This window comes from Prinia subflava, chromosome 19 (assembly GCF_021018805.1).
Source record: "Prinia subflava isolate CZ2003 ecotype Zambia chromosome 19, Cam_Psub_1.2, whole genome shotgun sequence".
In the NCBI taxonomy this organism is placed as follows: Eukaryota; Metazoa; Chordata; class Aves; order Passeriformes; family Cisticolidae; genus Prinia; species Prinia subflava.
The window spans coordinates 9,155,403-9,224,506 of record NC_086265.1 but is presented as its reverse complement, the minus strand read 5'-3'; the positions used below and the strand labels follow the sequence as shown (position 1 = coordinate 9,224,506).

Below are 69,104 nucleotides of genomic sequence, written 5' to 3'. Positions count from 1 at the left end.
CTTGCCAGGCCTCCTGGAGTGCCAGCAAATACCAAAAGAACCAAAAGCACCACAAATACGATTGGTGCTCAGGAGAGCACTCCCAGAATTTCCATGGGAGCACTATTCTGTGCAAAGCTTTTGTTTTCTGATTCATGACTAATTTGCAATAAACCTCAGCTTTAAGAAGTCACTTTGGTGCAGAGCAGCACTCCTCTGTTCTCCATCCCCTACTGCTGAGTCTAGAACTGGGTGTTGTTTATCCAAGTGGCGGCTGTTGTGAAGAGGAACTGAGAGATTAAACACAAAAAAAAACATTTTAAGGGAAGATAAATGGACACGATATCCTTGGCAAAGAGCAGGCCCTCGAGTCTTAACAATATGTTTCTTCATCACCTGGAAAAGGATGTTTCAGCAGCTGGAGATAAGTGGAACATGACCAGCTGAGCTCTTTTCCTTCCCCTGGAGCCCAGGGAAGCAGCAGGGAGCAGAACAAAACCGCATCAGCTCTCATCAGACACTGCCCACCACAGAAGGCATCTCAGAGCCCGTGGAGCGTGTGAGGAGCCTGGGGATCTGCACCTGGACATGAAACCAACCTTCAACAGAGGCTCAGAGGCGCCTCTGCTGAAAGGAAAATAAGATTATTGATTTTTGCTAGGCCTTGACAATTCCCCAGCAGCTCCCCGTCCTGGTTTTAGACAATAAACCAGGAACAAGCTGCCGGTGACAGGGAGCACAGCCCGGTGAGCTGCAGTGCCAGCACTGCTGGGATGCTCTAACCCCCTGAAGAGGCTCCTCTCAAACTCCAGCACCACCCAAGCACGGAGGGCTACACGAGCTGGAGGAAGGCTGGGATGCCACCTGAGCCCTGGGTTTGCAAGAAACCCTTATAACACACCTAAAAGGGAATTAGAGCTCACCCAAGGCTCCATATTTGAGCTAATTGCTTTAGCTCTAAGGAAAATGCCACGAGACAATAAATCTGCTGCTGACTGGCTCATTTGCACTCCTGGTCCCATTTTCCCTCTGATCTGGTGATTTGGAAGCAGCCTAAAGCTTCCCAGCACCTGCAGCCAACAGGCTGAGGCAGTGAGGACTCAAAACCAGCCTGTGCCATGGAGCCAGCAGTGCCTGGGACGGAGCAAGGAATCAGACAGGAATTGTCCCAGCACTCCCATTCTCTCCCATATTTACCAGCCAGCTTCCCACTGCACTCATGGGCAGCAATTCATGGCCTCTGCACCCCCTGCAGCCACAATTCCCAGCATCTCCTGCATCCCAGCCCTTCCTCCTCCTCCCCAGTGGTGGGAAAGGCCACGAGTGAAGAGGAGGGTTTATCATTTATGGCCCTGCAATGCCTCTTAGGGACAGGAGTCTGCCATGGCAGACAAGTTCTGCACCACTCACCAGGGCTGTGAGCTCTCCAGACACACTTGCCCCAAAATGTAGAGGTAAAATACCTAATTCAACTGAGAGTGACTTAAAAATAGTCTAAACCACCAGAGACTGTCATGTCTGTAAGACAGAGGTGAAATTCCATATGCTACATAATTTGATCTCTAAAAAAATAGTTTACAGTGAGAGAAATTCTTTTTTTTTTTTTTTTTTTGCAGGAACAGGTTACACCTAAACAAGCCTGAGTAAGAGGAAAAAGGGATAAACAACTTCACCCTCACTACAAAGCACAGCTGACAGGAGGTTTAATACTAGCACTTGGGCAGCAAAATCTGCAAACATTTACTGTGCTCTGACATGAAAGCAGCAGGATTTGGGGCAGAGGTTATATTTTTATTATACCTGGCACAAAAAAATAAAAAAAACCCTCCACTCTACAGCAGCATGAAAAAGATATTTAGCAAGAGCAAGAAGCCAGGACAGACTGCTTGCATCAGATCCATCTCAGGGGCACCCTGAATCCCTGAAGACAAAAATTGCATCCTGAATTTCTTAATATTCACTTTATGGTCAAATTGAATCAACCCCACAGATTTTCTGCTGCTGCCCCCAGTAGTCTGGAATAAAAGGCTGTGCCAGCTCAGCAGGCAGGGCCCAGCTGGGTTCAGGATGAAGCATGTGCACACCAGTTTGCTCTGTAATTGGAGTGGTTTGTGGCATTGCACCTTACACCAGGATTAGACTCCTAAATTCCAAGCTCAGGCTTTGTTAGCAAGCCTTGCCTAACTTGTGGCAACAACCTCCCTTTACTCAGCATGAAGAGGAATTTGGAAAAGGCACCAAGAAGAAGAAAGCAAACCTGAGGAGGTCCAGCTACTGTGGGAAAAGTGAGTTTTAGACTCTTCCAGCCACACACAGACAATCTTTCAGTGTCAGCAATACAAGCTGTGGGCTGAAAAATCCCAACTCAGCTTTGGTTTCTACCTGCCACTTCAAGACAAATAATGAAACACATTGAGATTGACAAGAAATAGCATCCACTTCTTTCTGTTCGAATCCTGAAGCAGAAAAGATTTGAAGTATCTTGAGAACAAAATCACAATGAACAGGGTATGTGGGAGGGATATTTTGAAGTCACACAGAACCAGGTTTTGTAAACTCCCTTTTCTGAAAGATATATTGTAAAATCCTTAAAAAATCATGAACCATGACCTTGCTTTGTCCCTTGAATCCAGCCTGTCTGGAATGCTGAACACTTAGATTTGGGTCCAGACAGGAACCAGCAGAGCAAAACTGATGGAGAAAAGTTTCAGTTGGTGACAGAAAGTGTTTCTAAGCTTTTGCCAACCCATACAAGGCCTCAGAGGTGTGGCTCTGCTCCGATGGCATCCCTCAAGAGCAGGCACTGCATCCTGCACAGGCTGAGTGGGAGCAAAGGAACTCCTGGCCTGGGGAAATCACCATTCCTGATCTCTGCCCAGCCCAGGGACAGAGCAAACAAACCCCTCAGAGGAGGATGCAGGACACTCCCTTGCTTTTCTCCACTCTTTGCAAAAGGCAATATTTAATACCTGCTGCTCACACAGCAGAGCACAGAGTAACCAAAGCAAAACCATGGCCAGGGCTTGACTCCAGCACTGGGAAGGGAATCCTGGCACTGTGGATGCAGAGCAGGCTGCAAACACAGCCCAGCTCCACACAGGGGCAATGGTTTGAAAGCTCTGCCTCAAAAAGGAGCTTTACACCTGCTGTTTCCCCCTCTGGAAACAAAACGACCACCCAGGCTGGGGGGCAGGTTCTCCATCTTCAGAGCAGTTTGGGAGATTTGTTTGCTCTGCCTTTCCTGCAGGACACAAAGGGACGTGTGGCTTGCTGCATCAGGCAGCCTTCAAGAGCTGCCCTGCCACTGCAAACTAATTAATCTCAAGGAAGGAAGAGCACACCAAAACAAAGCAGGCTCTGAGCAGAAGTGCTGCCTCCAGGGAAGTTATGTTGCCTCCTTCTCCTGCCTCCTCCATCTTATCCCTCCATAAAATTCAGCTTCAAGTCCCGACAAGCAGCACTTTTAATGTTCTGAGCTGCACAAAGCAGCAGGGTACACGTGGCTCCAGAGCTGCCCCATCTCCTCCCCTCTGCACCTCTGTTCACCCCAATTTCCAGGGCACTAATTTAATGAAGATTAATGGGTACCCTCCAAACACACACCCTGTGCTATTTCTGGAAAAGAGGCATCACGTCATTTCCATATTAAGGGAGCATTTTTCCGCACCCTGAGCACATGGAGTTGAAATGCTGCTCAGCACTGGGTGCCTGTTCCATTAGAAGCCACTCCAAGCTTCACTTCAAAAGCAGAACAACTCCGATTTTCCCATGGTATTGCCCCAGAAACAGCTGCATGTGCAGCACTGCTGTAGGGGGTTAAGAGGCTGCAAAGGAAGGGATGACACTTTAAATACCATCAGATGGCCAGAACAAGATAAAAATACTGCAGCTTGTAGATAAATATTTATCTTTGCCAAGTGTTTTGTTGATGACCAGTAGGATCACAAGCTGGCTGTTCAGATTCTGCTCCAAAATTGACTGAAATTGCCCAAAAAATCATGGATTTCCCAACATATAGAATAGAGGAGGAAAAAAGACCAAAGGAAGCTATTTATCAGCCAAGCTGTGTAAAACCACAGATCTGAACCTCCTCATTGTCCAAGACTGAGCTTAAACCATCCTTGCACTGGTCCCAGATGTAAAGCAGTTTAAGCTACGCTTAATCAGGGTCTAGAGAAGCTGACACACATCAGATCCTCAGCCTTAAACAGGCGCTTACACCACCCTTAGGACTTTCTGTGCACTCCAACATCATCTGGGGGCTTGCAGGGAGCATAATTTGGCTATTAGGACTTGCTAGTTCTGTTTTCTCTCATTTTGACTTCATCCCGTTGCTGATGCTTCCAAACATTCCTGCACCTTGCACCACTGCTAAATGGAGAAATAAAGAAGAGAAAATTCCCTTGACTCTTCACCAAATTGCTTGCACATCTCCTTGTCTTGAAGGTGCTTTGTACTTTTACCACAGTCACTGGCCCAGAACTGGGATTACTGTCCAGGTTTGCCCCTTCCTCCAGTTCTGGATCAATCCCACACTTAGCCATAGGGGGGGAAAAAAGTCTTTGCAATCTGCAACAACTCCATGATTTAGGACACAAAGCCTTGTTTGACTAAATCGTTGCACAGCAGCCCTGAGAGTGCCTGTTGGGAATATGCCAAATTCATATTTCTGTCATTTTCCCCGTCCTGCCTGTCCATACCTCCGTTTATCCTCATTTCATTAGCAAATCGCCCCATCCATTTACTCAGCTATTTGTCAGTGGGGCTGTCACTTTAATTACCTCTGTCTGCGTGGATTGCTATTATTTATCTGTCTTGTTTGCAGTGCACCAGCCACCAAAACATCCCTCCCTGAGCACAGCCGCTGATGTGATCGGAGAGCCTGACCCGGGGAGCAAAGCTCTTAGGGAGACAAATCTGTGAATTTTCCTGTCTCCTCAAGAGCTAACAGCGAAGACACCCTGGAAAAGTCAGCCAGCACCACCCCCTGAACAGGATGGGGGTTTAAACCCCACATCCACACAACCACACAGGGCAGGCATAGCAGCGGGGCCTGGCACGGGTGTGCACTGCTGGATACAGACACCTGAAGCAGCATGGGTGCCACAGAGCATTGGAATTCAGCAAGATTTGGGTCCCTGCCCCCCTGCACAGACCCTCTGAATTTTTCTCACCTATATCTGCAGGATTTTTGGTGACACTGCAGGGATGTCCCTTGCCCCATGGGATGAAACCCTCTGAAAAGCTCCTGCACATTAACCCTCCCTTAACTCTTTCCCTACATGTTCCACTCTGTCTCTATCTCTGGAAGACTTCTGAAGAAACCCCATGGAATTCAGCCTAAAATTAACAGTTTTCTTGTTGAAACCTGCTGGAAAGGCTTCACAGGGGATCCTTTGTGTGCAGGGACTGGCAGCCACACTCGCATCAGGGGGATGGGGGAAGCCCTATTCCCTTTCCCAGGGAAGAGCCCTTTCTTCCAGCATCTCTGACAGGGTTGAACTGTGCTGGGGTGGAGGGAGGGAGCAGCTCCTCCTGCACACACCTCCAGCTCTGGAGCCTTGCCCAGCTCCAGCTGGGGGCTGCACACCCCTTCAGGCTCAGCAAGAGGCACTTGAGAGCCCACGGGTGTGCACAAACCAGCTCCCTCCACCCTTTAAAACACAGAGTGTGACACAGCCCCCCTAAGCCCGGCTCTACAGCCAGGCCCAAGGTGAGAACAGCAGCCTGGCTTTAGCTAAACCACGCACAGCCTGCACCTGGCAGGCACAGAGGGCCCACACATCTTTCCCACTGGGTTTTCCCAGCCTGCGGTGCTCTGTGGTTGCTCTCGCAGTGCTCACATGCACGCCCAGCCCACGCAGGGCTGCAGGGATCTCTTGGAGTCCCACAGTGGTTCTGTCTCCCTTTTCTGGAGTCAGTCCCAGCTGTGTCGGTGCCTCACGCCCACAGGGCCCTGCTGTGGGCATGGCCACGTGTGCTAAATGTCCTTTCCTCCTGCCAGGCTGCTCCCCCTCGGCCACACCCATCCCAAATGTGCCCCACAAAAAACAAGATTAGTACAAGACACCTCCAGCTGCTGCTGCTGGCGCAAAACCTCCCCAAATCTAATGGAAGGTGTCCCTTAAATCTGGTGGAAGTGTAAAAGGTGTCCGGGAACTAAATTATCTTTAAGGTCCCTTCCAACCCAAACAATTCCATGGCTCTCTCTCAGCAGGTATCAACACAGGGAGTTTTCCTCTCCCTGGGATCTCTGGGACGGAAGAACTCAAAACAGGACAGCTCCTGCAAATACCTTCCCCTTCACAAGCTCATCCAGCCCCTTAGGACAAGCCTAAGGGCTCAAAGCGGAGACTAAAGGCCACAAGAACGAGTCTGTCACAGGAGCTGCCGAGATCAAGGGCACAGCCAGTGTCTGAGGTCCTTCAGAAGGTGGGAAATCCTCGCTGAAAGAAATGCTAAGCATGATCTTTAAGGCATGATCTTAAGGCATGATCTTTAAGGCATGATCTTTCTTTAAGGCATGCAGCAGTGACAGGCTGCTCTCGGAGGAGCAGAGGATTTCACGTGCTCTTCTCCCGAGAGGTGCATGCATGGGTGGAGGCTGAGAAAGAAAACCCTCAGCCCTGGAACCGTGGAGTGCTGCCAGTTGTGATGGGTTTGTGATAAGCTAAAAAACATCCATAAGCATTCGACTTCAAAAGCAGGGAAAGGAGGAGGGGAGCTGCAGAGTCAAGCGCCCGGGGCAGCCCATTTTCAGTCAGCTTAAGGAGCCTATTTTTAGCAAAGCTGGGTACACCTACAGGAGCACTGAGGCTGGAAAGAAATTCTTCGTTTTAACAGCCCCCTTCTTCACACCACTGTACAGGTGGCATTTCTACCACAGCCACTCCAACCCCTGTCCCCAAGGAAAGCTCTTTGTGACACACTCCCCCCAAATGAATAAAAATCAAGACAAGAGGCATTACTGAGAAAAGGCATCATCACCAAAAAGCTGTAGATGCAGACAAGGCCTCTGCTTTCCTCTGTGCGACAGATTCCTGCCCACTTCCCATCCCCTGTGGTGCTTTGCATCAGCCTGTGGGAAAAGCAGCCAGAATTCCCAACGGGGACCTCCAGCTGCCATGGGAGACACAGCCAGGTGGGAAACCTGTTCATGGAAAACAGGCACATGAGACACCTGAACTGCAGCTCCTGCAGCAGCTGCTGCAGGGGCCCTGCAAGGGGGGGAGGATCAGATCCAAACCAATATTTTCAGACCCTTCTTCGTGTTAAAACCCACCAGCTGCAAAGGTTACAACCCAGAGCATATTCTCTGCTCGTTCCAAAGGCACTATCCCAGGTTCCTGTGGGATGAAGAGTGTGAGGAAGGCCATGGTTTCGTGTGGAGGTTTTGCCTTGTGTCTGCTTCCAGCTCAGAGACACAAGACAGAGCAGTGGTAAATAACAGAGCCAAGGTCACACACCCCAATATTAACCATTTCCACTGTCTGAATGCAGTGAGGATTTGGCCAGGGGTTGAACTGGAGGACACAGTGGCTCTGCACAGACACAGCAGAGATGGAGCCCAGTGTCCCCAGGGCCCGAGGCTGGCACCCCCTTCCTCCTGCCCCGTGTCACCAGCTGAGGGCAGGCACCAACATCCTCCACTGGGCAGCAGTGGGGAATTTTGGGGTGCCACAAGTCTTTTCATTCAATAAGATGTCACCTCTCACTGCAGGGAGCCATCATAATTAAAAAAAAAAAACAAAAACAAACAACAAAAACCACCAATAATCCTCTTTCTTCCTCCTCTGCACCTATCCATTGTTAGCTCAGTGCTGGGATATGAGCACATGCTCCCAGAAATGAACTGCCCTGAACAACATTTCAAATCCTCCTATTTCAGCTAATCGAGAGAAATTCCATACAAAAAAGTTGCATTTCACATGTGAAAAGCCAATCCAAACTGATGCTGGTTTGCACCTTTATCCATGAAGTTGCCATACACCCCCCCAGAATCCCGGAATCTCCTTAGTGGGAGCTGTCACAAAGGTCAGTGAGATTCAGAAATTGCATGGATAATTTATCTGGGAGCCTTTAGTAACATCACAGGTGGTTCATAAGAGCTGCCAGCCCCAAATGCTTTGGGTTTGTAGCCACCAGCTCAGTGGAGAAATTCTTTGAGGGCTAAACTCTCTCACCTCCCTGGGACAAGCTTTTTTCCAGGTGACTTTTCATTTCTGCTGCTGCCATGAGTCAACTGACCCAAAAGCCATACACCAGTGCAAGGTGGCTCTGCTCCACCCCACATCATCAAAATTGTTTCCCAGGTTTCCAATTTCCAAAATTTGTGTAAAAAAAGCCCACAAAATAAACATTTACAAAAAAAGCAAGCTACTGTTCTATGTCCTTTTATACAGCTGGTGAAGGTAGAAGTGTAGTGACGGTGGAGGAGGTAAATGAGAACTAAAAACCACTCATTTTTCTTCCCAATTTTGCCATCAAAACCGAGCTGGAACCAGCCCACCTTCCTTTGTCCACCACAAAGGAGGAGGACATTACCTCCTCCTCTAGGGGAAACATTTCCATCATTCTCCAGAAAAATTCTGCCTGTTCAAATATTTCAAGGCAGCAAAGAGAAATCATCTCTTGAAAGGCTGACAGCATCTCTCCCCCAGCTTTTAAATGAGCATTGTGGTTTCAACTCAGCATTTTCTTGTTTGCATGCTAGACACACACTTGGATGGCATCGTGTTTCCCAGCTGAAGCCAACCACATCCCTGCACCTGCATAGCCAACAGCAACAGGAGCAGTCCTCAGCAGCAATTCAGATAGAGATCTCTTCAAGCAGCTTTATTGATGTTAATGCAGTTACCTGGGATTTACACACCCCTAAATCAGAGCACAGGTGGATGATAAATTCCTGCATCTGGTAACAATGCAGGGAAGGCGGATTTCACCCCTGGTGTAACAGTGCTGATGTCAGAAGCCGTGCTCCAAGCAGCAGCTGTGTTCATAATCTGCCCTAATCAGGCAAATCAGTTTATTGCAGATAAATCTGCAGATTCACACAGCAGCCCTTGCTGGCTCCACCTTTGGGACCCCCCTACAAACTGATTGTGTTGTACTGCTTTAAAGTATTGCCTTAAAATGACATTTTCATTGGGCATGGCAGTCACTCGGGCACTGTCACCTCAAATTTTACAAAGTCTTCCCTTTGGGACAGGCATCACTTTGAAGCCACAGCAGGAACTGTTTGGGGAGGTATAACCCAAACTGGCCTGTTGGTCTGTCTGGGGCAGCTGGGGAGGGATTTCAGTCAGAGACAAGCCAAGGGTTGTGGTGTGCCTGTGCTCACCCCTCAGCACTCTGGCTGGGAATCAGGACACTTTGTCCCTTGCACTTTGGGCTTTTGCTCTCCTCATGGTCTCCAAGGTCCTTAAAAAGCGGTGACAGTGGCAGTGCTGGGCTGATGGTTGGACTTGATGATCTTAAACACATTTTCCAACCTCAGTGACCTTGATTTTAAGTCCGTCAGTGTTTTCTCCCAGTTCCAGAGGTCTATAAAATCACCCCAGTCTCCTGTCTGGCCAGAGAAGCAAGGAAGTTTGCTTCCAGTAGGGATCACCAGCACCCCAGGGATGAGCAGGAGCTGACTGATGCTCCCAAAGACTCCCCAGTTATCCAGGGAGTCCTGAGGGCAAGGGTGGCCTCAGCAGCACAGACAAGGAGCTGTGAAATCAGATACACAGGGGAGATGGTAAATGGCCAAAACACAGCTTCTTCCCTGGATTCAGGGTACAAATCTGAGCCTTGCAGCAAGACCTGGAAGTCAGACACCCAAGCAGGTCAGTTAGAGACACGTCTCTGAGCAGATCACAGAAATCTGTGTTGTTGTTGGAATCTCAGGCTCCCAACCCTTCCAGATTTACAAGCAGGTGGCCTCAAGGTGTCCCTGCTTCCCCACCAGGGTGTTACCAGCACCCAGAGACCACCACAGCTCCCTGGGCTCAGCCTCCTGCTCCACATGAATTGTTTGCCACCCTGCCATGACTAATGTGGATTTACAACCCGGAAAGAGGCAGGGAAATGGATCTGATCAAAAGGATGATCCTCACAGCCAGAAAACAAGAAAGAGCTGTGGAGCCAGTTGTTCCAGGACACTTAATCCATCAAGCCTTTGCCATTCTACCCTTGGGCTTAGGCTGAGTCAGTTGTGATTTGCATAAAACCATGAGAATTCCCTCCTCCTCTCTAAAAAAAAAAAAAAACAGTTATAAAGTTTGTCAAGAAGTGTGGGGGGGAAAAATACAGGGACTCACACTACACTTTTACATTCTGAGTCAGTGGCTGGGGAGCAGCCAGCTGGCAGCTCTCCATCCAAGGTATCTCCAAGCTTCGGAAAGCCAAAGCAAACACTTGGTTTTATCTAAAAAAGCCTTTGCATTCAGCTGGGTAAATTTGTCCTTTTGCTGCCAGTTACACCTCAGGTGCAGGAGCCTCAGGCCCACAGGAGTGAGGCTCAACATCTTTTGGGGCTGCAGAAACACCTGGGCTGTGCCGTGGTGCAGGATCACTCCCCTGGCTGGGAAAAGAAGGGAATTTTGGGTGCAAACATTCGCTTCAAAGAGAGGAAATAAATGTACCACAGCAGAGGCTGTGGCAGCAGCAGGAGCCCTGGCACTCTCCTTTCATCTAATAAAGGGACCAAGAGGAAATTCCCAGTTCAGAAGCTGCTCAAGTGCCCCCCCAGTAAACAAGGCTTTGTCCTCCTTCTATCCATAAATCCAAACCTTTTCCATTTTGGGTCAATCACTTCCTCCAGCACAAAGATCCAGATTTTGCTAAGACTTTTTTTTTTTTTTTTTCCCAGGAGCAGAGAATTTCCCTTGGCTTTTAGATCTAACATGAGTTGAGCTCAACCTTCCTCCACTGTTTCCCACCCTTTGGAAGTGATCCAACAGCCCCCAGACTCAGAGGTTTTCCATCGGTTTTACTGAGTTCTGGATAAGGGCTTAAAGATGTTTTCTTGTTCTTTTCCCCAGCAGAAGCCAGAACCACTCTGCTGTGGTTTTACAAGAGGCAGCTGGAGAAAGGATGGATAACCAGACATCCCCAAACCCAGGGGAGTCAAGAGAAGCCCTTGTCCATGGGCCTTTATGCCAAGTTACTCCATACAACTTTCCTTTATTTTATTTTTATTTTCAGGAAAGGGCTGCCCATAAGCCAGCAGCTCCTTTTCTCTTTATCTAATGATCAAGTTCCCTTTACAAGATTACTCAAAGACACCGACCAGATGTGCGTTTTAACTGCAAGTTCATGGGGAAAAATAAAATCATCTCCCACAGAAGCATCAGGCAGGAAAACTGCTTATTTTGCAACATGGGATCAGTCTTTCCTCAGCTGCAGCCTTCTAGATCATGCTCACCTTGAGCCTGGTTTTAGCTGAAGATTGAACAACAATCTGAGATAAGTAGGTTGCATTTACAGCAGAGATTTCCTGGAGCAGCAGGAAACATGAACACCTCGTAACATCCCCAGAATCCCTTCAGATTCCTTGGCAGTGTGAGCCAGAAACGGATCCAGCACAGCTGTACACCAAACAGGCAGAGTTTCAGGAGTCTCAGAGCAGTGATGCCCACAAACCTGAAACAGAATATTGGTTTCCATCACTCTCACAGGAGAAACTCCTCTTGTCTTTTCCCCACAGGAGATAACTGAGGAGGAACTAATCCTTTAGTCACCAAAGCAAATAAAAGTGATTTTAGGGTGGGCATTCAGGATTTTGTAGGACAAAGGAAGAAAAAAACCCCTCAGTCTCCTTGTAAGTATCTCATAGATGCTGTCACTGAGGAAAAAAAAATATTATGGAAGACTTGAACCAAAAACTGTAAAGGAATAATAGGATCATAGAATGATTTGAGTTGGAAAGGGCCTTAAAAATCCCTTAGTTCAACCCTTCTGCCATGGGCCAGGTAAGAGATTCACCTGAGTTCTTTGCTCTTGTCTGGATGCAGAGATTTTTATCAGCCAGGCCTTTTCTCTGACTTCCTCCACCTTCTGGACAAACTCACACTCTCCACATAACAGGGCAAGATTTAGACAAACTTACACCAAAAGTTACAGGCCACTTGAAAAACCTGCCCTAACACAAGTCTATTATTGTACACCCTGTTTACTTAAATCCATTCCCCAGCCTGGGAGACTTTGCACAAGGAAATTTACAGCTCGAGTTAATAGAGCAAAATGTAAAACTGCTGGCTTTTGGCTGGGGCTGCGAGCAAGGGACAGGCACAGGTTGTGACTGGGGGTGTTTTCACAGGGCCACTGACACAGAACGTGTTTTCAGGGAGTATTTGTTTTAAACAAGGAAAGTTTATACAGCTTGAGAAAATTATTGGGAAGGAAATTAAATCTCGTTCTGGTGCTCTTCCGTCTCACCTTGACACTCGGAGCTCTCCTCCCTCCCCCAGGGCTTGGTGAGGGCAGGTTTCACTTGCAGAAAATTGACTTCCCCGTGCCTTCTGATTTACAGCCAGCTTGGACCGGCCCTCTGCAGGGGAGAAGGGGCAGGCAGGGCCCTCTTTTCCCCTGGCCAGACCCCAGGCTGCAGTTTGGGGGTGCTCGGAGGTTGGGTCCATCTCTCCCTGAACCATCCTCAGAGGGGTGGGTGGGATGCACCCAGGTGAGAGACACCAGAGCAGCAGGGTGGGAGGCACCAGTTCTGCTCCACTGCTGCTCCAGGAGCAGAGAGGGCAGGGCTGGGACCAGCTCTGCTGGGGAAGCGTGGTCCTGACACGGATCAGCTCTGCTGGGGAAGCGTGGCCCTGGCAGGGACCAGCTCTGCTGGGGAAGTGTGGTCCTGGCAGTGATGCCAGCTCTGCTGGGGAAGCGTGGCCCTGGCAGTGATGCCAGCTCTGCTGGGGAAGCGTGGCCCTGGCAGGGCTGGGACCAGCTCTGCTGGGGAAGCGTGGCCCTGGCAGTGCTGCTGGCAGGGAGCAGCTCTCCTTCTCCAGCCCAGGCACAGCACAGCTCGTCCCTCTCCTGCCCCAGAGCTCTCCAGCCCAGTGAGCCAAAGCAGAAAGCTCATCACGAGGCACAAACAGCCCTGGAACAGGGGCCTGGCAGCATTTAAAAGTCTTCTCATTTCTTCCTATCACCCCAAGAGTTTTCTCCCCACCTCACTGTGGAATTTCCAAGGGCTTCCATGACTTTTCACAAGGGCCTGGAAAGCCAGGACAAGGGGGAATGGCATCTCACTGCCAGAGGGCAGGGATAGATGGGATCTATGGCAGGAATTGTTCCCTGTGAGGGTGGGCAGGCCCTGGCACAGGTGCCCAGAGCAGCTGTGGCTGCCCCTGGATCCCTGGCAGTGCCCAAGGCCAGGCTGGACAGGGCTGGGAGCAGCCTGGGACAGTGGGAGCTGTCCCTGCCCGTGGCAGGGGGTGGGATGGGCTTTAATATTCCTTCCAGTCCAGCCAATTCTGTGTCTCTGTGAATTTGGCAGCAAAGAATTGGACACTGGGCACAGGTGCCTGTGCTGGTCCTGTAGGGTGGGAATGACACAGTCTATAATAATAAAAGGAGCCATTTTAGGAAACAGAACCCCAGGTTCCTCCAGGCACAACCATCCTCCATCCTCAAGGGCCCACTGAGCATCCACTTCCCCCTCCTACATCCATCACACACACCACAGAACGCTCCCAAACTCCCCACATCGCTAAAAGGCCTGAAATTCAAGACAACAAAAGCCTCAGGATGCACCTGCAGCCAGCTGGATGAGTTCCTAGCACACATCCTCCAGAGTTCCTAGATCACAAGGGATCCAAACCTACCACTGCTGCCACTTAATAAACTCAGCAAGTCTGGGAATAAAATCCTCAGGGATGTGTTGGTAGGTTCAGCTCCCTGCTCCCACAAAACCAGGGATCAGAGCAACAGTCCAAGTGCCTCAGCAGGGCCCCCACAGAACAGGTTCAGCTTGACTCCAAGGGCTCAGGAGTCATTCCTGCTCCCTTCTGCATTTCCCCTTCCAGAAATTCCTCCTCCCACAGGTAAAACAATCCTGGCTGAGCTCCTCAGCAGGTGTCAGACAGGGCACTGCCCTTCCCATGGCACACGGCAGCAGACACAGATTGACTCAGCAGGCGCTTGCCATGCTTCAGCTGGAGCTAAACCTCCCTGACAGAGAAGAGGCAAAACCCAGCACATCCCAGCTTTGCTCAATCCCCAGCCCAAAAGGGCTCAATAGCAGGTGTCAGCTTACCTGTCAGAAGGAATTTATTCTGTGAACAGCTATTTCTACAGGATGCTTTCTAGAAATGGGGCTGGGAGGGGGGAAAAGGCTCTGAAGTGATATTTAGGGATGAGGAGGGGTACAATGAAGATTTTCAGGGGAAAAGCTTCTGACTACAGAGGCCAGGTGTCCCAGCCTTGTCAATCCCTTTCTGAACCACACTGAACTGGATTTAGCCATGGCTACCCAGGGACACTTCCTAGCAGGTGTTATTTCAGCTCACACTGGTTATATCAAGACAAAAAAAAAAAGGATATTTGTCTTGTGGCTCAAATCTGCATAAAGTGTCTCAAAGTGAGTAAATTCAGTTGTGTCAGTTCAAACACAGCGATAGAAATCTGCATTTCTCACTTGAAAGACCTGAGCTCTGTCCTGACAGCCACTGGCCACAGAACTCCAGCTTGTCCCAAGGTTTTCAGCTGAAGGTTGGTTTGCTCCTTAAATCCAGGGGCCTTGTGGAGCAGCCACATCCTCTCTCTTTGACCAACTCCTGAGTCAAACTGTTCCCAAGAACCTTTTGGTTCCCTCCTGTGCCCCATCAGTCTGTGCTGGCCTCAGCAGCCACGAGAGAGGGGCTTCTGTGTGTCCTTCAAAAAGCCAAGTCACAGAAGGGACCTCAGTCACTCCTCTGAAAGCCAGGAGGCAGCAGCACCCTGTAAATTCAAACAATGGATGGCACAGGGTTTTCTCAGAGTGCTTGAAGCCTGGTGAGTAATTAACTCTGACACCCTTAGGTGTTATTAATCCCACTAAACAGGGAGGAAACCTAGGAAGGAAACCAGACAAGCCCTTGGACTCGTCCCAGTTTGCCTCAGGAGCAAAGCTTGGCTTGGAAGAGCAGTGCCACTGGCCTGGGGCCCCACAGGGATTCCAGATCAGAGGGAAGAGGGACGCAGCTTCCCTGTCTGCAGGAGCTCAGGTACTTCCCCGGCTGGGGCGGTGCGAGGCAGGGCAGAGCGGGGCGGCCCGGGGGCAGCCTGCCCTGCAGCCCTCCCTGGCAGGGCTCACAGCTGCCTGCAGCGCTGCAAAGCCTCCCAGAGCTCCTTCCAGAGCACATTTGTGCCAGCACATCCCGGAAAGCTGTGGCTCGGTGGCAGCTCCCGTCGGCTCCTTCCCCGGCTGTGCTTGCCCTCCTGAGCCGGCTCACACAGCAGCCATCCCCTCCTGAAGGCCAGGCTCAGGCTGTGACACGGCCCAGCAGTATTTTCACCTCCCCAGGTTAGCAATTTTTCCTATCTCCTCCATCAGAGGAGCTCCATTCATTAAATCCTCCACAGGAGCTCATCAGCACACCAGAGAGAAGCACTGGAGCGATGCACAGCCTCTAATCCCTCCTGCTTCCCACAGGCCCAGGCTCGCAGATTGAGCCACGGCACCCTGCAGCCCCCTCCTAACCCACCTGAGCACAGCCACCACCTCCCCTTCCACAGCACCTGGAGGTCTGTGTGGAGACCCAAACATCTGTGATCCCGCATCCAGTACCCAGAGCAGGACACCTGGAGCCACAGGATGGTTCTGGTGGAAGGGACCTCAAAGGCCACCTGGTTCCGACCCCCTTGCCATGGGCAGGGACACCAGGTTGCTCCAAGCCCCATCCCACCTGGCCTTGGGCACTCTGTGTCCCCTTCTAAAGCCAAGGCTTCCTCGCAGAGCAGGGAAAGGAAAGAGATCTTGATCCCAAATACAAGATATTCCCCAAGGGCAGCCCCAAGCCCCAGTCCCACCATCCAGGCCAGCAGAGCCCAGGGGTTTGCTTGTCACAGGAGTGATTTTGTCATTCATCCCAGCGTGTGATTTTGGGTATGGCTGCAGATGGAAGGCGACGTTTGGGAGTTACCAGGGCTCCAAGAAATCTGGTTAATTCTCCAGCCTGATAAGGAAACTCAGACACACACAGGCTGCAGTCACCTGGATGTGCCAGCTTTGCTGGGCTGTCACTCATTCCATGGACTGGTGCCAAGGCTGGGCACAACACTGGGACAGGGAGCCCACACCAGTGCTGGGGACATCACACCGGGACAGGGAGCCCACACCAGTGCTGGGGACATCACACTGGGACAGGGAGCCCACACCAGTGCTGGGGACATCACACTGGGACAGGGAGCCCACACCAGTGCTGGGGACATCACACTGGGACAGGGAGCCCACACCAGTGCTGGGGACACAGCCTGGGACAGGGAGCCCACACCAGTGCTGGGGACATCACACCGGGACGAGGAGCCCACACCATTCCCCGCGGGAGGCAGCAGAGCTGCCAGCACCCCGGAGCGCACTCCCATGGCACCAGAGGCAGCAGAAGGTGCTGTGGCAGATGAGCAGTGCGGGAGCCCCGGGCGCTGCCCCTGTTCTTTCCCACCGGCGGTGTCTCGGCGGTCGCACGGTGCCACCCCAGCCCTGCCCCGGGGCTGCGGCGGGCGCAGGTGGCTGCTGCGGGCTGCTGCCCTCCCCTCGCTGCCCCATCCGCCTTCGTCCTGGGGCCATCTAGCGGCACATTTTCATACGGTTCCACGAACACCCGCGCCTTCACCTGGGCTCTATGCAAACCGCGCTCTGGGAGCCCGATTGCAGCCCTGAGTCAGAGCACAGGGCAGCATCTCCAGCGCAGCACCTTCCTCTGACAGACCGGGAGCGGCACACGCTCCCTTTCCCCCTCTGTTTAAAGTCCTTATGAACATGGAATGTTTTAACCCCAAAAAAAGCTTTTACCAGGGCAGCAGGCTGGTTAATTGTGAGGATATCATGTCTCAAAGCCTGGCACCTCACAGCCAAGTCAGAATATTCAAGACTAACTACAAGGGTTGGGTTTATTTATCTCCACTAAAGTTAAGGATCTAAACACCTGTGCCTCTACACCCAGAATGTTTCCAATTTATATTTGCCACAATGTGCATGTAGCTGTTCCCATGCACTAAGCCCTGCAAAAACAAAACAAAACAAAAAAAAACCACCCTGGATCTTCTGCCTAAAGAGATTTAAATGATATGAGCTCTTCCTACAAATCCCACCCAAGCCTAGAAAAGCATTCTTTGATCTAGACAAGGCTGCATCAGTATCAGATCAGTGAAATTCAGATGATTTCCCTCCACACAGGAGCAGAGCTCTCTCTGAGGTGTCACCAGCATGGCACAGGGGTCAGGAGGATGGGGGAAGCCCTGCTCCTGCACACAGAGGTGCCACGAGAAACTCCAGCCAGGCCTGCAGCAGGAGATGGCAGCAGGGATTAGAAAACTGTTATTTGCAGAGCCCACCAAGGAAACACCACTTTTTTCCTGGGCACAACCAGAGCAGAGGAGGTCGAGAACCCAAAAGCAGCCAGGGCTGTGTGCTGACTCCTCTGTCCTCGCTCTTCTCCCTCAGTGCCAACACAGAGGCACTTTCTGAGCCTTTCTTTGTGTCTGTTCACCCTCTGTAAATCTGTCCCTGGTTCTTCAGCCCCCAGCTGTAAGACAGGACCACCATGAGCACCCTCCTCACCCCCTGGGACTGACAGGTCACCAGTAAAGAGGGAGGGCAGCATTTATACAGAGGTGCAGCTCTCTCCTCATGGCCCTCTGCAAGGAGAATAAGCTCCTAGATATTATATATCTGTATGTAAGTATTATTAAGTTCCCAGACTTTATGGCATTTAGGAAGTTGCAGATCATCAGGAACATAGCCCAGCCTAAAAGGCAGTGGTGTTCACTCCTGTGTATAACATCTCACTTGCTGGCAAATGAAAAGTTAATCCAGGGCAGTGGTTTTCCTGGACAATCAGTATTTCCTCAATGACTGAATATCTGGTATTGTCCTGTGGCAAAGATGAGAACATTCTTGTGACAACAGGCACAAGAATGATCTGCAGCTTTGAAGGTTGCCGTGGCATCCCACCCTTCCAACAATTTTTCTTTTTCCACTTTACAAGGGATAACAGGTTGTTTTAAAGCAAAGATCACATTTCCTGGGGAGAGTTCCTAAAATTATTTCTACTCCATTTCAGGCTCACCAGGACCAGAAGCTCCCACAGAAGCTCCCATGACAGCTCCCACCCAATTCCTGGGGGCTGCTCCCTGCCTGTGTCTCCCCTGCAGCACCCAGAGCCCCAAGGGACATCATTATCAGCAGATGGCTGTCCCAGATTCGCTGGGGTGTGCCTTGCCTAGAGGGGAAAATTACACATTGATGCTGTACCTGACTGAGGTCCTTAAAAAGAAAAACCACTGTGGGGAGTTTGGGGACTTCTCACATAAGAAAGCAGGTGTGGAAGGGCCCAGCCAGGCTGGCAGAGGAATGCAGGATGATAAAAGGCTGCCAGGCCAGCCAGAGGCAGCATTTCACTTGTCTGTCGAGTTCCTGCCCTTCCAGCTACGCTCCTGATTCCAGAGCAGAGTCCTTGCCTCGCTCGTCCCTGCGTTTCAACATCCTCCCCAAACCCAGGACGCCTCCTTTGTTCTCCAAGGTGCTCCAAAAATCAAAGAGCACCGAGGCTGATAGGACAGGACCCTGCACACAACACAAACCATTCCCCACCTGCCTTTGGGTACACATTGGCTACGAGCTCTCTGTGGGGACACACGGGCACCTGGGCACCCAAACCCAAGCTGGGCTTGCTTAGGCCTAGCTTGAATCCCACAAGCACGGGTGAGTCTGAAGAGCCTCAGCAAAGAGCAAAACCAGCTCAGTACCTGCACAGGCCCCATGGAAAATCTCAGACCCTGAGATTTAATGGTTTTCCTGGCTGGAAGCTGCAGCCATGGATGGAGGGCAGCAGGCCCAGCAGCAGCTGAGGGAGCAGGGAGGAGAAGCAGCAGCACAGGAACCTCTGCGAGCCCTTCCCACATTTTCACACACTCAGGTTTCAGATTTGCACAGAGCAGCTGCTTTCTCCCCCACCCTTCAGCTCCATGTAAATCACATTGCTTCTGTCTCTGCTCATCCCAAAGAAGCAGAAACCAGAAGCTCCAAGACCCTGGAGCCCTTTAGAGTCACAGGGAAGGCACGTCTAACACAGCAGAACTCCCTCCAGGGAAACACCCTCCTCACAGCTCTCGAGGGGAGCCAGGAAATCTCACAGCAGCCATTTCCATCCCATGCCCACACCACGTCCCCCTCACTTCTCACACAGCTCCCTGCCTTCAGAAGAATTCCAGGGCTCCCCATCATCGCTCCTCTCCCAACAGCCTCTCACAGCTCCCTCACCACCACAGCTTTGAGGAACAATCCTTCCCTGGCCTCAATCAGGCCTGTAAAAACTCAAGGCCCTCTTCCTCCATGCACCAAATTCATCCCTCAATTATCTCTCCATTGGTTCTCCTTGATCCTGATGGGCACCTGGGCACAGGAGGAGGGGAAGCACCACTCCAGGCAGGCAGTGAGTGCCCTCACAGAGGTGCCCACGCTGCTGTGTGGGGTCCTGGCACTAAAATCTGTGTGAAGCTGTCCCCAGAGGTGTGCTGGGTCCCAGTCAGTGGTGGGAGGCATCTGGGGTGGATGTACAAGTTCAAGGCTCTTGTCTGAGTTTACAGACTGTGACCCCCACTCAATTTTTCTGTGGTAAATAGGATTTAGCCCCAAAATGGGTGTTGTTTCTGTCACAGCTCATTTCAGTGCAAGCACCAAAAGCAGCACCCTCCACCAGTGTGTGCTCAGGGCCACCAGGGCCCCCACCAGCTCCAGGGGACACAGCCAAACCTGTCACTTCCCCTGCCAATTGCCCACATTGCCATCTCCAAATCTGATGGAAATACTTTTTCCAGTGGAAACCTCCGTGCTCTTGAAGCGGCCTCACCCCCTGATTGCACCGGGGTGATTTGATTTAAGAGGAAGCCGAAAGAGCAGCGATTGATTACCCGTAAAACAGGGTTCTAATCCAATAAATAAATGATAAATCAGCGTGTCTCCTCTCGGGGAGGAGCTGGAGACTCCAAGTTCCCCTGGAAGGAGCTGAACAGAATATCCATTATTCAAACCGATCGCAGCTACCCAAGTGGAAAGAACAGCTGCGCCTTCACGTTTCCTGACACTTTTTCTTGTTACACCATCCTCGCTGAATATGGAGTGATTTGGACTTGAGGTGACTCATTAAGGGAAGACAGGGAAGGCCATTTTCTGGGTCTCCTAACCCCTGTCAGTTCGGATCAGCACCCGACACCCAAGGAGCAGAGCGGGGTTGCTTGGGTACACCTCAAATAGATCCTGCAGCTCCCAGGGATTGCAGGGTGGATTCCCCCGGAGCTCTGCTCACGCAGCTTCATCCAACATTTGCGATGCAGCACCACCACCCTGCCCACCACCATCTTCCCATCTCACCCCTCCTGGAAGCACCGAGCCTCCGAGAGTTTAGAACTCCTCCAGAAATTTCCCAGCCCGCTGGAAGCTGGGAATTACCTCCCACAAAATCCCTGCCCGTCCCTGCCTCCCAAACAGCTCTGACGCCGACATGCACACACACAATTCAGAGCCTTAATGAGAGCACGCACCAGCCGGGGCACGGACAATGGGCATTTCTCATCACTCTTTAGACACAGCCAGAAAGTAGGACAGCACTTTAGTTGGAAGCTCTGCCAGACCTGGAAATCCACTTCCCCACAGAAGCCCTGGGATAAGGTCCCCTCTGAGTCAATCCCAAAGTTTTACTGTCTGCTCCAAGCTTCTAAGGCAGGGCAAGTGTCTTTTTTTTTTTTTTTTTTTCCTCTGGGAAGGTTTTCTTCCCCATTGTGCACCCACTGCACATTAAAAGGCAATCAATATCATTCCCATTGTTTACCCTGAAGTTTGAAGGATGTCTTCCTGCTTTTACATCCTTGTTCTCACATTTTTGTGCCCCCCGGTTTCACCAAAGCCAGGTAATCTCTGGCCCAGAGTGAAGTGCTTCATGTGAAATGGCATCTTTTGATGCAGAATGGTTTTGTAATGAGGCAGGAGGCAGAAATCAGAGCTATGACAAGGATACAATGAAAGTTCTTATGAAGGATAGTTGTGTGTGAGAATAAAAAGTGTAAGGTAAGTTGGAGGAGTACAAATAAAAGAATGAAACAAAACATGAACACATTGATTTTGTGCTTGCTCGCACTGGGACCTGTCTGTGAGTGAGCAAAGACAAAAGCACAGGAGCAAAATATTTCAGTAGATGTGGATACGTGAGGGAGGGCATCAGAAACCCAAGGAGGCAAGGCAAGGAGGCCTCTGCCACCCAAACCAGCCCATGGCACGGCCAGGAGGGCGACAGTTCAGTCTGTAAACCCCTGCCTGCTCTCAGAGGGCAGCTACACACACACACCTGGAAAACTCTGGGAGGTTTTCTGCAAAAACGCCAGGCCCAAAGCTGGTCCCCTCGGAATGCCCAGCACGAGGGTTGTCATTTGGAGTGTGTGGAAATGCCCAGGAGCCATCCAGTCCGTGCTGGGGGCAGCCTTGCCCTCCTGCTCTCACCCCCGGAGAGGTGAGAGGGGCTCGCAGGGTTTCCAGCAGTGCCTCTCCTTTCTCTGGCTCTGAAGAGGAAACATTTTCTATTCAGATCTTTTCCTTCTGGGTGCTGCTGTGCTCTTCCTTCCTCACTCCCGGGCTCTTGGGGACACCCCTGACCCCGGTGCCGCCCCGCTGCCCCTGCCGGCCTCGGGAAGCGCGTCCCGGGGGCTGCGGGAGCCCCGGCGCGGAGCGCTGCCCGCGCTGCCGGGCTGCTCCCACCAGGTGGCGCTCCAGGAGCGGCTGAGGCGACACCGGGCCCGGAGAGACCGGCCCTGCTCCCGGGAGCGGCCCCGGCACGGAGCGGCCCCGGAGCGGCCGCAGCGGTCCCGGCCGAGGGTCACCCCCAGCAGGGAGGAGCCGACCCGTCCTCCTGCTGGCACCGGGCAGCCAGTCCTGCCTGCTGCCGTGGCTCCACGATTCCCTGATTTCGTGATTTCTCCATTTCAGGAGGAAATGAGCTGGGGCACGAGGATGGAGCTTCCTCTCCCCATCCCGACCCCGTCCCCGATCCATCCATCCCTTCCTCCGTCCCTCTCTCCCTCCCTCCCTGACCGGAGCCAGCCAGGCCAAGCACTCCCGCGCCGTCGCTCCGGCCTCCTGACCCCAGAATGGCGAGCTGGGGGAAAGGAGGATGAAATTTATGGTTTCTCTCTCTTCCTTACCCCTGGTTAAATATTTGGCAGAGGAGACAAAACAGTGAAAGGGGTGTGAACACAAGTACCGGGGAGACTCACACACTCTCCTTGAAGGGCGGTGGTCAGGGACCCCAAAGCTGTCCCCAAAGCCTGGGGCTGCTCAGCGAACTGCTGTTGGCAGAGATGAATTTACCCAAAACACGCCACAGCCAAAGTATCGCTACACTAACCGAGCCATAGATCCCAAATCCACAGGTTGGAGCCTCCGAGTCGCAGTCGGGCTGTGCTCGGCCAGGCGGGACTGACCCTGGGAGAGCCGGGGCCGGAGGGGACCTGTGCGGGCAGCGGGGACAGGTCACACCGCGCCCGGCGTCCCACACCGCGCACCTCCTGCGTGGGGTGAAAAACCTGCGCTCACAGCCGCAGTTCTGTGCATCAACTTTACAGAATTACACAAACACGTGTATTTGGGCTATATAAAGATTTGAAACGTATATGAAACATCTTAGCGCTCTCTGAGTCTCATGTGCGGAGAAAGCTGTACAGAAAGTACAGAAAGACTTCCAGCTACGGAGCTGCTCTGGAGCTCCCGGAGCTCCTCACAGAGCTGCGGCAGGCAAGCTCGGCCGGCGGCTGTCCGGAGCTGCTGCTGCCCGGTCCCGGGGTCGGCGGGGCTCTCCCGGCTGCCCGGGGGCTCTGGCGGCGGCTACTGGACTCGGATTTCTGGATTGGTTTGCCCCTCCGTTGTTGTTACTGTAGGAAAACTTTGTTATCCGTTCAATAATGTCCCTGCCGGCCCAGGAGCTGCTTTTCCCGGGAGCGAACCCTCCGGGCTGCGAACCAAACCCCGCTCGCTCCCACCAAACCCATTCTCGGAGGGGATCGTGGCTCCCCGCGCTCCCACGCGTGTGCCGCCCGTGTTTCCCCGAGGAGCCCTCCCGGGACAGGTTATTCCTCCTCCTCTGGAAGGGTTCCTGTTGAGAAATCATATTTAAAACAAACCAAAAAAGCCGCAGGACCACCGCCACCACCGTGGGGCGGCCCTGGGGCTCACCCCCGCACTGATGACTGACGGCTGGTGCCACCGAGACAAATAAATACATCGTAAGGAGGGCAATGGGTCGCGAGTCGTTTTGGCCCTAAGGTGAGATTTAGCAATGACCGCCCATTAAAACGAGCTTTTCACTTTTCCTAGGGGTAGCCCCTACCCCCACCAGCTCCAGCAAGGGAAGCGGGGGAGCCTCCTGAGCTGGTTTATAATTGTATTTAGGTTTGAGGAGGTTTTTTCTGCTTGCTTTTGAGGTCGGAGACGGGAGAAAGAAAACCGGCTGAAAAAGGACTCGGGAGAACGGAGGAGAAAAAAAAAATCTCCCCTCGAAAATCCACCGGGAAGGCCACGAATGGACAGTGAGGAAAGCTGGAAAAATGGATTTCCAAGAAACCTATGGAAAATAAAGGCGAGAGCGCCCGGGAGCGGTCACGGCCGGAGGGACAGAACGCTGCAGTGCCACATTCCCCGGGGAGCGCGGCCGGGCAGCGCGGTGGCGGCACCTCTGTCCTGCAGAGACACCCAAAACTCCGCGAAAAGCTTGGAGAAACCCCTCCAGCTGGCTCCCTGCCGCCTGCTCCTGCCCCAAAAATACCTCCTTGTTTTACCGACCCGTCAGTCCAGCCCATGGGATGCTCCAAGCCGGACCCCGCGTCCCCGGAGCCGCTCCGCTCGTACCTTCACTGGAAGGAGCAGCTCCTGGGGGAAAAGCACCACTGGCTTTTTCTCTCGGGCTAATTTCCTTGATAACTTTATTTTCTGAGTGGCGCTCGGGTGGCTTGAAAGGAAATAAAGCTTGGAAGGACTTCGGGAAGGGGAGAAGCCGGAGGCAGAGGGGAGGGAGTCGGGGTGTCCGTGGGGTCGGGTGGGCTCTGCACGGCCCAACCCGCTCGCTGCTGGTTTGGTTTTTATTTCCATGCCTTCTCTGAGAAGGTTTTTATGTGGCAGGGTGAGGGAAAGCTTAGTTTGCTGAGACCAAGGTGAAATTCAGCAGGAATTATGGCCGCGGTTACCTGCGCTAAAGGTCGAACTCTGTTTCGGCTGAGAGCGTTTAGAAATTTATTAATGATTAAGTATTTATTCTCGAATAATCAAATAATTAAAAAGGCAAGAAGCCGAAGAAAGAAGTTTTTAAAAAGGATGGATTAGAAAAGGGAAAGCCCGAAGGTGGTGTCTGCGAGGCGGCTGCGGGTTGGGGCTTCCACGAAGGAGCGGTGGCAGAAGAGGAAAGCGCAGCTCCAGAGCCCCGCGGGAGCTCCGGAGCCCCGGCCCGGCCTCGGGGCTCACCCTGCCAGCAGCAGCCCCCGCGCCGGGGCGGGAGGATGGGGCCAGGAGCTGAAAGAGCGCCTTGGACGGCCACTTCCAGCTCAAGGGCTTCGCCTCGTCGTGTTTTTACACGCCTTAATTGTTCCCTAATAATACGGGGTTTGGGGAGAATAATACGTGGGAAGTTTGGGGTTGGCTGGAAAAAAGGAAAAAAAAAAAAAAAGAAAGAAAAAAAACCCAAACAAAACACCGAAACAAAAATGCCACCAAGAAAAACCCCAAGGCATCACCCTCCGGGGCTGCCTCCCTGGGAACCGCTGGCTTTTTTCTCCCCACCCGCAACCAAAAAACTTCAGGTGCAAAGGGAGATGGTTGCAGGTCGGGGCGGGCTGCGGGAGAGGGCGGCGGGTCAGGGTGCGAACCCCCAGACCCCCAGGCTGGAATGTCCTTCTGGGGCTCTCCTCCCTCCCCCGGGACGTGCCTGTACCGCGGGGAGCAGGATGAGGGCTCGCGGTTGCCCCGCGGACCGGGGTTTCTCCGCGAGGCGCGGCTGGAGGTGCCGAAGGAGGGAGGTTTCTCCCGCCCCGTTTCCCCCTCAGACGATTCCAGCCCCGCCGTCCCGGCGCCTCCAGCGCGGATCCGCCCGGCCGGCTGTCGCTCCCGGCCGGGTGACAGGGACCGGGGGGGCGGCGGGGCGGTCCCCGCACGCTGCCGAGCTCCAGCGCCTCCAGGCGATCGCCGCATCGGCCCGTCCGCGCTCCCGGGACAGCAAACAGCCTCTCCGGCCGCCCAGCCGGCCCTCTGTCCGTCCGTCCGGCCGGCCGGCAGCCCCGGCCAGGAGCAGCGCTCTGCGGTCACCCCTGGCAGCGCCCCTCGCCCCGGCCGTGCCGGCAGGAATTGGAGGGTGCCCCCCGCGCACCCACGGGCACCCTGGGGCGCTTGGAGTTCCCCCATTTGGGAAGCGCACATGAGAGCGGCCCCGACCCCGCCGCCCGCCGGGGGCTGCGGCTCGGGCTCGAGCCGAGACGGCGTGTGCGCTCCTGCAGACACGCGGCTGCTAAATTTCAAGCAACTCCTCTATATTTTTAATTTTTCCCCTTTTCTTTTCTCTTCCCTTCTCCCAAACCCTCTTTCTGCCTTCCCAAAATAGTTTCCCGGTGCAATCCTGCAGCCCGAGGCGAGGGAGGAGGCGGGATGGTCCCTGCTTCCAATACTTTTACGAACAATCGTTAGAGAAATCAACTTTTTTTTTTTTTTTTTTTTTTTTTTTTTTTTTTTTTTTTTTTTTTTTTTTAATTTTTTCCCTCCTCTTGTGCAGAGGCCGGAGAGGTCCCTTTGATCTGCGAGGCCTGGCGTGCTCCGATCCCGCACGCCGCTGAGTGCGGGGAGGGGGCTCGGCCGACGGGGGAGCCTCCGGGCCGGGACATGAAAGGGGAGAAGGAAAAAAAACCAAAACACAGAAAATAAAAAAAAAAATAAAAAAAAAAGGACGTCCAGGGTACGGGAGATCGACCGAAGGGCTTAAATATTTCATATTCCTGGAAGCTGTCAAGGCCAAAAACAACAACACGCCTCCCCCGGAGTGTTTGCAGAGGGCAGGAGCGTGTGTGCGTGCGAGGGGCCGGGAAGCTGCTGGGGAGGGGGGGGAGAGAGAGAGAGAGGGTCATAAATTTTCACTGGTAATCAATCAATAATTAACTAATAGCGGAGCGTGGGCCGAGCGCGCCGGCGGCGGCGGTGCCCGTCCCGCCGGGGTGTCGGTGTCGCGCTGCCCCCCGGGGAGCTGCGGCTCCGGGGAGCGCTCGGCGCTTCTTCCCCCGCTCCATCCCGGCGGGGCGGCCGCGGCCCCGCTTTCCCAGAGACTTTGGACTCGGGGCTAAGAAACTCCCGTGGGTAAAAGGCAGCTGGGCTCCGAGCAGAGCCCGGCCGCGGTGCGGGGTGCGGGGTGCCGGGCTCGGGGTGCGGGGTGCCGGCTCACCCCTCCGCGCTCCCCCTCGGTGCGTCCCGTGCCCCCTCCCACGGGCCGTGCGTCCCCTCGGGGGGCTCGGGGCGCTGCTCGGGCTGCCCGAGAGGTGGCGCCGGCGCCCCGCCGGAGCCCCCCCGCCGCCGGCCGCCCCCACCCAGCGCCGGGTCGCCTGCATCAGCCATAAAACCATTGAGGATATCAAGACAGGCGCCAGGTGAGTAATAGACAGGATAATCCACAGAGATTGCTCGCTGTTTACCTCCATCCACAAGCGCCACAAGAGTTACTCATTAACGTTACTATATACAAATAAGATACACAGGAGATAAAGCCATTTGCAAGTCAGAGTTACACCTGCGGTACACGGATTTCTTGCAAGGGCAAGGCGAGGGGGAGGTCAGCGTTAGGCCCGTGGAAAGGGGGGGTTTAAAGCGATCGGGCTGCACCCTCAGCCTTAAAAAGAATAAGCCGTGAGCTCGGGGGTTGCGGCGCCCCGGGGCTGCCGGTGCCTGCCTGGCTTGCGGAGCGGCTACCGCGCTCCTGGGCTGGCAGGAGAGCGAGATGGGCAGCAGGGTCTGGGGCTGGGTGTCTGTTGCTTTCCTCTTGACCGTCAGCAGTGAATTCCCCACCAACTAGGGAATTTTCCTCACTCGTACACACATCATAGAGCCTCTCCCCCTCTAAGAGCCATCTGGGGGACCAGCAGCTGGGAGAGGGAAAGAACCGAGCTCCCCGCACGATTCCTGAAGCCAAAGAGATGCGAGCGAGGGGACCGGGGGCTCTGTCCTGCACCGGCGCCTTCGCGCTGCCGCTGGGGCCGGAGCTCAGCGCGGAGGGGAAAGCGGCTCCCCGTACAGGGATGGATGGATGGAGGGATGGATGGATGGATGGATGTCCCTCCCGCGGGGGCTGCCAGGGCTCTGCTCCCCTCGGCACTGGATTCCCTCCCCGGAGCCGCTCCAGCTCCCACCCGCGCGGAGGGTCCGTGTGGAAGGGGCTCGTGGGGCTGCAGCCTTCAGGGGGCTGCGCAGCCGCCGCCGCCGCCTTCGTCGGGCGGATTTCTTTTCATTTCTTTTGCCAGACCCGCAGCCGCCTCTATCCCTAAAAGCCCCTCCTCGCCCAGGCCAGCTCAGGAGAGCATCAGGTCAAGTGACATTTCCAGCAGCCGTCACCTTGGGCCGTCCGAAGGTGGGGGAAGAGGGGGAGAAAATCTCCTGCTCTGCCCAAACCTTTCTCCCACTCAAACCGCGTGGATTTTAAAAAAAAACCCATCCCCAAGTTGAAATGCGAAGGGTCCCGTTCCCCCACGAAGGGGAACAGTTTGGGGTTCGTGGGGGGAATTTTAAATTAAAAAATCGAGGGAAAAAAACCACTCCAGCAGGACTCCGTCGCCACTTTCACCCCCTGGGTCTCCCTTTATCTCGCCGGCACAGGAACCGGGGCCGCGGGCCGAGGGGCAGGCAGAGCATAGAACAGGATACGGGCTGGAAGTACATCCTTATAATATTTATTACTGGCGGAGGATGAATCGCTTTCCAATACACGGGCCACTAACTGTTGAAGGGATGGGGGGGAAAAAAAATCTCATTAACAAGAAATATATATGTTCTGCTAGGGGATGTGCTCATAGTCTGGCAGAGGTACAGCAGGGGCTGCCAGCTCTCCTCAGCTCTCCTCTCGGTGACCTCCCAGGCCACCAGTCCAGCCTGGAGATCTGCCCCCGTTCCAGCCGTTTTCCAGTTTAATCTCGATATATCGCGAGCCTAAGGGAGAGAAGGGGCGATTCCAACAAAAGGGCGAGAAACAGATTTTTCAAACCCGTGTATTTCTAGGCGAAAACTAACCGGGAAAGCCAAACCCTCTGCCCGGACAGGAGGGGAAAACGAGCCCAGCAACAGCATCAACTCCTGAGCACTTTACCTGGAAACTTTGAAGGAGGGCTCTGCATTAAAATTTAACCGATCTATTCTCTAATTCTTCACTTTTGCGTTATTAATTTATGACAGATAAAAGCATAGCTGAGCCTTTCTCATTAACTTTTCAAACGCCACTTAATATTGTTCCATTCAAAGAGGTGACTTTAGTAGCCTCTGGATCGACTTTGAAAGAGAGAGGGATAAAGGCGGAAAAGGTGCATTAAACAGCTTGCTTAAAACTCGTCCTTCCCCCCAACAATGCAAATGACACCACCTCGACTGGTTCGTACTGGCTCCTTCCAGGGGAAATATCTTAATTTTGGGAGCGGGGAAGGGGGTGGGGGAGAAAGGCAGAAGAGGGATATATATCTTTCAACCCCTCCATCCTCCCAGGCACTTCGGGGAGGGTTGGGGTGAAGGCATTTCACAGTACGCCCAAGACATTTCAATAAAAATTTATTGAAACTTCAGTGACTTTTAAAAGGGGGGGAAAAATTACAGAAAAAAAAATAGCAAGAACTTCTCAACATTTATATAACACAAAATATACCTTCATTTTTTTTTCTTTGAACCAGCTCTGAGCACCTGACTTTCAACCCAAGAAAATATGCACTCACTCAAACAAAGACAACAATAAGCACAGTAGTAAAACTCCATCGCAGGGTTGTTTTCTGACACACCGAGGAAACGGGCAAAAATAATAGAAAGTAAAGAAAATCCTAGAATCTTCACTTTTTTTTTTTTTTTCTCTCAAGCCACTGGAGAAGCCTGTTGTCGTGTATAAACGTAAATAACTTTGTGGTTGTTGACATTTGGAACACTGAAGAAATCGAAGATTAAAAGCTACCATGGCACACTGCTTTGTCTTTTTCTCTCTTTGAATTTTTTTAAGGTCTTTGATTAATTTGGTTTCTTTCCTCTTTGCCTTTTGCATTCGGCTCCTTGACCAAAGGACGAGGTTTTCCTGGGCTGAGCTCTGATTTAAAAACGGAGCCCTCACAAATGGGGGAATTTCTCCTCCGGGTCGGGATCTATGTTTAAAGGAATTACCGACTTGAAATGAAAACGACTGAAAATAAAAACAGAAGGAAAAAAAAAAAAGACAGCTGCAGCCGTATTTACAGAGATATGTACAATGTCAATAAATTAAAGTTTAATTTCGAGTATTCATATTCCACGTATTTACAAGAGTTATCAAATAATTACATAAATACTTTGTTTTAATAATAGTGTCCGCTCTTTTCTTCTTCTCAGTATGTTAAACCTTGTTATTGCATATACAATTAAAGAGGGAAAGCTGTGATAAATCTACAGTCGAGCTACAGAGGTTTTTAGATAAAATAAATTCAATTTTTTTTTCTTTCCAACTACACTTCTTATTTTTGTTGCTACGAGGGAGGATGTTTAAGGTAGAGGGACAAAGGTCTTATTTTTGTTTTTATTATTATTAATAATAATTTTCTTCCCTGGGATTTGAAACGAGCATTAAAAATAAACAACAAAACCCCACTGAAAAAAAAATACCACCAACCCCCCTCAAAATGAAAAAAAAAAAATTAAAAAAAAAAAAGAAAAAAGGCAGACTACTCTGGAACATGCAAAAAAAGCCACCAACTGGCTCTCAGACATCACAATAATATTTTAAACACACAGCTTCCCTTAATATCGACTAAGGGGGTTGTGGTTAACAACCCGCCCAGGAAACAACTGTTGAAGAACCAACACGCGAGTTACTTACACACTTTTCTTTCGGAGAGAAAAAAAAAATCACTTCTCTTACTTAATTTTTATTCATAAGCTTGTTTGATTTTTTTTTTGTTTGTTTTATTTTTTCTTTTAGGTATTTTTTTTCTTTTTCTTTTTTTTTTTTTCTGGTGTGTTTTGGTTTTGAGTTTTTATTTTTACACTGATAAAAAATAATAATAACAGGAGGATGCCACAAACCCCTCCGGTGCCTCGATCCGGCCAGTTCTGCTCCCTGTGAGGAGCCTCCGACCCCGCGCTCCCCCATCCCCGACCCTTTTTCCCTGCTCCACCAGATCCCTTTTTGTTGTTAAGCACGCACAAAACGCCGCGGGATTTTATATGTTAAAAAAAAAAACCAAAACATAGAGGAAGAAAAAAAACCTCAACAAAATGAAGGAGGGGGTAAACAACAACAACAACAAAACACTCGCGGGGTGGAGGATGTGGTTTCTTTCAAACAAAGTGCACTGCGAGACTGATTTGAAATGAGCCCCCGGGGCCCGGGGGTTACGGGGAGCCGCTGCGGGATCTGTCCTGCTTGGGGTCGAGCCCGCTGACCAGGCGCTGGATATTCTGCAGTTCGCTGGTGGCCGCCTCCTTGTCGGCGCCCAGCTTGGGGGACAGCGACACGGAGCCGGACGAGAGCGTGGAGGAGCGGCTGGTGAGGTCCGAGGCGGAGTCCAGGGGCACGGAGCCGGGGCTGGCGCTCAGCCCGCCCGCCTTGCCCTCCCCGGAGCCGGCGGCCAGGCCGGGCAGGGCCGTGGTGAGGAGGCTGCTGCCGTCCGACAGCGGCACGGGCAGCGGGTAGGGGCTGTAGCGGAGCCGCGGCCGCACGGCGCTCAGGAACGGGTGCCGGTGCACCGAGCTGGAGGCGGCGCTGGAGGCGGCGGCCGCCGCCGCCATGTAGGTGTAGGGGTAGGGGAAAAGGCTGCCGAAGGGAGACATGGCCAGGCCCTGCGGGACGGGAGGAGAGAGACGACAGGGTTACCGGCCCGCACGCCCACCGCGGGATGCTGCACGGCGGGACGGAGAGCTGCCCTCCCGCTGCCCCGAACACGCGGGCACGCAGCGGGGCACAGCCTGCCCGGGCTCTGCCCTGCAACGCGCCGCTCCCGCCGGGCCCACCGGGAGCCAAAGCGCCCAGGGGTCTCTCCCCCCTCTCCCCCTCACCGGGCGATTCTCTTGCGCCCTTTCACCGCGGGTCCAGCCCACCCTTTCCCGCTCCGCGGGGCAGCCCCGGGCACACCCCCCCGCCAGCGGCTCCGCTCCCCGGGCCGGGACGCGCCCACAGCGCCGAGTGCGCCCCGGCCCTGCCCCGGTGGAGCCCTGGAGGTCAGCGGGGAGGGGGGCAGAGCTCGGGGGGTCACGCCGGGCCACCCTCCCCGCCCACAGCTTTCCCTCCCAAGACTTTCTGCCAAGCGCTGAGTGGCCCCCGAGAGGGGCAGGGGGGGCACACCCAAGCGGGGAATTAAAGGAGGTGCCCGCTGCCCACCCCGTCCCCAGGGTCGGAGCCCCCCCGGCCCGGAGGGCGGCGCGGGGAGTGCAGTACCTGTGAGGCCAGGACGTGCTGCTGCAGATGGAAAGGCAAAGCAGCCGCCGACGCTCCCGAGAGTCCCTGGGCCGCGGCCGTGGCCATGACCGTGTTGTCCAGTCCCGAGACCCCGGCCGATGCCCCGGAGACGGTGGCGAGGAGGGGCCCCATGCCCGCGGCCATGCCGGAGAAGGCCCCCCCCATGGCGAACTGCCCGGGGTGCAGCAGCAGCGGGTGCCCGTTCCCCAGCGGGTTGAAGAACTGCTGGCCCGCCAGGGCAGGGGGAAAGCCGAGGTTCTGCAAGTGTCCCTGGCTCAGGTGGGCCGTGTTATCGGTCTGGACCGTCAGGGGGGTGAAGGGCTCTTTGCCCAGCAGCCGGTTCTCATCTACTTTGGGGCCATCCCTGAGGGGGCTTTTCAGTTCCTCGCCGCTCAGGCTTCCCCCCCGGGTGCTGGAAGAGATGGTAGCCGGGCTGTGCCGGGAGTCCGGAGGGGCTTTCTCAGTCCTCTCTCGGCTCCGACTCCCTGCCGAGTCCCCAGGGAAGAAGTGGCTCTTGGAGGGGCTGCCGCCCTTGTCCCGGGGGTCGTCCCCCGCGGTGGCAGCGGAGCTGGCCGGCGCTGGGGTGGTGGCGGTGGTCGTGCTGATTTTGCCCGACTCGTTGCCTTCTAGCAAGGGATCGTCTTTGCTGTCTGCATCGCTGTCTCCCTCGCTGGGGCAGAGATCTGCAAAACAAAGGGGGCCCGGCGCTGGGATCCGGCACTGCACACCCCCAAATCCCCACCGGGCTGGGAGAGGGGGCAGAGACGCTTCCTGGCCGGCCAGAGGTTTGTATGAAAATATTTCCCTTTTTTATTATTATATAAATAAATACTGCCCCCGGCTCCCACCGCCCACCCCGTCCAAGCCAGCCCGAGTTTTACACAACGCAGCAAAATTGGCTGCGAAACAAAGCAGCGGCCCCGAGGAGCGACCCCCCAGCCGGGCGGGCCCGGGGCCAGGGCTCCGCTCCCCGGGGCTCCCGGGAGCCCCCAGGGATCCCCCTCCCTCCCCGGCTGCTGAGGGGGGAGAGGAGGAACAGGACAGCAGCAGCCTCGGGGCAGGGCTGGAGGGCCTTGGGATGCGTCTCCTACGAATTTTTCCAAAGTTTCCATCTCTTTGAATGGGCAAACCTCGCAAACGCTCGCAGAGACACCCCGCAGCCGTCTTCATCACCCCTGGGCCCCCCATCCTCCCCAAACACATGCACGGCTTCGCTGGATTCCTCTGCACTTCATCTCCTAATTTCAGCGCCCCAGGTGTGAAGCTCTGGTTTGCTTTTCGGGTCCCCTCCCAGCTCCCCTCCCCTCAGCTCGGCAGGCCTTTCAAAAAACGAGTAAAGCAACTACAAAAAAGAGGTTGTTTCCTCCTCCCCCTGCCCCCCCCCGCCCCGGGATGGATTAATACACACGAGAGAGCTGCAGACAGCTCCCAACCCCGCACGGAGAAACCCAGGGTGACTTTTGTATAACAAAGTTCGGGACTGTATCCAGGGGAAAGATCCTTCCTCTGGTAACAGATTCAGTGAGCAATATTAATGGAGTGACTCCAGTTCTGAACTTTTGCCCCGTGGTCTGTCTTTGCTCCCTTGACTCGGAGCTGGCTCCTTTCTGAACCAAGGAGGGGAGGGATGAACGAGCAGCACGGGGAGAGGGAGGCCGGGGGGGAGAGGGAGAGGAAGAGTGAGGAAGGCAGAGAGTGAGGGGAAGAAGGAAGGAGACGGAAAGACAAAAAGAAGGGAAACAAGAACAGTGAGGGAAAGAGAGGGAGGAAAAACCAAAGAGAGAAAGAACAGAGAGAAGAGAGCAAAGAGACAAAACATGAGAAAAGAAGGAAAGAGGTAGGAAGGAAGGCAAGAGGGAAGGAAGAAAGGAAGGAAAACGGGCCGGTGCCAGAGGGCAGTGGCACAGGCCAGGACTGGCCACCACACAGAGCCGGCAGCCAGGCTCTCCCGGAGGAGACCAGGGGGCCCAGCCCTCACCTTTGAGGCTGGAGGTGCCCACGGCAGGCACGGCAGGACACGAGGACTGGGCAAAGCACTTGAAGGCCGTCTGCTCATTGGACGACTCGTCCGAGGTGGGGTTCTCCTTCTTCTGCCGCTCGTCGTAGACGCGCATGGACTGCAGGGTCAGCTGCTTCCTGCGGGCACAGAACCCGCTGGGATCCGGGCACGGAACCCGGGACCCCTCCCGGCCCTCCCGGAGCTCCCATTCGGGCACAGGAGCACGGGGGAATCGAGAGCCGCGGCTCCCTGGAGGAGCACAGCGCGTTTCTGGCACGCAGGGCTTGGCTGCTAATAAGAGGAGATTTCTTGGAAGCGTGAGCAGCTCCTCGGCGAGGGCTGATATTAAAGACGAGGGGCGGAGGGGAGAGGGAAGCATTCCCTGGAGATTAGCTTTTAAAAGGCAAGGATGTTCCAGAGATATGAGCCATCTTAATGGTTGCTAAGATTGCTAGGAAGTGGTTATTTTGTTAGGCACTTTATGTAATCTTTTCACCAACAATTAACCCGGAGTAAAAAATCTATTTATATTTAGAGAAATTAGAAATCATTTCCGTCCTGTGGCTCCAGCGCTGGCTTTATTTTCACACTGATGGACAAGAGGAGCTGGCGTGTGCATGTTTGTGTGTGTGCTGGGCAGGGAGAGAGGCCTCTTGGTTTACACCACGTTCCCCCCACCTTTTTATTTTGTTGTTCGTTTGAAAAAAGAGGAACAGATCGATTTATTCATTATCTAACCCCCTGTGCAAATGGCTAAAATATCCTGTTTCCTGTAACACAACAAAACAGACATATCCCCCATCAAAGGGAAAAAAATTGTTCCTTTTTCTCCCTGTAGTTTCTTCTTATATTAAAAATAAAAGCCTTGAGTCTCATTATAACGAGTTCTGTCTGCCTACCTGGAGCACAAACTGTGTCCTGCTGCGGAAAATATAAAGAATCTTCTATCATTAATTACTTCCATATTCATGAGATACCTCTGTCCAAACAGTTTATTTATATGTTTCTCCTCCACGTTTTAATCTTTTCAGTGCAGTCCCCAGAAAAACGCCAGAGGAGACTCAAGCAGTGCTCAGCCCTCACTTGTCCCTTTTCTCCAGCCCCAGATCCAAACTACACTGGAATATTCCCTCTCAAAATTTCAAGGGAAAGTTTTTCTCCGGTAATATTTGCTTAATGCACTGCACTCCCTTTGGCCAGGCATCCCCTGCGACGTGAAAACCAAACGTGGAAAGCAGGAAAGAATTCCCATGCAATCCCTTTGACGTTATTAACGCCAAGATCCTTATGGATTTTGGCGGGGGGAAGTGTGGTTTGGAGGCGAGGCAAGGTGATTTTGACCTCTGCTCGTGTTCTGAGCTTAACACGTGAAACCCAAACGAGGCGCCCGCACAGAATCGAGCCAGACTCACCTCTTTTCCCTCCTTCCATTCCCGGTGTCCCGAAAACCTTTGGCAAAGGGGTTGTTGTCAATTTTTAATTGTGTGATCTATAGGATAGGAGAGAAAAAAATATAGCCAGGGGGTTGGGGCAGAATAAGGAGATTTTTGTATTAAAAATCAAAAGCAAACCCCACTTTTCCCAGTTGTTGGCAGGATCCTGGCAGGAGTAGGACAGGGCAGGGGGCAAAAGTCCCTGTTTTTTGGGTGAATCCATGGGTTTTGCTGAGCCCTTTGGAGGCAGCCAGTCCCCAATCCCCCGCCGGGCCGGCCGGTGACCTGGACCGCGGTGGCAATGAAAGAGCCCCGTGTTGCTGCCACCACATCGGAATTAACTGAGCCGTGCAATGAGATCCATGCAAGTTATGCCTGTGCTTAAAACTCTTTAAATACCATAATTAAACCGCAAAGGAATCATACCCACCCCCTTGCTATAATAAAATACTTCATATAATCGCATTATGCTCCGTGTGTGTTGGGGCGCCAGGGGTGCCAGGAGTCAGTTCATATTTTTTAGGGGGGTGTGCGTGGGATTTTTTGGGTTTGGGTTTCCTCCGGGTTCAGGTTATGGCAGGGAATGGCTGTGGGGAGGGATGGGGGCTGCGGGGCATCCCGCGGGTGCCCGGTGCCCGCACGTCCCGTGCACAAAGCCGAGCTCACAGCCCGGCCGGGGTCACCCCGCTGGAACGGGATGCGAGCGGGAATGTCGCCTCCCCGCCGCTCCATCCCCGGCCTCGGACCGGGCTGGAAGCACAGCAACCCCCCAGCTTAGGAGCAGAGGATGGCCCCGAAAAGGAAACCCCGAGCGCGGGCAGGAGCGGCCCTGGCTCTGAGTCACCCCCGCCGCACACACGGGATCGGGAGAGAGCAGGGAAACCCCACTGCTAAAACCAGCGGGGCTTTTAACCCAGGTGCTCCCGGCCGTGCCTCCTGCTCCCCCCGCGCCGCGCCGAGCGCTCCCCGCCGCTTCCGCACGCCGCTTCCCAGCCGATTTCATGGCAATCACACAAATATGCTCCTTTCTGTCCCGCAGCCGAGCCGCCCCCAGCTGACAGAGCGGGCGGCCAGCCCTGCCCATCGCTCCCACAGCAAAGCCTGCTCCCCGAACACGCGTCTTCTTTCAGTTTCCTTGCGAGTGCCCGGCTGCAGGGAGAGCGGAGAATAGCCCGAGCCCCGAGGGGGAAGCGGCTTTTTGGAAACCGAGGGCAGAAGGGTACAGATCCCTCCTTTTCACCCCCGAATTTTTTACGGTCCCAGATGTAAGGGGCAGAGAGGGGCACAGGGGAGCTGCAGCGAGCGGGCGCTGCGCATCCAGAGCCTCTGCGCTCAACGCACGCGAAGTTGTAACTCACAGACAACAACAACAAAAAAAATCAAAGCCCCTTTTTTGGCTCCTTCCACTTGACTTAATTATCGTAAATTCGCCGTTTGCCACTCTCCCAAATATGCCACCTTCATCGCAAGCCACAATAAACCAGCAGCAATGGAAAGGCAGCATTTGCAGCGCTGCAAAACTTTCTCACACGGGCTTTTTCGGCCCTTCCAGCTAAATTCAAGCGAGATACCCCTCTCTGACCAGAGCATATTTCTGCACCACAAAAAATAATAAAACACTGCAGGATGCAAAAAAAAAATTCATAATATAATAATAATAGGAACCAGACGTGCTCTCCAGCCTTATTGCCAATTGCTGTTAAAGGAGCTAAAACAGCACAAAGGCCAGGAAGAATTACAAAATCTCAGCCCCGCTGCTCTCCCACTCTGTCTTTCGACACACGGAGCCGAGCCTTTTTTATTAATTTTTTTTTTCTGATGCATCTTAGATTAAATCCACACTAAGAGCAGCAAACCCCACCCCATCCCTTTTCTCACATTGGGGAGATTTATTGGGGGGAAAAGGGTAGGAAAGCCCTAAACATTCTCGCCCTCACCCCCAGTCCTCCCTCCTTTTAATTGCCTTCCCCGAGGTCGGTATTAGGAGAGTGCTCGACCCCCTCCCCCAGCACTTTCCCGAAGTTGGATCAAGGAGGTTTTAGGGGGAAAGATGAGGGAGGGGAGAGAGAGAGAAGAGCGGGATGGGCTTCGTGAGTTTTAAGGGAACAATGCAGAGTAAAAGTTCTCTTAAAAGCCAAAACACGTAAAACAAATCCTCTCTTAATCTCCTTACCTTATCATTCTGGTATGCGGTCACTGCGATGAATTCAGTCTCCGGGAAAACGTAGGTCCTGAACGTGCTGTAAGGAAGCTTGAGGATATCGTTGGCTCGGACGATGTGGAACCGGGGCTGGTACTTGTGCATGGAGTTTAAAATGGTCTGGGGGGAGGCAGCGGCCGGCAGCAGAGAGGTCAGGAGGGGGGGAAAGAAGACGGTCAGCAGGAGCAGCATTTCCCCCAGCCATCGGCACTTTCTCCTTCTAATTTGCCTTCCCTCTCCTTCCTCCCCTCACTCCTCCTCCCCGCCAAGCACACTCCAAACACACGCACACGCCTCGCAGCATCCAGCTAAAAGTACTGACAGCTCCGGCTGGCCGGGGTTAGGCTCTCGCTGGACCTCTCGGAGGAGAGGAGAGAGGGGGGAATCCCCTCGGAGCTCTGCTCGGAGAGGGGGAGAAGCAGTTTGGGCTCCCGCAGCAATGCCTTTTGATTTCAGAGTGTAAAAAAATAAAACCAAGTAAAGCAGCAGCAGCAGCAGCTACGGTTGCAACACCACCACGAGAGCCTCGGCTCGGTCTAATTGCGTGCCCCAATTCACTTAAGGCCTTGTGCGAACGGCAAAAATGCATCGTCTAATCAAATCACAGCACCAAATGCAATCTTCGGCACATTAGAGATCCCCCGGCCGCGGCCACCACCAGCAAGCCCCGGCTCCGAGGCGGAGGCTTTCCCAGGAATAGAAAGAAATGGCCAGGATCGACAGAGCACTTATCAGCAGGTTTGTTTGATTTCACTCTCAGGGTAAGTTTTTATCTCTGCACACCCGGTGAATGTAAAGGAGTGGATAGACATGAATGGGCAACTTGACCTCTGCTTTTGGTCCCTGTTTATTTTCACTCCGGCTTGCTTTACATTATCCAGATTAATATAGATTTAAACGTTTGCGTACTTAGGCCTTTAAGCCCTTTATACACATATGCATATCGTTTTCCTCCGCTTAGAAAGTGCGATCGACTTTATTAAAAATATATATAGATATATAAAGTCACCGCAGCTCTGAGAAATATCGAGTTGCGCTCCGCTGGAAATGTATCCCTAAAGTTAACGCTGCATGGCACGGGGAGGTTACAGAGTGAACTCCAGGCTTTAATTCTGACCCCAGCAGGAGGAAAAATCGAGGACTATTACAAAGGGGACAGATGCCCGTCCCCGGGTGCGCGGGGAGGCGTTTCTGCCCCGTTTTCCCCCATCCCGGCCGCTCGCCGGGGCTGCCAGCGGGGCCGGCCCGGCCCAGCAGCCGCCGTGCTCGGGCACAACCCCCCCGGGACCCCCGCTCCGGCCGGGTGCCGAGGGAGGGGAAAAGGAGGGCCAAGGAAGGTGTAAAAGGCACTCACAAATCCGTGCTTGTCAGAGATGTTGTTAGTGAGCTTCAGCTTGTGAAAGGTGACGACTTTGGACATCCATTGTTCGCCGGTGGCCGGGCTGTCCGGGTGGATGTACATTCTCTTTGGCATTTCAGGGTCAGCCTTGCCGGCGACCATCCACCGGGAATTGTGGAATTTGTACCTACAATCATCGGCCGCCACAATATCCATCAATAAAATGTACTTGGCCTTTTTATCCAGTCCAGTGCATCTCACTTTAAATGGAGGGAACATTCTCCTATGGGCAGAAGGGGGAGGGAGGAGGCGGATGGGGGGGGGGAGCAGAGGGGGGGGGAAGAAAAGACAAGACAAAAATAAAATAAAATTAATTACAGCGTTTAAATAAGCTTCTGAAATTTGGTAGCGCCTCTACCAAGCAACTGCTTCAGCTTTCAAAAGCAGCAGAGTGAGCTTGTGTCCAGCAAAAAGGTTTTCCCCCACCACCACCCCCAGCGAAAAGGTTTCTCAAATGCTTAAAAGTTGCTGGGGAAAATGGTCCCTGGATGGGAAAGGTACGCATTCCCTAGAAATCTGCAGGAGCCTACCTCTCTCTGCCATTCCTAAACAGCAAAGGCCCATTTGGGGCTCTCTGATCTCTCATTAGTTTCCTTTTGGCCTGCTAAACAAAGAAACGGGAGCTGATCGCACCCCGATAAAATAAACCGTCTGAACTATTCCAACCCAAGCTCCCGACAAAGTGCGGAGTTTTACACTTCGCAGACGGGAATAAAAAACCCCCAGAGAGGGCAGCGTGGCTGCCGGGGCTCTCCCCGAGCTCCGGCCAGCCAGGGATCCCCCGGTGCGCCGAGGCTTCCCTGCAAACCCCGCTCGCAGCTCCGGCTCGGAACTGCAACAGGATACCACAAATTTGCTGTTTATTATATCGAGTGGTTGGCATTCAGCAAATCTCAACTTAAAAGGAAACACATGACTTTGCAACATGTAAGAGCTCTTAATACTGGCCGAGGCTTTCACGCAAAAACTTTTGACCACAATTAACAGAAAAAAACTTCGGGGAAGCAGTAAAATGGGCGAGAATTTTTTTTTCTCCTTGCTGCTTTTAGGGCTTGTATTTATTTTTTTTTTCCCTGAGCCTGTAGCCTGCAACTGGTGCTTTGCAAACAGGCGAAGCTCCAGCAAGGCCATCTAAGAAGACTTTTCAGGAGTGGCTTCCTCGAGTAATTCTCCTGGCAAACCACATGTGGAGAGTTTGGGAGGTTTCTCAGAGAGCCCCTTAGAAAAACACCCGGGTGCAAAGGGGGTTTTCACCCTACGTATCATCACAGCAATAGGCAGAGTTGTAAAAGAGTCCAGATGTCAATGAGTAGCGAATATAGAGAGAGATTTCAGACGGGTAAACCTATAAAAAGCAGAAATGCCGAGCGTGGACGCGCCGTGTGTGTTCATTCATTCCCACGTGAAGGTTACATAAATACAGGGACAGGCAGTGCGGAGCTGCAAACCCTTCCCTGCCACTCCAGCAGCGGCTGCAGGACGGCTGGGGAGTTTTGTCAGCTTTTCTGTAAATTTCCGGACATAATCAGTCAGCACAAACCCGGCCGAGATCCCAGCACAGGGAGAGGCACAGCCTGACACACCGAGCCTATCTGCCCTCCCGCCCCACCAGCAGCCAGACGCCGCTCCGAAGGATTTTTTCCTTCATTCCCCTTTCTTAAGGAAGAAAAACTGCGTGTAGAGAGGCTGAAAAGCAGGCCAGCCCCTTCGCCAACCCCAAATTATTTTCCTGCTGCTCCCAGTTTTCTCCAGCACGCATTAAGCTGCTGAACCATGAAGGGACCCTCTCACCCCTGCACACGCACACGCCGAGCAGGGCCGGGTCGTGCTCGGGCTTTTCCCGGCAGCGTGGTGGCCCAGACGGGCTCGGATCTTCAGCCGCCTAAAGCTTTCTATAACTCCAGGTGAAAGCAGATTTACGGAGGAAAGCGCCGGAGAAAGAGCCTCACCCTGCTGGGGTCCAGAGACCGAGGGGTGGGGGACAGGGGGGGAGAAAGGCACGAAGCCCCGAGCCAGACCTACCTTCCCGATTTGGTAATCACCATCTCCGTGCCTCTTTTATGGAACTGCTCCCAAAGCTCTTTAGCTTCCAGATGCACTTTCGGATCGTCTTCTACCTCTTCCTCTGGCTCCAGAGTTTTTAAAGGCCTCAGATGGGCTGCTGCCTGGTGACCCAGGGAGGAAAAGGGAATGCCAGTCTCTGCAGCCCCCACTAACTGATCCATGATGGGTTTAGCCAGAGCCCCGGGAAGGGAGAGGGCGGCAGCCCCGTTGGGAGGCAAAGCCAGAGCCGGGAAGAAGGGAGGCTGATGTCCCAGCACAGCGCTCATGGCAAAGTCCGGTGCCCGGTGCGGTAAAAAAGGATGATAAGCCATGCTTGTCCCAGGGATTACTGGATCTCTCATCGGTAAATTCATCCACTCCACTCCTCGGTCTTCCTACTGCTGGAGTAGTCCCGGAGTGGTTTCTAACAGCACATCACGAAGAAGAAAAATTAAAATAATAACAATAACAGCAATAAAACACCAAAAAAAAAAAAAAAAAAAAAAAAAAAAAAAAAGGTTTGGGGGAAACAAGCTCTAAACAGCAGAGTACATGAGGGAGAGGCAGAACTTCTACAGCCTACAACTTCCCGAGCCGGGGCACATCCCCAGCCCTCGGGACAGCGGATTAAAAGGATTGTTCATTATCAGTCTTGCTTTTTCTCGTGTTCGGTCTCTGAGGTTTTGTTTTGCTTTTTAGTTGTTTGCGTTTTTTTCCTGAGTGTAAGTCCTTGCGCTGGAAAAGAAACGCCGAAGAAGGGAAGAAAAAAAATCCACCGGGTTCGCTGTCTGCTCCTGTTGCCGCAGAAGGGCTGGACAAGCCGAAATCCCTTTTTTTCCTTCTTTTTTTCTCTTAGTCCCAATCGCCCTTCTCTTCTTCCGTGGCGGAGGGTGACGGCTCGAAGCTGGGTTTTCTTTCGGGGTGGCTGGCTCTCTGCCCCCTCCCCCCCACCCCTCCACCTTTCCTCCGTACGGTCAGGCTGCAGAGCAGAGGCTGCGAAAGGAGGGAAAGCAGAAAGAAGCAAACAAACCCACCCCCCCTCGCCGGCCGAGGAAGGCTCCCGAGCAACCTTCAGCAGCAAAAACTTGTAGGGAAATCTCGTTTCCGCCTTCCTCACTCCCCAAGCAGGAGCTGGTCAGGGTGCCCTGATTTCCATCAGGATCTCTTCTTTCTTTCACCCTCCTCCTTTTTTTTTTTTTTTTTTTTTTAATTTATTTTTCCCCTTCTCTTTCTCTTTCGCTCTGCTTAAAAAAAAAAATCTGGCAGAATTATACTGTCGTCTCTATAAAAGAGAGAGAGAAAGCAAGAGGGAAAGAGAAAGGAAAAGAAAAAAGGGGGGAGGGAGAAAGAGAGGAAAAGAGAAAGAGAGAGAAGAGAGAGGGAGAAGGAGCCTCTCGGCTCTGAGAATTCCCTGTGAGTCTGTGCTCTGCGTGCACCCGATCGTAGGGATGTGTTGTGGGTTACAGGGGAGCTGGAGCCGCCTTGATTGGCTCTTTGACGCTTTCGGACCAATTGTGAGGCTCCATAGGCGGGGTTCTGACAGCTCGGGTGGAGGGGGACAGCGCCGAGTTATAAAAAGAAGGTGTCGGAAACTGTAACGCTGCAGCAAAGCATCACTAGTACTTGGGGCCGTGTGAATATGTCAACATGATCAGAGGGGAGGGAGCAGCGAGGGAGGAGGGAAGGGGCCGGCAGCGCCCGCCTCTAGGGGGGTGCTGGGGGCCGCCTCGCCCCCCGGCCCCGGCCTCCCGCCGCCCCGGCAGCCTGGGCACTGCCCGGCCGCTTTCCCCCGGTAGGAGCTTCCCGAGCGCCGGCAGCGGGGGGGCTCCACGCCTGGCGGTGCAGGGCTCCGAAGCCGCGTTCCCCCTTCCCCAAACGCCGCCGGTAGCGTAGCGAGGGGACCCCTGTGTCCCCCCCGGCCCGGAGCCGCCTCGGGAGGCGGCCGCGCCGCACGCCCATCCCCGAACGCCGCGGCCGCCGCCGCTCCCCGCGGCCGCCGGGCTGGTGTCACCCCCCTGCCGCTGCCCCCGCGCCGATTCTCCCCTCCCCGGCAAAGTTGCTTTCTTTAAACGACACCTCCAGGCCGGGAGCCGGGCGCTTTCCTTCCCCCCGCCGATCTGGGGGTGAGCTCCGGGGCTCGGGGTGGCTCCGCGGCTCTTCCCCCGCTCGCAGCTCGGCTCCGGCGGCGGCAGCGGCCGCGGCCGCCGTTATTATTGTTGTGGTGGGCGGCTGGAGGCTGCGGCGGACGGGCGGCGGCTGCCGCTGGATCAGCTCCGGCCCCGGCGGCTCCTGATCGAGGAGGGTGCGCGCAGGGAAGCGGGAGGCCGCTGGAAAATGGGATTTCAATGTATTTATTATTCCTTTTTTTTTCCCTTTCTTTCTTCGGCGTTGCGGATTAAGGCCACTCGGCTGGCACCGGCGCCGACAGGGTTACGCTCCCACACCCCTCCTCTTCCACGAGGTGCGCGGGGAGGAGACGGGAAGTGCGGCTTTCCCTGCGCCCGGGCCGGGGCAGCGCCGGGCGGGGGGGGCCCAGCTCCGGGTGAAGCCGGGCCCGCATGGAGCCAGCCACCCCCCGGGGAAGGCGTCACGCGTGGGTCTGATCCGACCCCAGGAAGAGGGAAGAACCGGGCAGGATCCTCCCGGGAAGTTTCTGGGGAGATATATCCCTTGGGGGGGTGGGTGAGGGTGGGTATGGGTGTGTGACAGCGCAGGGCAGCAGGAGGGGGCTTGTGACTGTGCGTGTGGTGGGCACGGAGCGCCCACGCGTGTCAGGCAGCGCTGGGAGGTGCCGAAGCACTGCCCTGCCCTGGGGAGGGAGGGGGGGAATCTCCTGACGCCCCCCACCCTGCTTTAGCGAGGGGAGGATAATCCTCCGGGAGCGGAGCGGGGGAGCGCGGGGGCTCGGCGCTGGCTGCGCGCAGATGGGAGCGGAACCTCTAAAGTGATTAGCTCTTCTAACATTGCATTTTTGACGCACATGGTTAAGAGCGCTTGGCGCCAGCTTGGTGAAGTCCCTGTAGTAACCAGCGTCTAGGATCGCTTTGCATTCACCAAAATATCTCCCCTTTGGTCGGGGGTGGGGGTGAAAAGAGGAGGAGGGAGGAAAGGAAGCGGGAATAATGCGTTCAAAGAGGATGAGGGGGGGGAAGCCTGATGTGTTTCACCAAGCCAGGAGCCCGGTTACCCGCGCAGCGCTCGGCTGCGCTGTGCGGCTGCTTATCGACCAGGAGAGCGAGTCTTCCCAACCTCCGCTCGGAACCGGTTCTCGGGCTCCTGCCGCGGTGGGAACCCCCAAAGCCTGTGTCTTCCCTTTATCAGCGTCCACAGCAAACGCCCGGCGGCTTCAAGAAGTTTACTGCAGTTTACCCCAACCGGGCCGCCGCTCTCTCACGGCGACCAGTGGGTGCCCGCGGGCTCCCGCGGGACAAGCGCTGCCGCCCCCGGCCCCGCCGCGCCCCGGGCCCCGCGCCCGCCCCGCTGGAGCGCGCCCTCGGCGCCGCGGCAGGAACCGGAGTCGCTGCCGCCCTCCGCGCCCGCCCCGCACCTTGCGCCGCGCTCCGCACCCACTCGCGCAGGAAAATAAAATGTTTGCTGCTTATGATTTCCAATTCCAGCGTCTGCCTAATGGCGTGCAAACTTCCGCCAGTTCCGAGTGACCTCCCCGACGAAGCCCCCCGGAGACTCGTATTATGAAGGGAGGCTGCACTAATCTAAGATCAAAAGCGGGAAGGTGCGAACAGTCTTTGTCTCCCTTCGGCCGCCTCATTCCCCCTTCTGTGTGTGATAAATCTACCCTGGCGCCGACTGCGCGCTGGATGATTAATTTGCAAGCAAACAAAAGGGACCTGATGGCCAGCCATCTTAGTTAAATATTGGCCAGTGCTTCCAGCTACTTGTTAGCCTCCTCTTTGCCAGAAATAAATAAGCGAGGCGCAGAAGTAAATAAATAAGGAGACCCGCAGAAATGAATGACAAAGCGAAGGGATGGTAAGGGAGTTAAGGGGAAAAAAAAGAAAAAAAAAAAAAAAAAAAAAAGGAGGCCGGGGTGGCTGACGGTGAAGTGCCTGGAGCGGGTGGAGGTGGGAATGGGGCTGGTGGCGGGGGGAGCCAGGGTGATAGCATGCTGAGATAGCCGGCTGCCCCCGCGCCTCCCGGCCTGTCTGCAGCCCGGGCTTGCACCAAGGCCGACACTATCTTGGCTCTTCAAAGAGGCATGAAAGGTCTCCGCTGTCTCCCGGAGAGCGGCCAGGCCGGGGCTCTCTAATCTCGGAGCACAAGAGCTAAAGGCCAGGGCGGGGGGAGCGGCTTCCAGCCTCCCCAGCTCTTCTTCACTCCACCACCGCCAGCACCTCGATGGGTTTTCCCCTGTTCAATCCAGACCCCGGGTCTGTGGTGGCTGAGCGGCTGGGAGAGCTCCGCTTCCTCGGATTTCACCCTCCTAAGCAACTTTTAGCGTTTGCACGAGAGCTCGGCGCTGCAGCGAGCCTTCCCCGTGCGTGTGTGTTGGAGGTGTGGGAGGAGAGAGGCTTTGGCTCTCTCCCGGTGGCCTGAAGAGCCAGCTGGAGGAAAGAGGCAAGAGGGAAATAAAGGCAGCCCGGCTTTCGGGCCCACACGTCCTCTCCCAGGCCTGCGGGAGCAGCTCCGGGGCGTGTGTGCGTGCGTGGCGGGGCTCTGCGCGCTCCGCGGCCTCTCTGGAGATGCGCTCTGGGTGTGTGGCACCGGGAGGGATTCGTGCCCTGGGGCACTCCGCCAAGCCCTGCTCCCACAGCAGCCCCTGAGGTGTCCCTGACACCCCCTCCGTGTGCTGGGTGCTCTGCAGGAAAGAACAAGCCTGGGTGCATGGCGAGCAGGGCCAACGTGCACGGCCTGAGTGGGGTTTTGCATCCTATCTATGCATTTCCTTATCGCGCCGCCTGTTCCAAGCATCCCCAGGGGCCCGGACCCATCCTGCCTGCAAGCAGCTCTGCATCCTGCAGGATTTATCCCTCTCCTCCCTCCCTTTCCCACGGCGACAAGGCCTCCGCTCCGTCTCCTGCCCTTCAAGAGGCAACACCCCAGCGTGGCCACACTGTGTTTATCCGAAATAAAACGCAGTGGGCTGGTTTACTTTGGCAGGTTTGCAGTAAATACTGGCTGGAGCACGGGGGGCATCTGGGGAGCGGTGATTACACGCTTCTTCCGAGGGAAAGTCTGCCCAGCCCCGGGCAGGCCCTTCCCCAGCCCCACAAAAGGTGTCAGGGGATGGGGGCCATGCTGACACAGATCCATCCCGGAGTGGCACTGCAGGCCACAAGTGTAATGGAGCAGGTCCCTCAGGGAGCTCGTCTATACACTCGGATTATACACACTGCTGTGGGGAGAGGGGGGGATCACTAGAGCAGTTCTCTGCCTTGTCCTTTGGCAGAGCACTTCCTCCAGTTGCAAATTGGATTTCATGGAAAGCTTGGCCTAAAATCTTTGAAAAATAACCTGCCAGAGTCTAAAAAAAAGCGTTGTGAGGCATTAAAAATATCGAGAATTAAATCCCCCATGTCTGTCTCCAAGCAGGCTCAGCCCCATCGTGTCCCACTGCAGTCAAAGGGGCCGTTCCCATCTCCCTGAACAGAAGATCCCCACCAGGGGGATCAGGCCCCCTTCCCAACACAGCCGAGGTGAGGGCTTTGCAGAGCTGGGGGAAGCCCAGGGGCAGCGTTACCTGTTGGAATACCGGGGACATGAAGGGAGGAAAGCACCACTTGGAGAGGTTTCTCCCTCACCACCTCTCACTGGGATGCAGTCCTCAGGGGAAGGCTGCTCGTGGCCCAGCCTGGTGGGAGCAGTGCAGCACTGAGTGTGGCAGAGCCACTGCGTGGTCCGGCTGTGCTGTGCCCCCGCGCTGGCAGCGAGCAGCCCTGCACAGCTCCCAGCTCCCCTCGCTCCTCCCGGGCACCCAGAGCCTGCTCGGGATCCTGCCGGGTGCTGGCTCTGCTGGAAGCCCAAAACATCGGCCCCACGTGCTCAGGTCAGCAGCCCTGCCCCGATTCGTCCCCTCCCCACAAGACCTGCGTTCACCTTGTCCCCATCCCAGCCGCTCTGACATTCTCCAGTTGCCTCCACTTTGTCCCGGACTGGAAAAGAAAATAAAGGAGCACCCAGAGCTGCCTGCTGCAGCTCTCCCCTCTGCCTCGGGCCAGGCCCAGCCTCACCGACCAGGGCATGTCAGGGCACAGCAAGGTTTGGGGCTGGACCTCTTTCCTCCCAAGCTCACATCCCTTTTTACCTTTCCTGAGCCCTCTTTGCACCATTCAGCTTCTGCTTGCCACAAACCAAGACCCTCTGCACTCACAGATCCGGTGGCCCTTTCCACCCCCTGGTCTTGTTCTTCTCACCGATGTGCTGCTGGCAGAAGCAAAATGAAAGCCCTGTTTACTCCCTTGCCCTCCCTACACCCATCCTCCTGCTTCCACCAGCGCTGGCCAAGCAGAAATTGTAAATAGAGTTCACTATTTGGATAAGTCTTTTTTTTTTTTAATGCCCAGGCCATACATCCAGTTTGCCACTCAGGAAGTCGCACTAATTGTCCTTTCCTATAGTCAAACAGATCTATCTTTTCAATGCTGTCTTTGTGTCTCTGCGTGCGAGGGAGAAGAGGGAATGAGTGGATACGTTTATTCAATTATTTAAACACACACACAGCACAACAAGAGGGCCAAGGAGCGCCGGTTCCTCCCGCAGAAACCCTCCAGCTCTCCAGACGCGGCACTGCCCCCCCACCTCCCCGCAGACCCAGCAGAACAAGGCACTCGAGAGCACCCGGCAAAGAGACCGATTTTATCTGCTTTGACCATCAGCCGTGTTCTTTAACAACCCAGAACCGGAGCCTTTCCCATCTCCACACGCCCCCCTCGGGCGTCTCCTCCGCGCCCCCGGCCCCGCGGGGCGGGCGCAGCTCCCCGGGGCTGGGAGCGGGGTCGGGGGCGCTGGACAGCAGCGGGCGCACGGCAGAGGCCGGGCTGCAGGTCACGGAGCGGAGCGGGAGCCTCTGGCACCGCCACCGACACACACTCCGCTCCCGTTTTCTTCAAGATGCCACCAAGTCACCCGGTCATCGATTGATACCCCGGGCGGGGGGAGGACCAGCTGTTGCAAAAGGACATGGTAAATCTAATAGGGGCTGCTGTCAATAAAGAAATGACAGGGAAGAAGAATCGGCTTCTTAAAGTCTGCTGAACTAACACTCATCATGCAGCCGCGGACACGTATTCTCCATCGAAGCCTGGTATCCATTACTATTTTCCTTTCTAGGTTTCAATTAAAGAGCTGTAACCCCCACACGCACACCCCAAGGCAGGGCACACATGAAAGGCAAGAGGACGCAGCGGACAACTCCTGCCAGCCCCGAGCCTCTGCCGCGCCCAAGCGAATCCCCCCGGCCCCGGGCGGCCGGGCCGGGGCAGAGCCGCGGCCGTGCGGGCAGCGGGAGCCGGCACCGGCACCGCTCCCTCCCGCCGGCGCCTCTCGCCACGGGCTGCAGGACCCCAAAACTGCTGAAGGTGGAAAGGTGGCTGTCCCCCGCGCATCGGGGGCAGAGGAGCTCGGGGCGCGGCCGTGGGGCAACCACAGCGCGGCCGTGTCCCCAACAGCTTCATTTCACTCTGCCCTTCTCGCGTGAAACAGATCCTGAATTACCCTCAGCTCAAAAATAAATTTAACAAACTCCACCTTTTTTTTTTTTTCTTTTTTGGTGAAAAAGGGAAAAGCTTTATTTTTTTTTTTTTCGATGTCCCAGTTAGGAGGTTCGGGGCCGGAGGGGGAGGCTGGGAACGGGATTTTTTTTCCTCTCCTGGAGCCCTTCTGTGCGTTGACCCTTGGCATCTGCCTGCGAAGGGCGAGGGAAGGGCTTCACCCGCCCTCCCTTCAAACGGGAGCTGCGAAAGGCAGCCGAAATGTGCCAGCTCAGCCCTGGGAAACCTTCGGGTAGCGGCAAATTTCTCTGAAGAACTTGAGCGCTTCGGTCAGCCTGAAACCATCACCCGACGTGCAGGGCAGGGGGCTGCGGGCTCCCTCGGAGCGCCACTGCACGGGGGGTGGTGGACGGAGAAAGTCCCGTCCTCCTTCCCCACCGCTCCCCAAGTGTCCCCACTGCCAGGGGACACCTTCGCTCAGCCCCTCAGCCCTGCTTTGGGGGTGCTGACAGCCCCCCACCAGCCCCCGGCCCGTCGGGGCAGCGGCTCCCTCTGCGCTTCACCAAAAACTCCTCTACGCTCACACATCCACACAGGATCCAGCAAAACCCTCCGCAGATCATTTCCGCGGGGAGCACGACAAGATGGAAATAAATAATAATAATAATAATATTTTTTAAAAAGCAGAAAAATAAATCAAGGGCTCCTCTCTGTCTCTGGGGCGTGGGAGGTTTTCTAGCGCAGTTTTATTTTAGTTTAGTATTTTGAACAAACTTCAGATTGATTTCCGGAAAGCGCAAACGCGCACACATGGGAAAGTGAAAAAACCGGTCCTTCGAGGTCATCTGAGAAGGGGAGACGGGATCTGTATCCTTCTTCCCCGCCTGCCCCCCGAAAAAAAAAAAAAAAAAAAAAAAAGTAACAGAAGGGGAAAGATCCCATATTTTTATAGTTTAAAAGTACTTTGAATTATTTGCTTTTAATGGCACACGTGGCTGCAGCAAAGCCGGGCTCTGCTTTCGATCTTGCACTTGCTGCTTGCTTTTCTGTGCATCTATGTCCGTGTGTGTATATACATCTCCAGGCTTTACAGCCCCCATTTCACGGCCAGGTTTCTCTCTCCTCGTCTCCCCACCCTTTCCCCTGGACCGAAAACAAGTCCCAGGCCACTCTTGCTCCTGCGGTAATTACCGTTCTGCTGGCGTTCAGAAACGCGGGCAGAGCCGGCTTCTGCCACAGCGGTTCTCTGGAGCAGCAGGAGTGTTGCGAAAATTTATTAAACCCAGATGATCCGGGAGTTGGGGCAGACGGAAAAGATTTCCAATTAAAGCCGAGCGGAGCACAATACAACCAGCTCCGCGTCGCAGGTGTAAACTGCATTTGTGCAGCTCTCGCTGCGCTTCCCGGAGCGGCTCTTTCCCCCTGCTGTAACTGGGGTTAGAGGGGAAAGGTTTAGGGTTATTTTTCCCGCAGGAGATTTTGCCGGGGAGCCATCGGGCTCGGCCCGGCGCCGGGCTCCGCGGCGCGGAGCATCTTTCCCCGCGGTCGATGCGCGCCTGGGCGGCTCGGTGCCGGCAGCCCCGCGGGGCCCCGGCCGCCACCTCCTAGCCCTGAAAAGTCCCTGCTCACCTGTTGCTTCAGCCGCTGCTCTAATGGCATGGGCTTAGGGGGAAGCTAAAACGCTCACAAGCGGTCTCGGAAAAGCGGCGGCGGGAAGGAAGGGTTCCAGGTAGATGGGAGATGGGGAAGGACAAAACAGGCGAGGAGCCGGGGCATCGCTCCTGATCCTCGGGATAGGAGAGGAGATGGCCTCTCACAGAGCACGGACACTTTCTGCTCATTTTGGTACCGGTTCTCGGGGGTGTTGGGAGCGTTAATTCCCCCCGAAAACTGGTTCCTTGTTCATCAGGAGGACTCAGGAGCCCAAATCACGTCGTGGTCCGTGGGAGCCACCCCCCTCAAACAGCTTTTTTTCTCCTTAGAGTGAGGCTTGACACGCACTCCGTGCGCGGGGCACTCAACTTTCTGATGTTACAGTCTAAATAAGGGAGAAAAGCATTAATGAATGTTTAATCCTTGTTTTCTTTAAATACCATTAGGACAATTGTCCGGAGCCCGGGTCAGGGAAAAATGCTGTTCAGTGGAGACAGGAAGGCGACGGCTTGGAAGGAGAAGGGGGGATTTGAAGAGCGAACAAGTGGGTGCACAGTGCCTGGAGCTCACCCTCTGCAAAGACAAGGTGTGATTAATGCCCCACACTTGTGGAGCCGTTTGCCCCTGCCCTGGCTCACCAATCCTGCTGCTCGTCCCCCACAGCGAAGTAAGCAGAGCAGATTGTGAAGCCTCTGCACACTGGGAGGGGGGCGGGAGAGGGGGAAACGGGAAAGAACATACGAGACAAGCCCGTCCCAAGAGCTGGAGTGGGCAGAGTATTACATGTACAAACATCCAAACAAGATTCGAGCAGTACAAAGCGTCGGAAAATCCAGAGCAGCCACATAAAAAGAGAAGTTAAGTAGGAAGTGGTGTAAAAGTGTTGTCATTTATTTTGCCTTCCCTTACAGATGTTCTGCATAAAGCCCTATCTTAATGAGACGGAGAGAGGGGAGGAGGGAGGGCTGAACGCCGCCTGAACCCCGCGGGCGGGGAGGGGGCGCGGGGGTCCCGCCGAGGGCCGGGCTCGCCCCGCGGAGGCTCCGTGGGCTCCGGCCACGGGATGGCGCCGCGGCCGCCGCCTCTCACCTGCCGGAGCGGGGCTCACCTGGGCGGCCCCGCTGCCCCGGCCCGGCCCGGGGCATCCCAGGCCCGGCCACTCCCGAGGAGCGGGGCAGCGGCTGCAGCGGTGGCAGCGCTCGTCCGAACGGATCGCAATAAAAGAGCTCTCCGAAGTGACAGCCGGGCGTTTATGGGCTGAGAGACAACGCGAGGCATCGCCGCAGCATCCCTGCTCCTGCGCCGGGGCCCGCGGGTGCGCAGGATAACCTGTCCCAGGGGACGGGGGTGAGGAAGGGGCGAGAAGGGGATGGGGAAAGTTCAGATCCTGGCGGTCAGAGTTTGGCCACCGGTACTGGCAGCTCCCGAGCTCGCCGAGAGGGAGGAATAACGCAGCAAGAGAAGCCAAACTTAGGGAGCGGGAAGGGAAAGATCCGTTCTTCGGAACAGCTGGACTAAAAATACCCGCCCTCCCCCTCCAGACCGAAGGCTGGGTGAAGGTGTACGAGATCTAATATTTCAGGTGACATAAGAAGGGAGCAAACACCCTGCCAAAAGCATCTCTCATCCCGCACCACCTCCTCCCCGAACTAGTGACCATCCCCCGCCAAAAAAAACCTCCAGCAAATAAATCCAAAGTCACGTCTCGCTGTCACCCACCAGCCAAGAAAAAAAATTAAAATTAAATCGCGTTTTGCGAGCCCTGCTCCTCCCGATCAGAGCAGGAGAGGAGCAGTCGCCCCTCGCTGCCCCCTTCCAGGGCAGGTGCGCCCACCGCCCGCTCCCACCACCCAACCGCGATCCCACCGCGCAGCAAAGCGCCGGGGACAGTAGCTGGGTTTAAGCATAAAAAAGAGCCTGTTTGCTTCTTTATTAGTGTCGAGCCTACTCTAATTACGAGAAATCGCTGCTCTCGGGCTGAAACGACGTGTTGTCCTGTGCTTGTAAAATACATTTCAAGTAATTCTTTTCTGTCTATAAAATACAGCGTGTGTGGGGAATATAAATAAACTGCTGTCCATTTGTTTAATGCTATTTTAGCCAAATTGACTGGCCGGATTGGAATTCGACATAAAAGCTTTAGTTTGCAAAACATCCGCACTGGAACGTCTGGGAGACAGGGCTCGAGCTCCAGCGCGACGGGCACGTTAACTGCATTAAAACCCCTCCATACATTTTCGAGCTTTTGCTTTTTTCCCCCCTCTTGCAGCACATCCACCCGCTCTCCTCCCCGCCTCCGGGCGCCTGCGCCTGGTTTTCTCCAAATGAAGTATTTTACGTGATCGATGGAAGGAGTCATTTGGCCCATAATTAGGTCAATAAAATCAATGTTTATTCCTCTGATGGCCTGAAAGCTAATAAATTCCTCTTTTATATTCGCTCCCTCCGAAGATTAGAAACGAGCTGCCCCAGCCCCAGCAGAGCGGGGTGGGCGGCAGCCCCGGCCGGCGGGGATCGCTCCTTTCTGCCGGGGAGCAGCGCTCCCAGCCCGCCAGCAGCCCAGCCGCTGGCACGAAAAAGGAAAAAAAAAAGTTTATAAAGAAAAAAAAATCAGAAAAGAACCCCCTACTCCTATCCTTCCCCGCTCCCGTTTATTTTTCAAGACAAGCCAATTTACAGCACATCCAAATTGAGTCTAACCCCCCTCGAGCACCCCCCCCATCGCGCACACACACGCTCCACTCCTGCCTCGCAGATAACTTTATTTCGCTTGATTCCCTTTGGAGCCACTGTTAGTCATGGACACGTAGGGTTTGGAGGCGCCTTAGAGAAATCCTATCAGATTTGGAGAAAGTAAAGCTTTTGAGATAATTAAAAAAACCCAACCAAACCAACCAAAAACTCCCAACCTCAACCCGCGACAGTTTTACTTTTCACGCGGTAATCGCGAGGAAAAAGCTTCGCGGTCCTAATCAGATCAATATAGAGACACACAAATCTTTGCGAAGGTTTAGCAGTTTACAGTGGGTTCCAGACCTTTGACATACATTGCGGATTAATTGGGCACTGTCAAGAGGGGGGAAGAGGAGGTGGGATTCCAGTTAATTAGTCGAGAAATGAATAAAAACTAAACATTATCGGAATTGTCTGCGGGTCCCGGTTTGTTAGTGGGGATTTGGGGATCAGCTTTTGTGTGCCGTAAATTGGATCTGAGTAGCGTGGTGCTGTCTTACACTGTCGTTTTGTGAACTGGCGACAGCTCGAGTCCATGGGAAAACTTAAAGGGAACCTGGGGCCGGTCACAGAGCCTCATTATCTCATGTCGGATACCATCTTTCGGGGAGAGCGTTTAATCAACAGTGGCACACAATCCTCCCCTCTCAACCTGGGCAAACCGCACCACCTTCCCTTCCCTCCGCCCTGCAAACGGCCCCAGAGGAAAAAAAAAACAACAAAACACAGCCCAGGACCCCCCTTTCCCGAGTGGGTGACACCGTCCCACGGGCTGGGAGGCGGTGGCGGAGATGCCGCGGCCAGTCCCCCGCCGGGCACGTGGGGCTTCGCCCGTCCCTGCGCTTGAAGGGCTGGGTCTCCGCGGTGCCTCGGCTTCTGCCTTCCCCCACCGAGCGGGGAAAGCGCCGGGCCCGTGTCCGGAGGGAGTTCTCCCCGCGGCGCTGGACGGGGCGGTCCCCGCTGCCCACCCGCGGCACCGCCCGGCCGCCGCTTCCCGCCCGCCCTGCCGACAGCCCGGCTCCGCCGGCTGCCTCTCCCTCCTCCGGGCCTGCTTTCCTCAAGGAAGTCGCGGCTCGTCACCCGCTGGTTCCCCGGGCCGCCCCGCCGGGCAGGCGGCGGCCCCAGGGCAGCGCAGCCCCGCCAGGCTGTCCCCGGCTGAGCGGGAGCTTCCCCTGGCTCGCAGCAAGGTGAATTCCCAGGCACACTCCTCCCTCCGCCTGCCCCGAGGCGAGGCTGGCAGGAAGAGGGGAGAGAGATGGGAACGAGCGGGGGATCCCGCAGCACCTTCCCGCCAGTCTCGGGAGTCCTCACAGGAAGAAAACCCTCAGCCGTGAGGGTGAATGTGACTCCCCGCCGTGCCGGGGCGGGGGGAACCGCACGCCGAGGTCCCCCGGTTCTGTCCGGGACCAGCGAGAGCCGGGACGGAGCGAGGGGAGCAGAGAGGGGGAGCCCTCAGCCCACGGGAACTCCCAGCCGGGTGTGGGTGCCCCCCTGAGCCGCTTTGCGGGCTCGCAGGTGGGGAGGAGAGCCCTGTGAGGGGTCTCTCCCTCTGGAGAGATCTCTCGGGGGTCGCTCCGTGTACCCGAGCGGGACGGGGCCCGGGAGGATGAGGGTGAGGCTGTGGCAGACCGGGAGCAGCCCGGGTCCAGCCAGATCCCCCAGCACCCCGCGTGGGGCTGGGAGAGCCGAGGGACGGACAGACGGACTTGCCGAACGGTAAAATCCGCTGCACTCTGCTACCTGTAGCTAGGGCGATCCCTGTCCTGCGAGTACCCCAATCCTAACCCTAACCCCTCCTCCGGGGCTGAGCAAAGAAGGGCCCGGGGGACGTGACCTGCCCGCCCGGGATGGGGCAGCAGCCGCCGGCGCTGCTCCCGACCACCTCCCGGCCTCCGCTGCAAGTCCCCGGCGCCCCCATCCCGGCAGGGAGTCTGGCAGAAGGGAGGTCGCAGCTCTCGGATCCCTCCCTCCCCGCGCAGGAACCTCTCCCGAGGAGGAGGAAGGCGAAACCCGCTGGGTTTTAGGGAGAGGAGGGTTTGGAAAAGGAGCGCATCCCGGCCTGTGCCAGGGAGGTGCCTCCATCCCCCGCGCGGAGCCGGCGGCGGTGACAGCCCCGCCGAGCCCGGAGCATCCCCGCGGCCGGGCAGCAGCCTCTGCCCCGGCCTCCTTCGGGCCACTCATTGGGTGTGCTTAAAATCAACCCGGCTAACGAGCCTGTTGTCCTCCTCACCCCACCCCCGCGTGTGAAACATTGTCATTAGGCGTCTAATATCCCCATCGCTTCCAGGGGGGAATGGGAAGAGGCTGCTCGAAAAAAACCACAGACAAAAGAAAGTGTGTGAACTCCCAGCGCCCGTATGCGCAGCACAATGCAAAGCGGGTTAATATCAGTTAGCAGTTCTGCAGTGACCTGTAAAGTTGCCTCTCTGGAAAGATTCTTGATGTATTACTTAACATGGCTACACAGTTATCTGTCTCGGCATTAATGCGTCCATTAAATCACTGTTGAGTAGCATCAACCTACTCCCGAGCCTTTCCGTCCCCTGGGAATATGGTTTCTAAACAGGATCAAACATGTGATGCTGACAAGTCATGAGATAAGTTATAATTAATTAGAGTTTGCTACATCCACAGAATGGGTACTTGGGGGAGTGGGGATGGACCGGGCCATTAAGGACTTCAGCCAGGAGGGAGGATCTATAATATCGAGTTGGAAAACAAGAAGAAGTAATAATCAAAGGTGGCCGAAGAAAACTGCAAACCTTTAACTTTCAGAGCTCGGTCAAGATTAAAGTTGTTCTTGATGGGAAACACACCATCCACTCCTTAATGAAAACCATGGGGAGACCGATGCTGCGGATGGCCCCTTAAAGAGGGAGAGGAATCCTCGCTCCACGTCTTGAGGACGAAAATCAGCGGCACAATTTGCAAGGGGAAGAAGAGAACGAGAGGAAGGAGTCGGGAGAAGGGAGCCGCCTCGCCTGGCTGAGCAGCGAAGCCGCAGCCAGGGGTCACGGCTCCGCCCGACACACACTTCAGGGTCGTTTCGCAGATGTTCCCCCGGTTCAGAGAGGCCCGGAGCATCCCCCTGCCTGCCCCAGAGCGCCCTGGAAGCTGCCGAAACCCCTCTTCTCCTGGCAGACAAATGGCCCCTCTTGCCCTGGGCTGGGGCCAGCCCGCAGCCCTCCCCCTGCCCTCTCTGCTGGAATGACAGTTAAAAATCAGACTGCAAACAAGTGGATTTTGGTCTGGGCTGTAATAGCCCTTATTTGCTTTGCTTTAACAAACAGCTGGAGGGGGGGATTTGCTTTCAGGCTGGCTGTAAAAGCTCCACACGGGAGGGGAGAGGCAGGGGACGGAGGTTAACCGGCGGCACGGGGTGTCTTTTCATGCCCTCTGCGAGTCAAAGCAATGGCTGCGTTTATTTGCTTGCTCTCTGCAACAAATGGGAGCCCTTCAGGTGAGAAGATATTGCGAGGGTGGAATGACAGGACAGATTTACACCTGTCCTTACAGCCTACTCCGACAACCCCTGCAGCCTACAGAAATGACCAGTGGTGCCGCGGAGTCTGGGGAAGTCAGCAGGTTCACTCGGCTTTTTTGTTGCTTTTTCACCCTGTCCTCCCCCACCGCTGCCCCTCCTGCTTCCTTCTCCCTTTCCCTTGTCTTCTTAGGGCACGACACGAAGCACAGAGGGATGGACCCAGCTGACAGGCTCCCGCAGGCACCCTGTGCCCCAGGATTTAACACCGACCCCGGGGAGCCCCCTCTCAGCATCTCCTCGGTGGCACAGGGTGCCCAAGGTCTGCGTTTGCCACACTCCAGCCTCCTGCTGTAACCTCCTCCAGCTCTCAGCTGTCCCCTCCCAGACAAGAGGGCAGAGAGGAGATAACCCCCCCTGTGCCCTGTCTCCCCCCCGAACATCCCACCTCGATGACAGAGGCTGTCCAGATGCCTCTGGAATCTGGCTGGACCCAGCTGCCATCTTCACCCGCGGGAGGACAAAGGCTGCATTCTCCATCTCCCACCCCAAGCGCCTGTTGCCACCTCCCCGTGCCTGCTGAGAGCCCTCCTCAGAGGCAGCTCTCGAGGGGCGTCTGCTGGAGCCAGGAGCACTCAGCCCCGCACTCAGCACGCCTGGACGGCTGCAGCCGCTCCGGCTCGGGGCATGGGACTGCTCTGAGGGTCCTCTGGAGGGGCTGGGAGATGTTTCAGCAGCCCCTAGCCAAAAGCAGCTCGTGAGCAAGCGGCACAGCCCCACATCTCATCAGGCAGCGCTGAGCGGGACCTTGGGAGGCTCTGCTCCAGCACGGAGCCTGCAGTCACAGTCAAAGAGAAGAAGATAAAAGCCCCACGACATGGCAGGGCACAGCTGAGCTCTCCTGATGGATCCCACCGCGCTCCAGGACAGAGCTCCCGGGCAGCAAAGTGCCCAGGCACGGGATGCACAGGTGAGGGACACCAGGCAGAGGAAAAACAACACGTCCTGAGCTGCTCTAAGCATTTTCACTGAAGTTTGTGAAGTGCCACATTCTGCTGGAGATCTCCAGCTGGATTCCTCCTCCTGCAACAGGCAAGGGAGCCAAAGCCATCAGTTCTAACAAAAAAAAAAAAAAAAAAAAAAAAAAAAAAAAAAAAAAAAAAAAAAACCAAAAAAAAACAACAACACCAAAAAAAAAAGGTTTGTCATGTCCCTATTTAGGCTATTTAGGCTCATTGCAGCAATGATTTCCCAATTACACAGAGTCGGTTTCAACAGAAAAGACTTGGGAATGCCTCACAGGAGGACTCTTGCCTGCCCCAGGCTAGGAAAGTGTAGAGAACCTGCCCCAAATGAGGCAAGCGTGGGGATTTGCAAACAGGTACCGCTGCTCATGGCGACAGCCCTAAACCCTGGAATGGGGTTATAGCCAGAGGCAAGCACTCGAGATTCCTTTAAAATCTTTGGGAACATCTAAGGGTTCGGCACTTCTAAAAATCTCTCGAGGCTTCTTCAGATGCCTGGAGAGAGATTTCACAGCTTGTCTCCTCTTAATAGCTGAAATTTTAGTCTCTGGCTAGAAAAATAAGCTGTGCAACTCCACTGTGGCTTCCTTAAAAGAATTAGGATGAATAACTTGACGTTTCACCTGTGATACACATCATTGCTACACAGTAATCACGAGATCACATCGTTTGTGGCACCACTCATCCCAGTGAGGATGGCTGAAGATGTCACACAGGGGTAACGGGGACAGAGAGAGGAGTTAAACCTTTTGTAGGCTGGAAAGAGCTGGGATGCCTCTCCCTGCTGCATTTCCTTCCGCAGGCTGAGGCTTTCTGGGATGGCTCTGCCAATGAAGACATTGCAGGAACTGATGAGGAGGCCAAGAACACCCATTGGAAACTCAAGAAGAAAGGTTTATGTTTTCTCCAGTGCAATGTGAATATGCAGGTGAATTTGCATATGACTACTCTGTGGAGGAAATGCCTTCCAGGGAGGAGATTGGCAAGGGGAAGAGGATGGAGTACAAGACTGTTTTGGATGACCTTTTCCCAGCCGCCCTGGAGCTGATGGGGTGATATTTCAAGGGAGGCATCGATCCAGGTGCATGACCATGAAGAGTTAATCTCTCCATGGAGGTACTTCCTCAGCCACAATTTCACACACAGGGTGCATTTCCTATGTTTGGGGATCTGCCATCAACCACACAGCCAAAGTCAAGGTCTCCTCCTCATTCCTTTAAATGATCTGGACCCTGCCTCTCAGAAAAAACCTCTTCCCCCTGCTGTGTGCTGGGATTACTGGAGCTGCTGGAGTTTGTACCGGGGGAGGCTGTGGAGGGGGGAGTGCTGACAGCTGGCTTTGCTCCCTGAGAGGCCCTTGGCAGCACAACCACTTCTCACCTCCCTTTACCAAAGCCTGGCACCCTCCTGGTGGAGACCCACTCCTGGTCCATCAGGGGTTTCCCAGGTGGGAATGTGTGCTGCCCTCTCAGGTCCCAAACACGCTGGGGTTCCTTCCCCTTCCCAGGGCACACACAACACATCCAGGGCACCCCAGGAGCACCGGGTCTGCTGCTTCTGGCCCAGACACCGGTGATCTGCATATATTCAATGGCCATGTCTGGGAAGGCTGGATGTGTTCAGCCCAGGCATAATATCCAGGCATGGAAAGGGTGTGCTCAGAAAGCCCAGGCATCTTCTAAGCTCACTCCAGGCTTGCCATGATCAGATGGATCCGGCCAAAGAAGTCCTGAAGATGGAGCACACGGCTGGGAAACACCAGATTTGGAGGGAGTTAAGGACATCCAGAAGACACTTCCAAATGTGCAGTTTTTCTTGCATGACACACAGGGTCACTCTTGTCAACAAATATCCCATTTTAATATTTCATTAAACTTTCATGGTGTACTCTGAGTCCACGATATAGGCATAGTCAACAGACGTAAAAATCAATTAATCAGTCCCTGAGTGAATGCCCAGTGAGAGAGAGAAAGGCTCCCATTAATTTCTCCAGACTTCAGGTCAAGCCCTAAATGTATAAAGATCAAAAGACCTGGAGATTAGCATTGAGCCAAGTCATCAGCAGTGGGATTTCCAAAGGCCACGCTCAGCCCCTTGCAAGTAGATTGGCAAAAAAACACTGACCCAAGATTTTTTAGTTCCCTTTTTTTTTTGTGCAGTGAGGCAACTTTGGATTTTATTTTTTTATTTAAGAGAGGAATGGTAAAAGAAGTTGTTTGCATTTTTTACCACAAGTGAGAGTTTTCGTCTACACACTCACATCGCTCCAAAGTTCCTGAGAAGATGAGTGACAGCCAAATTGCCTTGCACCCTTTGCTCTCTGCACATCTCCCTGCCAGGTTTGTGCTAGAACAGGTGGCTTTCACACCTAGCACATATTTGTGCTGGCTGAGTGTTAGCAGTGAAATCAAATCCTTTCCTCTGACCCAGGAATTTTGATGGCAGAGGGAAGGGTGGCTTGTTCGAGGGGGTGTGGCACTTCTTTCCGCAGGAACATTTATCATTTCTCTGCTGAAAAAGAGACCAATAACTCATACCCCGTGCCTGTTATTACCCTGTGAATTCAAAGGTGTCTCGTTTTTAATGGGCCCTTAGCAATAGCGCCGGCACCTCATCATTTATCATCTCGTGCTGACAACTTCCTTGATGCACAAAGCTCCTGAATGGCACCTCTAAAAGAGGTGTCAGCAGAATCAGCCGTGAGGGGTCCTGTAGCTGTTCCTGCAGTCGAGCAAAGGAAGACCCGAGGCGTGTTTATACTTTTGAACTGGAATATCAGTCACAACATCAGACTCCCTATGTCCTCCTCTCCAGCCCAGTGCCAGGCAGAGCACAGGGAGGAAAATCAACCTCTGGAGGCCTCATTTCCCTCTTCAGTGAGGGCAAGAGGGATGGGGCACAGCAGTGCAGGCAGGACAGCCCTGCTCCCACCGCCTTCCCAAATCCAACAACCACATGGGAGTCAGCACAGCTTGGAGATACCCCTGCACAGGGCAGAACTGGCCCAAACCACTTCTCCTCCTCACCAAAGCAAAGCAGAAACCAAGGGGTGAGTCACAGCTTTGACCTACAATTTGAAGCCTGCTTTTTTTCCCAGGGCTTTAAGGAAATCTCGTGTTAAATCCATAACCGAGTCCTAAGGGAGACAGGCAAAACATCCTCTGACACAGCTGACCTCCTTTCTCTCGCTCTCTCTCTCTTCGAGAAGATGTTTTTCAAGGAAAGGAGCCAAAAATCGAGCTTAGGGAAATGTGCAGAGCTTGGCGGGGTTGATGGGGCTGCGCTGACTTTGGCCAGGCAGTGCTGCCTCCTGAGCTGCTCCTATGCAAATCCCACCAGCAGAGCCTCGCCCTGGCAAAGGCTGCTCTTCCCTCCCTTTGTGCAAATGCAGTCTTGCCACAAATCCATTTGCAATGGCCTTGAATGACAACGGCTGATTTTGACACTGGCAACAGTAAATCTCCCATTTTCCCCTCGGAGGGTTTGGCAGAGCCAGGCTGATTTTCTTCTCCAAACCTTGCCTGGCAAAGGTTTCCCTATCTCATAGCCTCATGCAAGCACAACGCTCTGTAATTACCAGGCCCAGAGTCTTTCATTCAAGTGCCTTCAAGGACTTTAAAGAATTTTGACTTGGGGTCCCCTGGGGCGAAAGCCCAAGGATTACTTTGCCCAATTTACTTATGAGTAAACTGAGGCACAGCAGAGGGAAACCTGTAATTTTCACGAGTCTGTTCATTGAGGATTCCTCGTTTTCCACACTCCCAACCCTAAAATGCCCTAAAGGCTTCAGTATTCAGGGCTGCTGAGCAGCCAAATATTTGGCGGAAGGATTCTGCAAGCTTTTCCCAGAAAGCCAGCTCCATCCTCCTTCCAAACCACCCACTCAGACAAAATCAGGGCATCCAAAACTGGTGGTTTGTGACACTCAGCTGATAATAGGGTGTGCTATTAATGAGCCCTAAATCTCAACCTCTCTGCACTTCCACTGAAGAGATATCTAGAGGGGAAAACAGGAAAGCAGGTAACAGCTTCCCCCTCTTCTGCCCAAGAGCTCCGTGTGCAGGCAGAAGGCGGGAGGGATTCCCAAACAGCCCCACAGGAGGCTCAGTGCTGCTTGCCAGGACACACGTCAGTCACAGGCAGCACGTAGGGCCACCAGAGCCCCACCAGCATGGCCTGGCTCCCAGCAAACACGGCTCATTCACCATTTGAATGAAATCCCATCGAGCTCATCCCTCCTCTGTGCACAGGGGCCGTGCACCAGGGATGGGTTCTCTGCCTGCAGCGTCCTCATGGACACAGGGATGGGTTTATCACCTGCTGTGGGCACCAGGCAGCTGCTCCCAGTGTGGATCCTCTGCCCAGAAATGGGAGCTTGCTCCAATAACTACTGCCTTAGCTGGGATCATTAATGGTCTCCTCCTCTATCCCACTGCCATCCATTCCCACAAAAGTTTTCAGAAGCTTTCACCCTTTTTTCAACTTTCACCATTCAAAAGCTGCTAGGGGAAGGGGACAGAGGGGAAGGGCAAAGCCACTTCAGCCTCCTTTTCCTAGGAACTGTCAGAAGAAAAAGGAATAGTTGTGTATTACCCACATGCAGCCAGAGAATAAGTTACAGGAAAGAATCCATCAAAGGGGGAAAGGAGATTCAGATATTCAAGGAAAGGATTTCCAAGTTGACTTATGATTTTTCCTCCAGGATCTCATTGCAACAGGCACTGTGCAAACAGCGAGAGACAATTTCCTGCACCAGATATATTAAAATCTAAGCTGCAGAGTCAGAAAGAGTGTGGGAGGGAAAATGGGAGGGTTGAGGAGAATTGAACTGACTCACCCTGGGTTACTTATCTGGTCAAGAGTAGAGGCAGGGAGGAATAATCCAAGGCTCCAGAGTGCCAGTCCAACACTGTCCTTCAGACAAGGCTGCTCCTACCTACACCTTTGATCTGCTCATGGCAGCAGGGAGCAAGAGCCACCTCCTATCAAAATGAGAAACCAGGCCACAGCCAAAGAGCAGCAAATGGAGAAATAGCAAGAGAAGATTATCTGAGAGTGCCAGGTACTTGTGAGAGTGAAGTGTCACCAGCAAAACCCGTGTACTTGGTGTCCCCTGTGGGCTGGGGTAAATCAGCACAGCTCCCCAGCAGCCAGGGCTCTGCTCACTAAACATCAGCAGGGGCTGCTCCACCTTATCCATCACCAGGGCCAGGAGGAGCAGAGGGGAGATGGGAGATCAGGGAAGGCCATTCCCCAGTTAGGAGAGCACCAACAAATGGTCCCAACCCAGGGGTCTGGGTGTGCTGGGCAAGGAGGGAGAGGGGTGATAAACAGAGAGAATAATGCCAAAATGGTGATGTAAACAACCACCCTGAGTAAAGGAAAAGAAATGGGAATCCAGTCCTGCTAAAGGTGAATTAAACCTTCCTTATCCCTCTCAATCCCAGAAAGAGTTAACAAAATAGTAGGAAAAAGAGAACAGAGATTCTAATTTATGGAGAGGTTCAAAGGGCTTTTGATAAAGCCCTTCAGTAGAGTCTCTGAAGGAAATTTTATAATCATGGGGTTGGGAGATAAAGTGCTGTCATAGATTAAAAACTTGTTGAGACAGAAAACAGAGGAGAAGGAAATAAATGGCAAATGACCAGCATGGAAATAATTTAGGAGAGGTGTCCTCAGGATGGATTTGGAAAGTGGTTAACTGTAGTATGACTTTATGACTAATAGCAATTAGACCTGGTAGAATAATAAACAGAAGCATGGTAACAACGTCGGTCTGTGCCCGTGTGCTGCAGAGAGTCTGATCTAGAACTGCTCATTGGCCTTTTTTTGATTATTTCAGGGAAAAATAATCCAGCACAAAGCAACACCAAAGCCACGTTGTTATTCCCATTCCTCCTCCCTGAAAGCAAACCCAGAAACATTTCAACGACACCTCCCCATCCCCACACTCCCTCCACGGGCAGAATTTCCAGAACGCTCTGACAAAAGATCCCTGGCACCAACAAAGCGGAGGAGCAGGATTGTTCTGGCATTCGATTGCAATAAAGTTTTCAGTGATTCCCTCCCCCTCACTTCTCCCTCCCTGAATTCACTGCTGCCTTCCCTGAGCTTGCTGGGGCTGTGACCCACGAGTGAGAAGTACCCATGGGGGAAAGGAAGTTTGGTGCTTTGCTGAATGAAGAACTTGCACTTAAGTCGAGCCCAGGTGAGGATTGCGAGGACCAGGGGGATGCAGGAGGATCATGCAGAGGGTGGATACCTGGAAATGCAGCTGAGCAGCAGCTGGATATCAGACTAAGTCAGTGTCCTGAGCTGGAATGGGATGAGAGAGAAGTGGGCCAGAACCTGCTCCCACCAGCCCAGGGAGCCCCCCAGCCCAGGGCCCGGGCAAGGAGCCCTCCAGGAAGGTGCTGTGGAGCAGTGAGAGGGGGATTTTTTTGGCACTGAAGGATTCTCCTGCGTGCTGTGAGGAGATGCTGTGTCCTGGCAGGTGTCACGTGTGGCACAAACACAAGGATTGCTGTTGGCACCTCTTCCCAAAACAGGTGTAGAAAAGATGATGGGAAATGCCTCTTCCCACTTCCCAAACACAGGAGAACAACAACTACCTGGGATGTTTTCCACATGCTCATTGCTCCCCACCTCAGCACCTCTGCCCTGAGCCAGGTTGGAAAAGTCCCTTCCCACCCAGTCCATCCCCTTGTTATCCAGGGGAAAAAAATAAATCAAAGGACAGTGTGGAGATGAACCAGATTGCACTGTACCTTTCAACCAGCCTTTAATCGAGTCATGCCAGGATAATTCAGAAACAAATGAAAATGGATCCATTTGAGGCATGCTGAGAGCAGGGAAAGGCTGGATGCGGCTGCTGCATGGGCATGGAGGGATGCTCACAGCGGGCCCATGCCCTCCCCAGGAGGGAAGAGCCCGAGGCAGAGGGCAGAAGGCTCCTGGCATTTCAAAAGAGCCGGAGTCTCTCCGTAAGGGAGCGGCTGCAGGAATATTGATTGCACAAGATGGCTGGGTGCCTGCCTTGCCTTTGTGACTCTTCCTCTTTTTTTTTTTTTTCCCTCCCCAGTGCGCCCACAATGGCAGCTCTTTTATGACAGAATGATTTCAGTGAGCCTAAACACAATGTGCCTTACAGCTGTAATTCTGGGACTCCTCGAGCATGAATCATATGATGCACAGAGCTGATAGTGGGGGCAGAGGCATTTGCTTCGTTTCCAGACAGAGGGATGGAGTCAGGCTCCATCCGGCTGAACCAGTGCTTCCACTGCTCCTGCACCTTCTTCCAAACACCACAGAGCAGGGCCAGGTATCTGTGTGAGCCCCACTTGCTGGAAATCACCTTCCTGAGCAGCTGTGCCTCTCAGGAATCAAAGCTCGAGGCATTCCAGCCCCTGGTCTCTTGCAAAATCTCATGACCTTGTGGAGGCAAGGCCACAAAAGTCACTTGTTTGACTTCATTCTCAGACTTTCATTGAGTTTGACTTGGGGAAAGAAAAAAAGCCAAGAAAATATCCAATAACAAAACACAAAGCAGCAGAAATAAAAATAAAACCAAAGGGAGCAGAGTTTACATGGGGGGAAACCTCACTGCCCTTCCCTCCTGCCCGGAGCTTTGGCTGTTAGGGGCCTTTTTTTAAAATATCCATTCCATTTATCCATTCTTTTACTCCTTTTTAAGCCCATCATTCACAAATCCATCTATCTGGGCCTCCTGGAGAAAAAGCATTAAAGAAAACCTTGGGATGCATATTTGAGAGGCAGGGAAGGACCCAGGAGCACACACAGGTGTCTTCCTCCAAGCAGGACTGAGCATTTCTCCAAAGCCCAACACACACTGGCATTGTCCTGATGACTTCAGAAAAACCGTGCTCCCTCAGGACTGGATTATTTTTCTTTAGGCAAGTGCTCACAATGATTTTTTCACTCTCTGGTGGAAACCAGCACTGTCCCCACCATCCTCCTGTTACACAATGCATCCCAAACCCTTCACTTAAATTTTATTTACGTAGCCTCACTCAAGAGGTCACTGACGCAAAAAAATACCCCATTTTCAGTGTTTGTAGGTCATAAGATTTCACAGGTATGAGTGTCCTTTTATAGCATGCAGGCAAACAGCTAAGGACGTATTTTGATTGCCCTTTAAAACTTGCAATAAAGGTGTTAAAAGGAAAGAGTGTTTTTACGTGCCATGTCAAGCTCTAATCTACTCCATATCTCACACGCACGCTCTTCCAGCACAGAGCAGTTGTTTCAAGTCTGTCTCCAGTGTTGTTTTTATTTTTTTCCCCTAAGTGCTGCTTGTATAACCAGCGCAGGAAAGGCAGAGAAGCTTATCTGCCCCTGGCTTTTTAAAGTAGCAGCTCCATGTTGCTGTTCTCCTGCCCCAAGGAGTTATGTGTGACGCTGCTATTGCCTTCCCGTGGGACGTGATAAGAAAGTTTGGGCTCAGGTTACCAGCAGGAACACTGGTGACAGTGAACCTTTAGTGTCGAGCCTGAGCCTGGCTGATCCATGAACCCACAGCTCCAAAGCTCTGCTCTCTCCTGCTCTGCCCTCCAAAGTGGGAGCAGGAGCTGAGGACACGGGTCAGGCTGTGGGGTCTCGTGGTGTGTGGGTCCTGCAAAGTGCCCAGCCTTGTCTGCAGCCCCACCTACAACAGCAGAGGAGAATCAGGGGGCCTACAGCTGGAACCAGAGGAGACAAGAGCTAGGCAAGGCAGTGGGAAACACTTAGGAGATAAGCCTGGGCTTTGTCTCCTTTCACTCAGAGCTGCAGCGAGAGCAGGGTGAGGAAACAGAATCCCTTTTTTCCCCTTTGGCTATTTGTCATGAAGCTGGGGGAGGAGGGCACTTAAATGCCATAAAACCATCCCCTAATCCCCCTCCCACCACAGAGAGAGCTGTCAGGGTGCCTGTCTTCCCAAACTTGCTGGGGCCCGCGTGTGACACCTCCAAGCCACAATTATCATTAGCTGAGATTCTCAAATGACTCCCAGAGCAGCCGCATCCCCTCGTTCCGAGCATCCCCCGTGCTCCTTGCTCCTACACCCCGCCCCAAGGCCAGGGCTGCCTCTGCTCCCTCACTAGTCCGGCTTAAGAGCCACAAGGCAAACACGGTTCAACTCCTGATCGGCTTAAAAACAAACAATCGGCAGCTCCCCTAAAACAGGAGAGTCCAAACAAATAATTATCACCTCCCCCTTGACTCCGGCAGACGCGGCGGCAGAGCCGGCTGCTCTTTCTGCTTCTGTGTGGTCTCTCGCTTATAGACAGGCCAGCATAAAGGACTAAGTCACTGAAACTTAACGAGTTACTGCTCGTTAGCTGAGGGGCATTAATTGCCTGCCTGCTCCCTCCGGAGGGCCGGGACAAGCTCTTTGTGCTGGGAATGGACTGGGACGGCGTTTTCCAGCCTCAGAGTCCAAGGCTGGATTCGAAGAGGTTTATACAGGTAACTGGAAAATAAACCTCTCCTCACCAGGGTTCAGCCACTAACTCGGGGACACACAGATGGTGAGGGGAAAAACTTAAAGGGCTGGGAGAGGGAGGAATGGCTGGGCCGAGGGCACGCTGAGAAGTGGTAACTCACTTTGGGATTTGATTACCTGCAACTCCCTGGCCGTGCTGTCATTCCCCAGGTGTGAGCAGTGACACTGCAGCAGCCACTCTCCTCTACACCAAGCACAGAGGGGAAGTAAATGAATAAGCCAGCAATTAATACACCCATTCCAGAGGAAAGTTTCTACAATGCTGGAATCCCCAAAGACAAAAACAAAGACAGAGGGCTCGTGGCTCTGCAGAAAAACCCAGCCCCAGTTATTTTTAATCTCCCTCTTTCAGTGCTCTGCAAGCTGCTTTCAAAGCATTCTTTGAAGCACAGCAAGTATTTTTTGCGAAGGAAAAGGCCAGAAAAAAACCTGTGGGGTGAAAAGGGGAGGAGGAGGCGCTGCCCTGGGTGACTTCCCAGTTGGGATAGGGTAGGAGCAGCCCCACGGACAGTTAGTGAGGAGCACTGGCAGGCTGTGGCTTGTCGGCGTGGCCCTGCCCTGTGTCAGCAGAGCCTAACCAGATAATTATACTTCTCTCTCTCTCTCTGGACATTTTGCACAGAGGCAAAGCCCGAGGCACAAACCTAAAGCAAATTGCATGGTGGCATCAGTGTGCTAATAAGGTGCCTGTGCGTTTGGGAGCGTGAGAAATCAGCTGGCTGTGCTTTAACAGCAGCAGGATGGAGGGATGACAAATGTCCCCATTGGTCCCAGGGGGATGTGGGTGTCCCTGGCAAGGAAAATTTCCATCTGGGTTTCCATCCTCACTCCAGACTCCTGTCCCACAGGTGAACTCAGGGCTGAAACCTCCCAGCACCAGTTCCTGGAGTCTCAGACATAAATCCAGGGAGTTTTAACTACGGCAGTGCTGCTTCAGCCGGGCTTCTGCTCAGGGGGGATTTACCTTTACAGGTTCTCTCTCCATCAGCAAAGCCTTTGGAAATAACAATAATAACTTAGGAACATTTGAAATCTTTGGGCTGATGATTCTCTTACACAGCCTAACTTGGTTGGAATCTCCCATCTTCTGTAAAACACTACAGTTTTATCTCAGGGTGGAAATTTCATATGAAATCCAAATGTACTTTATGATTCCTTTCTGTTGCCAGCTCTTTCATTTTTAATAACTTCTAAGACCAACGAAGCAATGCTATTTTAGGCAAATGTTTTGTACAATCTGTCCAGATGTTCAAATACCAATACAGAAGTACTCCAAGAAGAGAAGGTCCTCTCTTCTGTTCTTACAAGAAATATGTTTGCTATCACAATATTAACAGACAACCCCCTCTTGGTGATCAGCAGAAGTAAACATCAATTTTTATTTGTATTTTTTGCAAATCTTTCTCCATGCCATTTATCTAATGAACTCACCCCAAACAGCATCTCCAACTGGTGCTGCACTATCATTTATACTGCTGAGCTAATAATTTAATTTTCACTGGGGAGCAGGGGGGAGGAAGATGGAAGGAAAGAGATGATTTTACTAAATTGCTTCACTTTGGATAATGTTCATGCTCTGGCAATTTCTGATTTATAGCTACAGTTGGCATTTCCAGTTTCTTAGAAATTAATTCCCGTACTTTAAAGGAAGAAAAATATCTCAACTGAGCCCAAGACTGTGGGGTTTTTGATGGGGCTTGGCCAGGGCTGGGCAGGGCAGAGCCCCAGGCATGGGAGCAGTTTCTGCTCCTCCACCCCTGCTCCAAGAAGGGCCAGGAATGCCCTGCAGGGATCCCCAGGGAGTGGTGGAAGGTCCCAGCACTGGGGCAGGGGTGCTCAGCAGCTCCTCTGGGGCTGTGGAGAGGGGGTCACACCCCAAACTTCCCAAAATCCCAGGCTGTCCGAGCTGACCCCAGCTCCCAGAGCCCCAGGCAGGGTGCTGGGAGCTGGCTGCCCCCTCCCTCCCCGGGGTCTCTCCCCACCAGGTCCTGCGCTGCTCCCGGCCTGCTGCACGCTCTGGAGGGGAAGAGAGAAGAGAGGAAAACCCAACCAAGGTGCCATTAAAGTTAATTGTTTTTATTGCTGGTTTAACAATGTCTTGTAAATCTTTTTATGGCCCAGC

At 53.8% G+C, this 69,104-nt stretch overlaps 2 protein-coding genes across 7 annotated transcripts; one reads left to right on the top strand and one right to left on the bottom strand.

Moving 5' to 3' along the window:
* Positions 1–28,970: 28,970 nt before the first annotated feature.
* Positions 28,971–42,095, bottom strand: TBX3 (T-box transcription factor 3). Of its 2 annotated transcripts, XM_063416232.1 has the most exons (8): positions 41,956–42,095; positions 40,901–41,345; positions 38,834–39,101; positions 37,453–37,599; positions 35,259–35,335; positions 33,826–33,983; positions 31,827–32,530; positions 28,971–31,231 (listed from the first exon to the last, which is right to left on the bottom strand). In XM_063416232.1, the coding sequence occupies exons 2-8, from the start codon at positions 41,293–41,295 to the stop codon at positions 30,785–30,787; spliced, it is 2,196 nt and encodes a 731-aa protein (XP_063272302.1). In that variant the 5' UTR covers positions 41,296–41,345; positions 41,956–42,095; the 3' UTR covers positions 28,971–30,784. The 2 variants fall into 2 exon arrangements, with proteins under 2 accessions (XP_063272302.1, XP_063272301.1); XM_063416231.1 differs by lacking the exon at positions 41,956–42,095 and having other exon boundaries at positions 40,901–41,869.
* Positions 42,096–42,568: 473 nt separating this feature from the next.
* LOC134560342 (uncharacterized) lies at positions 42,569–44,532 on the top strand. Of its 5 annotated transcripts, none has more exons than XM_063416234.1 (3): positions 42,569–42,713; positions 43,322–43,382; positions 44,243–44,532. In XM_063416234.1, exons 1-3 carry the CDS (start codon positions 42,569–42,571, stop codon positions 44,505–44,507), a joined length of 471 nt encoding a protein of 156 aa, XP_063272304.1. In that variant the 3' UTR covers positions 44,508–44,532. The 5 variants fall into 5 exon arrangements, 1 of the variants encoding a protein (XP_063272304.1); XR_010082719.1 differs by lacking the exon at positions 42,569–42,713 and adding an exon at positions 42,720–43,044; XR_010082720.1 differs by lacking the exon at positions 42,569–42,713 and adding an exon at positions 42,720–43,223.
* Positions 44,533–69,104: the final 24,572 nt, after the last annotated feature.

What these genes read in the sequence shown, in the direction of transcription:
- LOC134560342 (XM_063416234.1), top strand. Translation starts at nt 42,569, where the DNA reads ATGATCAGAGGGGAGGGAGCAGCGAGGGAGGAGGGAAGGGGCCGGCAG. An exon ending in TGCCCGGCCGCTTTCCCCCG is followed by an intron (nt 42,714 to 43,321) that starts GTAGGAGCTTCC and finishes TTGCGGATTAAG; the next exon opens with GCCACTCGGCTGGCACCGGC. An exon ending in CACCCCTCCTCTTCCACGAG is followed by an intron (nt 43,383 to 44,242) that starts GTGCGCGGGGAG and finishes TCCCTTTATCAG; the next exon opens with CGTCCACAGCAAACGCCCGG.
- TBX3 (XM_063416232.1), bottom strand. Translation starts at nt 41,295, where the DNA reads ATGAATTTACCGATGAGAGATCCAGTAATCCCTGGGACAAGCATGGCT. An exon ending in GTGATTACCAAATCGGGAAG is followed by an intron (nt 39,102 to 40,900) that starts GTAGGTCTGGCT and finishes TTCTGCCCATAG; the next exon opens with GAGAATGTTCCCTCCATTTA. An exon ending in GGGCACCTCCAGCCTCAAAG is followed by an intron (nt 32,531 to 33,825) that starts GTGAGGGCTGGG and finishes TTTGTTTTGCAG; the next exon opens with ATCTCTGCCCCAGCGAGGGA.